This window comes from Salvelinus alpinus, chromosome 4 (assembly GCF_045679555.1).
Source record: "Salvelinus alpinus chromosome 4, SLU_Salpinus.1, whole genome shotgun sequence".
NCBI classification, from domain to species: domain Eukaryota; kingdom Metazoa; phylum Chordata; class Actinopteri; order Salmoniformes; family Salmonidae; genus Salvelinus; species Salvelinus alpinus.
Window position 1 is genome coordinate 90,487,699 of NC_092089.1, and position 72,089 is coordinate 90,559,787.

The following is a 72,089-nucleotide window of genomic DNA, read 5'->3' on the forward strand; positions in this document are numbered from 1 at the left end:
CTCCGTGACAACATGGTGATCAGATGACGAGAGTCCATCTGTATAAGTTAATGTCCATGTTCAGTATGATTACTATACTGTATACATGTACTGTGGTGTTTGCATCCAGACTGGCAGAAATGAATTAGCAACAGATCGCAACTTACTGGAGTGGGAGGGGGGGGGGGGTTGATTTGGGGAGGTTTGTGTGGTATTTATTGGGCACAGGAGAGGGTAGTGCGATTTATTTCCTGGTTAACAGTTGCTCTTTGGCATGTTTTAATATGTAATTTATTCCATCCCAGTCACATGTCCTCATCTGCCTGCAAGGGGTTTTAGTACTTCCCTTATGACCTACTACTGACCTATTACTGTACCACAGGTCAATATAGTCTACCAGTCTAACTATTACTGTACCACAGGTCAATATAGTCTACCAGTCTAACTATTACTGTACCACAGGTCAATATAGTCTACCAGTCTAACTATTACTGTACCACAGGTCAATATAGTCTACCAGTCTAACTATTACTGTACCACAGGTCAATATAGTCTACCAGTCTAACTATTACTGTACCACAGGTCAATATAGTCTACCAGTCTAACTATTACTGTACCACAGGTCAATATAGTCTACCAGTCTAACTATTACTGTACCACAGGTCAATATAGTCTACCAGTCTTTCTATCCTGACCTCTATCCACCACTCATATTGACAATATAGTCTACCAGTCTACCAGTCCGTCCTGTCCTCTATCCACCAATAGTAGTAGTTGGATCATTTGTCCAGATCTGCAAGTGGCCAATCATACCACAGATAAAAGCATTCAAAGTTGCATCAATATTCAATATGACTCAACAAATATAAAAAAGGAATATCTGAAAAGGCCGCGAACGGCCCAGTGAACACATAAAACACATCTCAGAAAGCTCCCCTATTGATGTTAAGGGACAATGCAACGATCCTAACTAGACTGCAGTAGCCTAACAACACCACAATGCAACGATCCTAACTAGACTGCAGTAGCCTACAACACCACAATGCAACTATCCTAACTAGACTGCAGTAGCCTACAACACCACAATGCAACGATCCTAACTAGACTGCAGTAGCCTACAACACCACAATGCAACTATCCTAACTAGACTGCAGTAGCCTACAACACCACAATGCAACGATCCTAACTAGACTGCAGTAGCCTACAACACCACAATGCAACGATCCTAACTAGACTGCAGTAGCCTACAACACCACAATGCAACTATCCTAACTAGACTGCAGTAGCCTACAACACCACAATGCAACTATCCTAACTAGACTGCAGTAGCCTACAACACCACAATGCAACTATCCTAACTAGACTGCAGTAGCCTACAACACCACAATGCAACGATCCTAACTAGACTGCAGTAGCCTACAACACCACAATGCAACGATCCTAACTAGACTGCAGTAGCCTACAACACCACAATGCAACTATCCTAACTAGACTGCAGTAGCCTACAACACCACAATGCAACGATCCTAACTAGACTGCAGTAGCCTACAACACCACAATGCAACTATCCTAACTAGACTGCAGTAGCCTAACAACACCACAATGCAACGATCCTAACTAGACTGCAGTAGCCTACAACAGCACAATGCAATGAATGACTCTATTACTGTTTTCAAGTGAGTACCAAATTCTACTCTAGGCTGCAGTGAAAATGGGATTTGAAGGTTTCATTTGGACCAGTTGTGGGTCTAGTCTGGACAGTTTATAAGGTCTAGAAAGGAATAGTAGCAGGCCAGTCTGACTGTATTTTTTACTTCTGATACTGATGCGCTGTCCAAGTCTTCCTGTAATAATGTGGCCACATACTGTACGCTCCCGGCAGGCCCAGTTATTAAGGATAGTTTAGCACACGCTCGGCCTCCTCTCTAATCCCGGCAGGCCCAGTTATTAAGGATAGCTTAGCACACGCTCGGCCTCCTCTCTAATCCCAGCGGCTGTTCCTTGCGCACCTAGAACCGAACGCTTCAATATAACCAAAATATTTATAATTTAACTTCTAAAAATGTATGACCTTTTATATGTGGCATAAACACAACCAGTCACATTTTAAATTGGATAAATCTAGTTCAAACGTCTCCAGTAGGCATACACTTGTTCATCCGAAATATAATTCCAGCGTCCTTAAAATGACTTGACAAAAAATTGGCAAAATTGGCAAAAATTGGGGGGAAAAAGGGGCTAATCCTTAAACAATGGCTTGATTTACCTTTGATATTACCCTAATAAAGTCTAGAAACGTTTGTGAAGGTTTGGTGTGGTGTGGCTACTATTAAGCTTTAGCTACTGCAAGCCTATGATATGAAGGCAGTGAGCACAGGCGCGCTACAACTGACTCCGATGGTGGAACTTGACGTGAGGAAGAATATTTCTGGCCTATGAAAGTTACTCATATAATCTACCAATATAATGCTTATCAATATACAAAATATTCTGATAGAAATATATTAATATCATACAGTGGATATGGATGCAACGTCCTGATGCATTTAGTGCATCAAATCGCTGATAGCTGAACTTCGAGGTGGACAATAAGATAACTACAGAGTTGATTTTCCTTCCATTCGCTCTTGAAGATAGGCTAGCCAGGTGTATTGATGGTTACCCAGTGGGGTGATGGGAGTAGCGTAAAACAATAGTTTGAGCAGAGAAACAGGATGGTCCTACTTAAGATTGCTTAAGAAGATACAGTTGAAGTCGGAAGTTTACATACACCTTAGCCAAATACATTTCAATTCTGTTTTTCACACTTCCTGACATTTAATCCGAATAAAAATTCCCTGTTTTAGGTCAGTTAGGATCACCACTTTATTTTAAGAATGTGAAATGTCAGACTAATAGTAGAGAGAATGATTTATTTCAGCTTTAATTTCTTTAATTACATTCCCAGTGTGTCAGAAGTTTACATACACTCAATTAGTATTAGGTAGCATTGCCTTTAAATTGTTTAACTTGGGTCAAATGTTTCAGTTGTTTCAGGTAGCCTTCCACAAGCTTCCCACAGTAAGTTGGGTGAATTTTGGCCCATTCCTCCTGACAGAGCTGGTGTAACTGAGTCAGGTTTGTAGGCCTCTTTGCTCGCACACGCTTTTTAATTTCTTCCCACAAATGTTCTATAGTATTGAGTTCAGGGCTTTGTGATGGCCACTCCAATACCTTGAATTGTTGTCCTTACGCCATTTTACCACAACTTTAGAAGTATGCTTAGGGTCATTGTCCATTTGGAAGACCCGTTTGTGACCAAGCTTTAACTTCCTGACTGATGTCTTGAGATGTTGCTTCAATATATCCACATAATTTCCCTTCTTCATGATGCCATCTATTTTGTGAAGTGCACCAGTCCCTCCTGCAGCAAAGCACCCCCACAACATAATGCGTCCACCCCCGTGCTTCACGGTTGGGATTGTGTTCTTTGGCTTGCAAGCCTCCCCCTTTTTCCTCCAAACATAACGATGGTCATTATGGCCAAACAGTTCTATTTTTGTTTCATCAGACCAGAGGACATTTCTCCAAAAAGTATGATCTTTGTCCCCATGTGCAGTTGCAAACCGTAGTCTGGCTTTTTTATGATGGTTTTGGAGCAGTGGCTTCTTCCTTGCTGAGCGGCCTTTCAGGTTATGTCGATATAGGACTCGTTTAATTAGCCTATCAGAAGCTTCTAAAGTCATGACATAATTTTCTGGAATTTTCCAAGCTGTTTAAAAGGCACAGTCAACTTAGTGTCATGCACAAAGTAGATGTCCTAACCGACTTGCCAAAACTATAGTTTGTTAACAAGAAATTTGTGGAGTGGTTGAAAAATGAGTTTTAATGATCCCAACCTAAGTGTATGTAAACTTCTGACTTGAACTGTATGTAGTGTGTGTACAGCAGTGGCCAAAAGTTTTGAGAATGACACAAATATTAATTTTCACAAAGTTTGCTGCATCAGTGTCATTAGATAATTTTGTCAGATGTTACTATGGAATACTGAAGTATAATTACAAGCATTTCATAAGTGTCAAAGGCTTTTATTGACAATTACATGAAGTTGATGCAAAGAGTCAATATTTGCAGTGTTGACCCTTCTTTTTCAAGACCTGTGCAATCTGCCCTGGCATGCTGTCAATTAACTTCTGGGCCACATCCTGACTGATGGCATTCCATTCTTGCATAATCAATGCTTTGAGTTTGTCAGAATTTGTGGGTTTTTGTTTGTCCACACGCATCTTGAGGATTGACCACAAGTTCTCAAATGGGACTAAGGTCTGGGGAGTTTCCTGGCCATGGACTCAAAATATCTATGTTTTGTTCCCCGAGCCACTTAGTTATCACTTTTGCCTTACGGCAAGGTGCTCCATCATGCTGGAACAGGCATTGTTCGTCACCAAACTGTTCCTGGATGGTTGGGAGAAGAAGTTGCTCTCGGAGGATGTGTAGGTACCATCCTTTATTTATGGCTGTGTTCTTAGGAAAAAGTGTGAGTGAGCCCACTCCCTTGGCTGAGAATCAACCCCACACATGAATGGTCTCATGATGCTTTACTGTTGGCATGACACAGGACTGATGGTAGCGCTCACCTTGTCTTCTCCGGACAAGCTTTTTTCCGGATGCCCCAAACAATCGGAAAGGGGATTCATCAGAGAAAATGACTTTACCCCAGTCCTCAGCAGTCCAAACCCTGTACCTTTTACAGAATATTAGTCTGTCCCTGATGTTTTTCCTGGAGAGAAGTGGCTTCTTTGCTGCCCTTCTTGACACCAGGCCATTCTCCAAAAGTCTTCACCTCACTGTGCGTACAGATGCACTCACACCTGTCTGCTGCCATTCCTGAGCAAGCTCTGTACTGGTGGTGCCCCGATCCTGCAGCTGAATCAACTTAATGGAGACGTCCTGGCGCGTGCTGGACTTTCTTGGGTGCCCTGAAAGCCTTCTTCACAAAAATTGAACCGCTCTCCTTGAAGTTCTTGATGATCCGATAAATGGTTGATTTAGGTACAATCTTACTGGCAGGAATATCCTTGCCTGTGAAGCCCTTATTGTGCAAAGCAATGATGATGGCATGTGTTTCCTTGCAGGTAACCATGGTTGAATGGTTCCAAGCACCACCCTCCTTTTGAAGCTTCCAGTCTGTTATTCAAACTCAATCAGCGTGACAGAGTGATCTCCAGCCTTGTCCTCGTCAACACTCACACCTGTGATAACAAGAGAATCACTGACATGATGTCAGCTGGTTCTTATGTGGCAGGGCTGAAATGCATTGGAAATGTTTTTGGGGGGGATTCAGTTCATTTGAATGGCAAACGAGGAACTTTGCTATTCATCTGATCACTCTTCATAACATTCTGGAGTATATGCAAATTGCCATCATACAAACATGATTCCATATACATATATATATCCACTTTGAACAGAATGATCTATTTTGGATGAAATTTGAATAATATTGTTGGAGAGAGAAAGACTGACATCATGTCCGCCTGCACACTGATTTAAAGCAACAATATTCAAGTGATATGCAGTTTTAAAACTATACAGCTGAAACTACATTTTTCGCTATTAAAAAGTAAGGTGACCACCGGAAAACAGATGGAGGTGTGTAAAATAGACCTGCATCCAGTCCTTATATTACTCTACCACATACTGCAGCAGATGTAGGGATCACAATGGAAAAAAGGTCAGACTTGCGCAATCCCTGTCACTTTTAAATTATTTGTGTATTTTTTACTGACAAATACAAATCAATCCAAACTGTGCTGCAGCAATTTAATAAACGGAAAGAGACATCTGTTACAAAACAGCAAAACGTTTAATGACATTCAGAGATTGTCACGCCGAGCCTTCTATACTGGGTAAGACCATAAAAGTAGGGAGGGATGTATTTTCTGTTTGTTTCAGATTGACGTAGTCTGTTTATTGTGGTGTTGAAAACGGAAAACATGATATTACAGTCTTTCCCAATTGTTTACACACTAAAACTGGCCCATGAGGCCCGATGACCTGAACCCGTATCTCATTTAGCAGAACCAGACACCAAATCTGCAATACTACTGGCCCATGAAGCCCGATGACCTGAACCTGTATCTCATTTAGCAGAACCAGACACCAAATCTGCAATGCTACTGGCCCATGAGGCCCGATGACCTGAACCTGTATCTCATTTAGCAGAACCAGACACCAAATCTGCAATACTACTGGCTCATGAGGCCCGATGACCTGAACCCGTATCTCATTTAGCAGAACCAGACACCAAATCTGCAATACTACTGGCCCATGAGGCCCGATGACCTGAACCCGTATCTCATTTAGCAGAACCAGACATCAAATCTGCAATACTACTGGCTCATGAGGCCCGATGACCTGAACCCGTATCTCATTTAGCAGAACCAGACACCAAATCTGCAATACTACTGGCCCATGAGGCCCGATGACCTGAATCCGTATCTCATTTAGCAGAACCAGACACCAAATCTGCAATACTACTGGCCCATGAGGCCCGATGACCTGAACCTGTATCTCATTTAGCAGAACCAGACACCAAATCTGCAATACTACTGGCACATGTTTTGCTTTACACTCAGATTGCAATTCTATAATAAACATTTGGCAAAACACAAAACACACAATTCTCTACCTTTGGCACTACCTTCACAAATCTCTTGTCTGAAAATGAAAAGCATACACTGTTGAACAAGCTCAATTATCAATTAGTCCCTTCCACTCTACACATGGACAAACACTAATTGCGTAAATGTTCACTTTGCAATCAGACCTTTGGTATGGATGAAAAGGCCGCAGGAGAGTACACCTGTGTTTCGAGAACAATGGAAGCAAACGTGGCAGAGAGAAATGGAGGTGGGGGCACAGATGGGGGTAGAGGTGGGGGCACAGTTGGGGGTAGAGGTGGGGGCACAGTTGGGGGTAGAGATGGAGGTGGGGGCACAGTTGGGGGTAGAGGTGGGGGCACAGTTGGGGGTAGAGATGGAGGTGAGGGCACAGTTGGGGGTAGAGGTGGGGGTAGAGGTGGGGGCACAGTTGGGGGTAGAGATGGAGGTGGGGGCAGAGTTGGGGGTACAATTGGGGGTAGAGGTGGGGGTACAGTTGGGGGTAGAGGTGGGGGCACAGTTGGGGGTAGAGGTGGGGGCACAGTTGGGGGTAGAGGTGGGGGCACAGTTGGGGGTAGAGGTGGGGGCACAGTTGGGGGTAGAGGTGGGGGCACAGTTGGGGTTAGAGGTGGGGGCACAGTTGGGGGTAGAGGTGGGGGTAGAGGTGGGGGCACAGTTGGGGGTAGAGGTGGAGGTGGAGGTGTGGGTACAGTTGGGGTAGAGGTGGAGGTGGGGGCACAGTTGGGGGTAGAGGTGGAGGTGGGGGTAGAGGTGGGGGCACAGTTGGGGGTAGAGGTGGAGGTGGGGGTAGAGGTGAGGGCACAGTTGGGGGTAGAGGTGGAGGTGGGGGTACAGTTGGGGTAGAGGTGGAGGTGGGGGCATAGTTGGGGGTAGAGGTGTGGGTACAATTGGGGTAGAGGTGGAGGTGGGGGCACAGTTGGGGGTAGAGGTGGGGGCACAGTTGGGGGTAGAGGTGGGGGTACAGGTGGGGGTAGAGGTGGGGGCACAGTTGGGGGTAGAGGTGGAGGAAGACCAAGAACAAGGAGAGTGATCTCTGATGAATTTCGGGCAACTCTGCTGGACCATGTGGCCAATCTGAGCCGCTTCACCGCAGCCTACATCATCCGGACGTTCCAAAACGAGAACAGGTTTGTACTGCAGACATTGGACCTCTCTACCACCTTTACTACTTGACAGTAGAACAATGCAAAGCACCGTAAAGACTGTAGATTACAATACATACTGTAGAGGGAAACAAAGTCAATGTCTCATGTATTTCTGAATGAAATTGAGTTGTACCAGCCCCCCCCACACCCCCCAGTCAATTTTGATCTATCCTTTCCTGCTTCCTGTCACAGCCTTCATGATGAGACCCTCAGAGAGCCTCAGTAAGATGACAGTAGTCCTGTGTCCAGTGGGGGGGGGGGGGGGGGGTAAATGGCCATAATTAAGGCATCTTCAGGCCTCCACGCAATACAAAAAGTTGAATAAATCAAATATAAACCATCACAATAAATCCATTATTTATTCTAGACAGGTCTAAAGAATCATTATGATGTGAAGAAAATGTATTTCAGAAGAGCTGAATATGAGTTTTCCTGCTGTATGTTATCTGGTTATGCTCCATGCCATTTGGCTGTAGGCTTCTTCATTTAGCTGACTAGATATGCGGTGGGCAGCCTAGTGGTTAGAGCGTTGGACTAGTAACCGAAAGGTTGCTAGAGAGAATCCCTGAGCTGACAAGGTAAACATCTGTCCTTCTGCCCCTGAGCAAGGCAGTTAACCCACTGTCATGACGGCCTTCCCCGGTAGGCCGTCTTTGTAAATAAGAATTTGTTCTTAAACTGACTTGCTTAGTTAAATAAAGGTCAAAAATAATAATAAAATAAGTCCTGTGTCAATATTTTATAGTAAGAAGAATATAATTTAATTTACCTGAATAGTTTTCCCATTCTGGATGGAGTGCGCATATGAAGTGGCTATGCAGAGTGTAAAAGCGATCATTTGAAACAGGTCCTAAATGATCTATTGTTATTTGGAAACTTAGAATGTGTTCGAAATCAAAACTGGCCAAACTGAGCAATCGGGGGAGAACGGCCTTGGTCAGGGAGGTGACCAAGAACCCTATGGTCACTCTGACAGAGCTCCAGAGTTCCTCTGTGGAGACGGGAGAACCTTCCAGAAGGCCCTGCATGATGCGACATTACAGGCTACTGATGATTTTGAGAAAGTCACAAAAAAAACAACTATTGTTCTCAGGCTGTACATGCTGTTCTCTCATCAAGAGATCATGTTTTCACCCATCAGACTACTCTCGATGTAATATTGTCTTTACTAATATGTCAAATGAGTTTCAATTTAGAATGACCCATTATCAAATGGAGGCAGGAAGCCGGGCAGAGGGGGGGGGGGGGGGGGGGAATCATCCATATGCACTCGAATAGGAAATGGAGACCGCTTTCCCACCGGTTCACTTTACGCCTTGGGCTATCCAACCTTGTTCCTGTAGCTACCCAGTACTCTGTATGTCGTGGGCTATCCAACCTTGTTCCTGTAGCTACCCAGTACTCTGTATGTCGTGGGCTATCCAACCTTGTTCCTGTAGCTACCCAGTACTCTGTATGTCGTGGGCTATCCAACCTTGTTCCTGTAGCTACCCAGTACTCTGTATGTCGTGGGCTATCCAACCTTGTTCCTGTAGCTACCCAGTACTCTGTATGTCGTGGGCTCTCCTACCTTGTTCCTGTAGCTACCCAGTACTCTGTATGTCGTGGGCTATCCAACCTTGTTCCTGTAGCTACCCAGTACTCTGTATGTCGTGGGCTCTCCAACCTTGTTCCTGTAGCTACCCAGTACTCTGTATGTCGTGGGCTATCCAACCTTGTTCCTGTAGCTACCCAGTACTCTGTATGTCGTGGGCTATCCAACCTTGTTCCTGTAGCTACCCAGTACTCTGTATGTCGTGGGCTCTCCTACCTTGTTCCTGTAGCTACCCAGTACTCTGTATGTCGTGGGCTCTCCAACCTTGTTCCTGTAGCTACCCAGTACTCTGTATGTCGTGGGCTATCCAACCTTGTTCCTGTAGCTACCCAGTACTCTGTATGTCGTGGGCTATCCAACCTTGTTCCTGTAGCTACCCAGTACTCTGTATGTCGTGGGCTCTCCTACCTTGTTCCTGTAGCTACCCAGTACTCTGTATGTCGTGGGCTATCCAACCTTGTTCCTGTAGCTACCCAGTACTCTGTATGTCGTGGGCTATCCAACCTTGTTCCTGTAGCTACCCAGTACTCTGTATGTCGTGGGCTCTCCAACCTTGTTCCTGTAGCTACCCAGTACTCTGTATGTCGTGGGCTATCCAACCTTGTTCCTGTAGCTACCCAGTACTCTGTATGTCGTGGGCTCTCCAACCTTGTTCCTGCAGCTACCCAGTACTCTGTATGTCGTGGGCTCTCCAACCCTGTTCCTGTAGCTACCCAGTACTCTGTATGTCGTGGGCTCTCCTACCTTGTTCCTGTAGCTACCCAGTACTCTGTATGTCATGGGCTCTCCAACCTTGTTCCTGTAGCTACCCAGTACTCTGTATGTCATGGGCTCTCCAACCTTGTTCCTGTAGCTACCCAGTACTCTGTATGCCGTGGGCTCTCCAACCTTGTTCCTGTAGCTACCCAGTACTCTGTATGTCGTGGGCTCTCCAACCCTGTTCCTACTCAGTACTCTGTATGTCGTGGGCTCTCCTACCCTGTTCCTGTAGCTACCCAGTACTCTGTATGTCGTGGGCTCTCCAACCTTGTTCCTGCAGCTACCCAGTGCGTAGTTTTGCGAAACAAAAAATTAAGTCTGTTTGGGAACATCGATAGTAACATGTTTTATCATGACAAAACATATTTCATTCAAATGTTGACAGCTCCTCTCTCTGCGTGCCGGAGAGAAAGGAATGAAGGAGAGAGAGGAGGACATGGAAACACACGGTGGGGGATTTCTGTAGCTGAAGGTAATACTGTCAGTCTATTCATTATTAAAATAAAATGCCCCACTATTCAAAATGAAATACAAATTCACTCTAATTGTAGGCTAACTCTGTAAACCGCCCTGCATAATTAATGAACCAACAACATAGCTCGGTCTATACGTTCTCTCCCAGTCTCATGGATAGATAATTTGTAGCGTAGTCCATCCAGCATGCATAATAAAACAATCCAGACAAAGGTGATTACTAGAATGTTTTTCAGTTTGAGTATAAAGTGCATTCGGAAAGTATTCAGGCCCTTTGACTTTTTCGAAAATGTTGTTACGTTACAGCCTTATTCTAGAATGGATGACATTATTTTTTTTAAGTATCTGAAAAGGTTTTTAGAATTTTCTTTTGCAAATTTATACAAATTTAAAAAAATCTGAAATACCTTTATTTACAGAGGTATTCAGAACCTTTGCTATGAAACTCGAAATTGAGCTCCGGTGCATTCTGTTCCCATTGATCATCCTCGAGATGTTTCAACAACTTTATTGGAGTCCACCTGTGTAAAATTCAATTGATTGGACATGATTTGGAAAGGCACACACATGTCTATATAAAAGGTCCCACAGTTAACGGTGCATGTCAGAGCAAAAACCAAGCCATGAGTGGAAGTAATTGTCTGTAGAGGTCCGAGACCGGATTGTGTCGCGGCACAGATCTGGGGAAGGGTACCAAAACATTTCTGCAGCATTGTAGGTCCACAAGAACACAGTGGCCTCCATTATTCTTAAATGGAAGAAGTTTGGAATCACCAAGACTCTTCCTAGAGCTGGCTTCCCGGCCAAACTGAGCAATCGGGGGAGAAGGGCCTTGGTCAGGGAGGTGACCAAGAACACTATAGTCACTGACAGAGCTCCAGAGTTCCTCTGTGGAGATGGGAGAACCTTCCAGAAGGACAACCATCTCTGCAGCACTCCACCAATCAGGCTTTATGATAGAGTGGCCAGACGGAAGCCACTCCTCAGTAAAAGGCACATGACAGCCGGTTTGGAATTTGCCAAAAGGCAGCTAATGGACTTTCAGACCATGAGAAACAATTTTCTCTGGACTGATGAAACCAAGATTGAAGTCTTTGGCCTGAATGCCAAACATCACGTCTGGAGGAAACATGGCACTATCCCCACTGTGAAGCATGGGGGTGGTAGCATTATGTTGTGGGGATGTTTTTTCAGCGGCAGGGACTTTGAGACTAGTCAGGATCAAGGGAACGATGAACAGTGCAAAGTACAGAGAAATCCTTGATGAAAATCTGCTCCAGAGTGCTCAGAACCTCAGACTGGGGTGAAGGTTCACCTTCCAACAGGACAACGACCTTAAGCACACAGTCAAGACAGGACTGGCTTCGGGACAAGTCTCTGAATGTCCTTAAGTGGCCCAGCCAGACCCCGGACTTGAACCCGATCGAACATCTCTGGAGTGACCTGAATATAGCTGTGCAGCGATGCTTCCCATCCAACCTGACAGAGCTTGAGAGGATCTGCAGAGAACATTTTGAGAAATTCCCTAAACACAGGTGTGCCAAGCTTGTAGCTTCATACCTAAGCAGACTTGAGGCTGTAATCCCTACCAAAGGTGCTTCAACAAAGTACTGAGTAAAGGGTATGAATACGTATGTAAATGTGATATTTCAGTTTTCTATTTGTAAATACATTTGAGAAAAAAAACTATTGTGTGTAGATTGTTGAGGGGGAAAACGATTTAATCCATTTTAGAATAAGGCTTTAAAGTAACAAAATGTGGAAAAAGTGAAAGGGGTCTGAATACTTTCCCAATGCACTGTAGGCTAGACCAATTATGTACCAAAGACATCTTAAATCATTCATGTTTTATGTTTGTCTGCCAATGCGTAACATGCAGTCGGCTATGTATTGTATAACAATCATTATTTTAATTGTTTAAGCTTTACTATGCATATGTTTTCAATGAATCAGCACCTTAGAAAGCAAGGATTTCCTTCCAGAGAGACATCAGGGATTGTAACATGCTCTGTTTCACGTAAACATGGCTGTCTGGGGATATACTGTCCATTTCGTTGTATTAGGCTGTGAAACAACATCCAAAAGGAACCATGTTTTCACACTCAGTTTCAAACTGTTGTTGAATTTCTATCTTCAAATTGATCAATCACAGTGAGGTGAGTTTTACAAGTGATTGATGTGATTGCATTTATATTCATGTCAGAGGGGTTAGAGCAGGGTTGCCCAACCCTCTTCCTGGAGATCTACTGTCCTGTAGGTTATCAGTCCAACCCTCTTCCTGGAGATCTACTGTCCTGTAGGTTATCAGTCCAACCCTTTTCCTGGAGATCTACTGTCCTGTAGGTTCTCAGTCCAACCCTCTTCCTGGAGATCTACTGTCCTGTAGGTTCAGTCCAACCCTCTTCCTGGAGATCTACTGTCCTGTAGGTTCTCAGTCCAACCCTCTTCCTGGAGATCTACTGTCCTGTAGGTTATCAGTCCAACCCTCTTCCTGGAGATCTACTGTCCTGTAGGTTTTCAGTCCAACCCTCTTCCTGGAGATCTACTGTCCTGTAGGTTATCAGTTCAACCCTCTTCCTGGAGATCTACTGTCCTGTAGGTTATCAGTCCAACCCTCTTCCTGGAGATCTACTGTCCTGTGGGTTATCAGTCCAACCCTCTTCCTGGAGATCTACTGTCCTGTAGGTTATCAGTCCAACCCTCTTCCTGGAGATCTACCGTCCTGTAGGTTATCAGCCCAACCCTCTTCCTGGAGATCTACTGTCCTGTGGGTTTTCAGTCCAACCCTCTTCCTGGAGATCTACTGTCCTGTAGGTTATCAGCCCAACCCTCTTCCTGGAGATCTACTGTCCTGTAGGTTTTCAGTCCAACCCTCTTCCTGGAGATCTACTGTCCTGTAGGTTATCAGTCCAACCCTCTTCCTGGAGATCTACTGTCCTGTAGGTTTTCAGTCCAACCCTCTTCCTGGAGATCTACTGTCCTGTAGGTTATCAGCCCAACCCTCTTCCTGGAGATCTACTGTCCTGTAGGTTTTCAGTCCAACCCTCTTCCTGGAGATCTACTGTCCTGTAGGTTATCAGTCCAACCCTCTTCCTGGAGATCTACTGTCCTGTAGGTGTTCAGTCCAACCCTCTTCCTGGAGATCTACTGTCCTGTAGGTTATCAGCCCAACCCTCTTCCTGGAGATCTACTGTCCTGTAGGTTTTCAGTCCAACCCTAATTTAGCATATCTGATTCAGCTAGTTAAGGTCTTGTTGAGCAGCTAATTAGGAAGAGGGTTGGACTGATAACCTACAGGACAGTAGATCTCCAGGAAGAGGGTTGGGCTGATAACCTACAGGACGGTAGATCTCCAGGAAGAGGGTTGGACTGATAACCTACAGGACAGTAGATCTCCAGGAAGAGGGTTGGACTGATAACCCACAGGACAGTAGATCTCCAGGAAGAGGGTTGGACTGATAACCTACAGGACAGTAGATCTCCAGGAAGAGGGTTGGACTGATAACCTACAGGACAGTAGATCTCCAGGAAGAGGGTTGGACTGATAACCTACAGGACAGTAGATCTCCAGGAAGAGGGTTGGACTGATAACCTACAGGACAGTAGATCTCCAGGAAGAGGGTTGGACTGATAACCTACAGGACAGTAGATCTCCAGGAAGAGGGTTGGGCTGATAACCTACAGGACAGTAGATCTCCAGGAAGAGGGTTGGGCTGATAACCTACAGGACAGTAGATCTCCAGGAAGAGGGTTGGACTGATAACCTACAGGACAGTAGATCTCCAGAGAGAGGGTTGGACTGAACCTACAGGACAGTAGATCTCCAGGAAGAGGGTTGGGCAGCCCTGGGTTAGAGGGACAATAAAGTCCTGAGACCATTAGCGACCTGATGATCGTTAGCGAGCTAGGGTACTACTACGACTCATAACCAGAGTGGATAAGAAAAGATTAACGCGACTCAAAGGTCACGTGGAATTTGACATGTGAAGGGGGATCTATCCCTTCACAACCCTCCACCCAGGAAGCGTGTCGTTGTCAGGGCCATAGACAGTCACCGCAGAGCACCAGGGAAATGGAAGTTGACATGGGCTAGATCCCCCTTCACTTCACAACCCTCCACCCAGGAAGCGTGTCGTTGTCAGGGCCATAGACAGTCACCGCAGAGCACCAGGGAAATGGAAGTTGACGCCTTTGCTTTTTTTTTTTTTAATCTCTATCCAATCAGATGACCTCCTCACATCCACCTGGTGTTGTCTGCCCCATGAGGCCTTCTGTCTATCCCCCTTCTTTATCCCTCTCTATTCACCCTCTCCCCTCCCCTCTCTCCCTCTTTGCTCCACTCCTCTCCCCTCCCTCCTCTAAACTCTCCCCCCTGCTCTCTCCTTCTCCTCTCCCCTCCCTCCCCACTCAACTCTCCCCTCTGCTCTCTCCATCTTTGCTCCTTCTCCTCTCCCCTCCCCACTCAACTCTCCCCTCTTCGCTCCACTCCTCTCCCCTCCTCTCAACTCTCCCCTCTGCTCTCTCCATCTTTGCTCCTTCTCCTCTCCCCTCCCCACTCAACTCTCCCCTCTTTGCTCCACTCCTCTCCCTCCTCTCAACTCTCCCCTCTGCTCTCTCCATCTTTGCTCCTTCTCCTCTCCCCTCCCCACTCAACTCTCCCCTCTTTGCTCCACTCCTCTCCCTCCTCTCAACTCTCCCCTCTGCTCTCTCCATCTTTGCTCCTTCTCCTCTCCTCGCCCCTTTTTCCCTTTTTGCTCCTTCTCCTCTCCCCTCCCCTCTTTGCTCCTTCTCCCCTCCCTCCCCTCTCCTCTCAACTCTCTCCACGAAGAAGCAATGTTTATCTGGAAAATTCAACACAAAAGGTTGCAATGTCATAGTCGATATGTCACGGCTACCATACTATTAAGTCCTGGAAATCTCCGAGAGACATTTGTGTTTGTGTGTATGTGTGTGTGACCTCGGGGGGGGGGGGCTGAAGGAATTATGTAATGCAAATGCAATCCCTATTGTGAAGAGGTTATGTCTCGTCGAGGGGGGACAGAAACTCAACCTGCAGACATCAACCCTTTTGTGTTTTCTACGATATAATGGGAGAGATGTAATGTGCATGCCTGGGTGCTCGTGGCGGTCAGTGGCGATGTGTCAGAGCGTCACGTCCCCACACTCCCCCAACCACCCCCCCAGCACGTCGTCAGCCCTATAGAGACGCTAGACGACGGTGGTAAATTGGCAAAGCGACTAAATGTGACAGCAGAAGTCATTTAAAAAAAAAAGTGTTTTTTTCCCCCCTTTCTCTCCCCTTCAGCACATCACAATGAGTACTTCAATTTCAACTGATGTGATTTATCTTAGGGCAAATCCCACTGATTCACTCGGTGGGAATCGGATGGAGGAGAGAGCGAGAGAGAGCGAGAGAGAGAGAGAGGGGGAGAGCGGGAGATGTAGAGATGGAGAGAGGTAAAGCTAGAGGGGGATCTAAATCAAATCAAAAACAAATCAAATTGTATTTGTCACATGCGCCGAATACAACAGGTTTAGACCTTACCGTGAAATACTTACTTACAAGCCCTTTAACCAACAATTCAGTTAAAGAAATAGCATTAATAAAATATTTACTAAATAAACTCAAATCAATCAAAAAGTAACTGTTAATTGTTATTGGTCACATACACGTGTTTAGCAGATGTTATTGCGGGTGTAGCAGAATGCTTGTGTTTCTAGCTCCGACAGTCCAGTAATATCTAACAGTGATATCGAACAGTGATATCTAACAGTGATATCTAACAGTGATATCTAACAGTGATATGTAACAGTGATGTCTAACAGTGATATCTAATTGATATCTCACAGTGATATCTAACAGTGATATCTAACAGTGATATCTAACAGTGATATCTAATTGATATCTAATTGATATCTAACAGTAATATCTAACAGTGATATCTAACAGTGATATCTAACAGTGATATCTAACAGTGATATCTAACAGTAATATCTAATTGATATCTCACAGTGATATCTCACAGTGATATCTCACAGTGATATCTAACAGTGATCTCTAACAGTGATATCTAACAGTGATATCTAACAGTGATATCTAACAGTGATATGTAACAGTAATAGCTAAGTGATATCTAACAGTGATATCTAACAATTTCACAACAATACACACAAATCTAAAGTAAAGGAACGGAATTAAGAATATATAAATATTGGGCGAGCAATGTCAGAGCAGCATAAGACTTAAAATAGTAGAATAGGAAAGAGTACAGTATATACATATGAGATGAGTAATGCAGAATATGTAAACATTATTCAAATGACTGGTGTTCCATTATTAGTGGCCAGTGATTCCAAGTCTATGAATATAGGGCATATACTACTGTTGTGTCGTCTGCAAACTTGATGATTAAGTTAGAGGCGTGCGAGGCCACACAGTCATGGGTTAACATGGAGTACGTGAGGGGGCTGAGCACGCATCCTTGTGGGGCCCCCCAGTGTTGAGTATCAGCGAAGTGGAGGTGTTTTTTTCCTACCTTCACCGCCTGGGGGCCAGGACCCGGGGGGCCAGGACCCGGGGGGCCAGGACCCGGGGGGCCAGGACCCAGTTGCACAGGGTGAGGTTGAGACCCAGGACCCCGGGGGCCAGGACCCAGCTGCACAGGGTGAGGTTGAGACCCAGGACCCCGGGGGGCCAGGACCCAGTTGCACAGGGTGAGGTTGAGACCCAGGACCCGGGGGGCCAGGACCCAGTTGCACAGGGTGAGGTTGAGACCCAGGATCCCGGGGGCCAGGACCCAGTTGCACAGGGTGAGGTTGAGACCCAGGGCCTCAAGCTTAATGATGAGTTTGGAGGGTACTATGGTGTTGAATGCTGAGCTATAGTCAATGAACAGCATTCTTACATACATATTCCTCTTGTGCAGATGGGATATAGCAGTTTGCAGGGCGATGGCGATTGCATTGTCTGTGGATCTATTGGGGCGGTAAGCAAATTGAAGTGGGTCTAGGGTGTCAAGTAAGGTAGAGGTGATATGATACTTGACTAGTCTCTCAAAGCACTTCATGAGGATAGAGGTGAGTGCTACGGGGTGATAGTCAGTTCAGTTACCTTTGCTTTCTTTGGTACAGGAACAATAGGGAGAGATTGAATATGTCCGTAAACACACCAGCCAGCTGGTCTGTACATGCTCAGAGGATGCAGCTAGGAATGCCGTCTGGGCCAGCAGCCCTGCGAGGGTTAACACGTTTAAATGTCTTACTCACGTCGGTCGTGGAGAAGTAAAGCCCACAGTCCTTGGTAGCGGGCCGTGTCAGTGGCACCGTGTTACCCTCACAGCGGGCAAAGGTGTTTAGCTTGTCCGGAAGGAAGACGTCAGTGTCCGCGACGTGGCTGGTTTTCCCTTTTGTAGTCTGTGATTGTCTGTAGACACTGCCAAATACGTCTCGTGTCTGAGCCGTTGAATTGCGACTCCACTTTGTTTCTATACTGACGTTTTGCCTGTTTGATTGCCTTATGGAGGGAATAACTACACTTAGTATTAGGCCATATTCCCCGTCACCTTGCCATGGTTTAATGCGATGGTTCGCGCTTTCAGTTTTGTACGAATACTGCCATCTATCAACGGTTTCTGTTTAGGGTAGGTTTTAATAGTCACAGTGGGTACAAGATCTCCTATATACTTCCTGATAAACTCAGTCACCGTATCAGTATATACGTCGATATTGTTTAAATAAATAAAAATATTTGACCTTTATTTAACTAGGCAAGTCAGTTAAGAACCAATTCTTATTTTCAATGACGGCCTAGGAACAGTGGGTTAACTGCCTGTTCAGGGGCAGAACGACAGATTTCACCAGTTATGTGGACAGAAAACACATCTCTTGAACACCAAGGACTAAGGGAAGAGTTGCAGGGTAGAGAAGAGAAATCTATTTTTTTTTTAAATACAAAATACGAGTACCCCCGCGGTGTGTTTCATTTTTTGAAAGTAGGTCTCATGCTAGAAAAGGTTGGAGAGCTCTGTTGAACTGTTCTGATCACTCCTCCAGGAAGAAACACACAGACCTGGGTTCAAATACTATTTGTTTTCTTTCAAATACTTTAGCTGCTCTTACTGGAGCTTGCCTGACTCAAATGGAACCAATGGGATAGTCCCAAAAGTGCAAATCTTGCCCACCTGGCACAGCGGCCAGTTGTGAGCATTAATTAAGAGTATTTATGATGTAAACAAAGTATATTAGAACCCAGGTCTGGATGCCTACTCTTTGAATAGAGATGAAACCTATAATATGAATGCACACACACACACACACACACACACACACACACACACACACACACACACACACACACACACACACACACACACACACACACACACACACACACACACACACACACACACACACACACACACACACACACAGTTCTTCCTTTCTGGAGAGCCACAGGACTAGATTGCATTGAGATTCAGTGGAGCATGGAACCTCCGACTGAATACTGGATCAGCTAACACACACACACACACACACACACACACACACACACACACACATAGTCAGCTAACAAACTCACTCCGAACTCACACACACACACACACACACATATACTGGGTCAGCTAACAGCCTCGTTCCGAACTGACACAGTGGGTTAGGGCTTCATATCAGTCGACAAACCAGAGATAATGGAAACACTGGACTGAGACAGAGTTAGTCTCTATCACATCAAGTCCAAACCTACAAAATACTCTCCTGAGTGGTCCTCTCAGCCTGTCGTATCTGTCTCCGCTTCCTTCTCAGCTCAAATCAAATTTCCCATTGAATCAACGACAAAAAAAAAAAACACTAAGACGAAGAGAAAAACTCTCTCAATTTCTATCCTATAGCGTCACCATCTCTTGAAGGTGGTTCAACTTTTTAAAATGTCGTCCAAGCCGTGCATGCCTGGGCATACTTTACCACGACTTTGTAAGAGTCGAAAGGCCAACGGTGTTCATATGAGATCTAACTCAACCCCTGTAAATTAACCTATCTGTACATACTGACGCGTGTTCATTTAAGATGACACTGATTGTCATATTATCACCTGCTATCTGTATTTAACACGCTTCCACCAAATGACATCATCAGGATGAGACTACTTAAATGATATAACCGTAGCCCCTTTCATTACTGTTGAAAGGGCTATCTGAGGAAGGCCTCCCGATTCCGTATTTAATGACACAGGGAGCATAGGGCTCCTTTTGATAAAAGTAGCTCATTATGGGATCAGGTTGCAGGTTGATACTTTGCATTTCCTGCGCATTTGTTAGAAAAGTGTTATTTAATGAAGCCTGTGTCCACACACCTACCTGCCTACAGCCGAGAGACAGCGAGAGAAAACGTGTTTTTAGAAATATTTGCCCATTTATTGAAAATGTAATACAGAAATATCTCATTAACATACACTACGTGACCAAAAGTATGTGGACACCTGCTCGTCGAACATCTCGTTCGAAAATCATGGGCATTAATATGGAGTTGGTCCCCCCCTTCGCTGCTATAACAGCCTCCACTCTTCTGGGAAGGCTTTCCACTAGATGATGAAACATCACTGAGGGGACTTGCTTCCATTCAGCCACAAGAGCATTAGTGAGGTCAGACTCTGATGTTGAACGATTAGGCCTGGCTCGCAGTCGGTGTTCCAACTTATCCCAAAGGTGTTCGATGGGGTTGAGGTCAGGGCTCTGAGCAGGCCAGTCAAGTTCTTCCACACCGATCTCGACGAACCATTTCTGTATGGACCTCGCTTTGTGCACGGGGGCATTGTCATGCTGAAACAGGAAAGGGTCTTCCCCAAACTGTTGCAACAAAGTAGGAAGCACAGAATAGTCTAGAATGCCATTGTATTCTGTAGCGTTAAGATTTCCCTTCACTGGAACTAAGGGGCTCGAACCATGAAAAACAGCCCCAGACCATTATTCCTCCTCCACCAAACTTTACAGTTGGCACTATGCATTCGGGCAGGGAGCGTTCTCCCATCCACCTAACCCAGATTCGTCCGTCGGACTGCCAGATGGTGAAGCGGGATTCATCACTCCAGACAAAGCGGTTCCACTGATCCAGAGTCGGCGAGCTTTACACCACTCCAGCCGACTCTTGGTTTCATCAGTTCAGAGAATATTGTTTATCATGGTCTGAGAGTCCATTAGCTGCCTTTTGGCAAGTTCCTAGCGCACTTTTACTGAGGAGTGGCTTCCGTCTGGCCACTCTACCATAAAGGCCTGATTGGTGGAGTCCTGGAAGTTTCTCCCATTTCCACAGAGGCCATTGCTCAGTTTGGCCAGGCTCTAGGAAGAGTCTTGGTGGTTCCAAACCTCTTCCATTTAAGAATGATGGAGGCTACTGTGTTCTTGGGTACTTTTAATGCTGCAGACATTTTTTGGTACCCTTCGCCACATCTGTGCACAAATAATTTTAGAATAAGGTTGTAATGTAACAAAATGTGAAAAAGTGAAGGGGTCTGAATACTGTTCAGAAATGCACTGTTCAGTGCAAGTATTCAAAGACCCGAGGCAATACTTTGTAGAAGCACTTTCCCCGGCGAATAAAGCTTTGAATCTTGGTGGGTATGTCTGTATCAGCTTTGAGTCTTGGTGGGTATGTCTGTATCAGCTTTGAGTCTTGGTGGGTATGTCTATATCAGCTTTGCACATCTGGATTTGGGGATTTTCTTCTATTTTTCCTTGCAGATTTTCTCAAGGTCTGTTAAGTTAGATGGGGAGCTGGCGGTGAACAGCATTCTTCAAGTCTTTCCACAAATTCTCAATGGGATTCAAGTCTTTGGCAGGGTCACTCAAGAACTTTGGATGTATGCTTGGGGTTATTGTCCTGTTGGAATATAAATCTTCACCCCAGACTTATGTCGTTTACACTCTGAAGCAGGTTTTCATCAAGGATTTGCCTGTATTTGTCTCCATTCATTGTGTGCTGTCATGTACCTTTTTCTCAGGAGTGGCTTCCTTCTGGCCACTCTCCCATACAGCCCAGGTTGGTGAAGTGCTGCAGATACTGTTGTCCTTCTGGCAGGTTCTCCCATCTCAGCCGAGGAACTCTGTTGTTCTGTCAGTGTGGTCATTGGGTTCTTGGTCATCTCCCTGACCAAGGTCTTTGTTGCCAGGTTGCTCAGTTTGATTGGACGGCCAGCTCTAGGCAGAGTCTGGGTAGTTCCATATTTTTTCTCCATTTCCTACTGATGAAGACCACGGTGCTCTTGGAAACTTTCAACACTCTAGACGTTGTTTTATAACCTTCCCCAGATATATGCCTCATCACAATTATATCTCAGAGATTTACGGGCCACTTCCTTGGACTTCATGGTATAGTGTCTGCTCTGACATGCACACTCTTAAAAATAAAAAAGGTTCCATCTAGAACCTGAAGGGGTTCTTCGGCTGTCCCCATAGGAGAACCCTTTGAATAACTATTTTTGGTTCCTGGTAGAACCCTTTTGTTTCCAAGTAGAACCCTTTCCACAGAGGGTTCTACATGGAACCCAAAAGGGGTTCTACCTGGAACCAAAAATGGTGCTTCTATGGAGACAGCCGACAAACCCTTTTTCGGAACCTTAACCCTTTTTTCGAAAGAGTGCACTGTGGTAGTTTGGTCACCATTATGTAGGAATTATTTTGAAAATAATAAACTACACTTAACAATGTCAAAATGGTGATTAAAATGCAACAGGCCCTGTGTCTCTCTAGAGGATCAAGGCCTTCCGTTTAAATAGGACTACGGTGAGCATGTGTCTAACTTACACCGTTATGCAATTATTAAGAGACTAGATAAACATAGCTAACATAGCTAGTGTTAAGGTACCCACTAAATCAGTTGTGTTAATGTACCCACTAAATCAGTTGTGTTAAGGTACCCACTAAATCAGTTGTGTTAATGTACCCACTAAATCAGTTGTGTTAATGTACCCACTAAATCAGTTGTGTTAAGGTACCCACTAAATCAGTTGTGTTAATGTACCCACTAAATCAGTTGTGTTAAGATACCCACTAAATCAGTTGTGTTAATGTACCCACTAAATCAGTTGTGTTAAGATACCCACTAAATCAGTTGTGTTAAGGTACCCACTAAATCAGTTGTGTTAATGTACCCACTAAATCAGTTGTGTTAATGTACCCACTAAATCAGTTGTGTTAATGTACCCACTAAATCAGTTGTGTTAAGATACCCACTAAATCAGTTGTGTTAAGGTACCCACTAAATCAGTTGTGTTAATGTACCCACTAAATCAGTTGTGTTAATGTACCCACTAAATCAGTTGTGTTAATGTACCCACTAAATCAGTTGTGTTAATGTACCCACTAAATCAGTTGTGTTAATGTACCCACTAAATCAGTTGTGTTAATGTACCCACTAAATCAGTTGTGTTAATGTACCCACTAAATCAGTTGTGTTAATGTACCCACTAAATCAGTTGTGTTAATGTACCCACTGAATCAGTTGTGTTAATGTAACCACTAAATCAGTTGTGTTAATGTTCCCACTAAATCAGTTGTGTTAACGTACCCACTAAAGCAGTTGTGTTAATGTACCCACTAAATCAGTTGTGTTAAGATACCCACTAAATCAGTTGTGTTAAGGTACCCACTAAATCAGTTGTGTTAATGTACCCACTAAATCAGTTGTGTTAATGTACCCACTAAATCAGTTGTGTTAATGTACCCACTAAATCAGTTGTGTTAATGTACCCACTAAATCAGTTGTGTTAATGTACCCACTAAATCAGTTGTGTTAATGTACCCACTAAATCAGTTGTGTTAATGTACCCACTAAATCAGTTGTGTTAATGTACCCACTAAATCAGTTGTGTTAATGTACCCACTGAATCAGTTGTGTTAATGTAACCACTAAATCAGTTGTGTTAATGTTCCCACTAAATCAGTTGTGTTAACGTACCCACTAAAGCAGTTGTGTTAATGTACCCACTAAATCAGTTGTGTTAAGATACCCACAAATTTTTATTTTACCTTTATTTAACTAGGCAGCTCAGTTAAGAACAAATTTTCAATGACGGTCTAGGAACAGTGGGTTAACTGCCTGTTCAGGGGCAGAACGACAGATTTGTACCTTGTCAGCTCGGGGATTTGAACTTGCAACCTTTCGGTTACTAGTCCAACACTCTAACCACTAGGCTACCCTGCCGCCCCGCCACAGCAGTACCCACTAAATCAGATGTGTTAACGTATCCATTAAATCTAGAGGCATTGGCAGACACAATGTAAGTAACTTAAGAAAAAAAAGTGTTTTGTAAAAAATATAAAAATTAAACACTTAAAATAAAGTAACAAATAATTCAACAGCAGCAGTAAAAATAACAATAGTCAGGCTATATACATGGGGGTACCGGTACAGAGTCAATGTGCGGGGGCACCGGTTAGTCGGGCTAATTGAGGTAATATGTATCTATAGGTAGAGTTAAAGTGACTATGCATTGATAAAAAACAGAGAGAAGCAGCAGTGTAAAAGAAGGGTCTGTGTAGCCCTTTGATTTAGCTGTTCAGGAGTCTTATGACTTGTGTGAAATATGTGTGAAATGCTTGATAATGAATGAAGTATATTTTCTGGCTCTCATCAAGCTGTCCGCTTAAGAAAAAACTTCAAACTGTAAACAGTGCCTGCAACCTGGTTCAGGTTGTCAGTCAACCTACCAGGGTATTTACAAACATTACAGGAATTAAATCATCAACATGTATTGATCACATCTTTACGAATGCTGCAGAAATTTGCTTTGAAGTAGTATCCAAATCCATAGGATGTATTGATCACAATATTGGAGCCATATCTAGGAAAACCAAAGTTCCAAAGGCTGGGCCTAATATAGTGTATAAGAGGTCATACAATAAGTTTTGTTGTGATTCATATGTTGATGATGTAAAGAATATTTGTTGGTCCGTGGTGTGTAATGAGGAGCAAACAGACGCTGCACTTGACACATTTATGAAATTGCTTATTCCAGTTACTAATAAGCATTCACCCATTAAGAAAATGACTGTAAAATTGGATTGATGAGGAATTGAACATTTGTATGGTTGAAAGGGCAAAAGTTATGGCCAATAAGTCTGGCAGGACAACCGATTGGCAAACATCCTGCAAATTAAGAAATCATGTGACTAAACGAAATACAAATAAACTATGAAACAAAGATAAATTACATAAAGAATGATAGTAATTGAATCAGATGTCTCATTCATCACTGATATTGCCAACTACATTAAATACTTTTTCATTGCTAAGACAAGCAAACTTCGGGATGATATGCCAGCAACAAACACTGACACTACACATCCAAGTATATCTGACCAAATTATTTAAATAAATTAATTGCACTTTGAATTCTGTAAAGTGAGGGAGGAAGAGGTGAAAAAAGTATTGTTGTCTATCAACAATGACACGCCACCGGGGTCTGATAATCTGGATGGAAAATTGCTGGAGATAATAGAGGACGATATTGCCACATCTTCAATTTAAGCCTACTAGAGGGTGTGTGCCCTCAGGCCTGGAGGGAAGCTAAAGTCATTCCTCATCCAAAGAACAGTAAAGCCCCCTTTACTGGCTCAAATAACCGACAAATCAGCCCGTTACCAACCCTTAGTAAACTTCTGGGAAAAATGGTGTTTGACCAGATACAATGCTATTTCACAATTTAAAAAATTGACAACAGACTTTCTGCGCACTTATAGGAACGGACACTCAACAAGCATAGCACTTACACAAATGACAGAGAAATGTATGATAAAATGATTGTGGGGGCTGTCTTGTTAGACTTCAGTGCGGCTTTTGACATTATAGATCATAGTCTGCTTCTGGAAAAACGTATGTGTTATGGCTTTACACCCCCTGCTATAATGTGGATAAAGAGTTACCTGTCTAACAGAACACAGAGGGTGTTCTTTAATAGAAGCCTATCAAATATAATCCAGTTAGAATCAGGAATTCCCCAGGGCAGCTGTTTAGGCCCCTTTCTTTATTCAATCTTTACTAACAACATGCCTTCTTAACAACATTATCAACAAGGCAGGTCCTACAGGCCCTAGTTTTGTCACACCTGGACTACTGTTCAGTCGTGTGGCCAGGTGCCACAACGAGGGACTTGGGAAAATTGCAGTTGGCTCAGAACAGGGCAGCACAGCTGGCCCTTAAAAGTACATGGAGAACATTAATGACATGCATGTCAATCTCTCATGGCTCAAAGTGGAAGAGAGATTGACTTCCTCATTACTTGTTTTTGTAAGTGGTGTTGACAAGCTGAAGGTACCGAGCTGTCTGTTTAATATACTAGCACACAGCTCAGACACCCATGCATACCCCACAAGACATGCCACCAGAGGTCTCTTCACAGTCCCCAAGTCCAGAACAGACTACGGGAGGCGCACAGTACTACATAGAGCCATGACTACATGGAACTCTATTCCACATCAGTTAACTGATGCAGCAGTAAAATGTAGATTTAAAAAGCAGGTAAAAATACACCTTATGGACTGTGAAGAGACACACACAAAAGGTACAGACACACGCATACGCACACATTGTGATATTGTTGTATGGTGTTATTGAACATGTTGTGGTGTAGAGATGTTATATGATGTGGTGGTCCCGTGTGGCTCAGTTGGTAGAGCATGGCGCTTGCAACGCCAGGGTTGTGGGTTCATTCCCCACGGGGGGACCAGGATGAATATGTATGAACTTTCCAATTTGTAAGTCGCTCTGGATAAGAGCGTCAGCTAAATGACGTAAATGTAATGTACTGTTTTATCTTCAGCTCGTTCAGTACAAACACAGTTCACTGTTTTATCTGTCGTGTGGACGCTTTTGGTGTGTTTGGACCCCAGGAAGAGTAGCTGCTGCCTTGGCAGGAACTAACGGGGATCCATAATAAACCCCAGGAAGAGTAGCTGCTGCCTTGGCAGGAACTAACAGGGATCCATAATAAACCCCAGGAAGAGTAGCTGCTGCCTTGGCAGGAACTAACGGGGATTCATAATAAACCCCAGGAAGAGTAGCTGCTGCCTTGACAGGAACTAACGGGGATCCATAATAAATACAAATACAAAACAGTCGTGTTAATGTACCCGTCAAACAACTTTTGATGGTGGCAGAGAGCAACAGAGTTTGTTAAGACTTTGAACACGTGCGTGTATTAACATCGCCAGCGTCAAAAAGGTATTCAGTTAGAAAACATGGATTTTTATCTTCATCAGGGAGTCTTCTTTTTATATTGTATGCAGGCGTCTAAACTAATGAGCCAGCCGTACTTGAACAAAACGAGAGAGAGAAAGGAGAGAGAAGGGAAACCTTCTGTCCCTCCACACTGAAGCCAGATTGGTATTGAAGCCATTTACAGTAGACTGGGTAGTGGAATGTGTAGCCAAGCATTGATAATGAAGAGAGAGAGCAAAACGCAGACAACATTTACAGGCAAAATAAAGAAAGAAAACCCAAAGAAAACAAATGCAAGTGGTCAAAGAACATGTGTTTTATTTCTTTATTTACCCCCGTGGTGGTTGGTTGGTTATCTGGAGGCTTTGTGACCCTGGAGTCCTGATTTACTGTGTTGCTGAATTACCGAGCCTGTAGATGATCACAGCAGGAGGGCAGAGAGGAAGATGAGGGGAGGTAGAGAGAGGGAGGGAGTCAGAGTGGGGAAGAGAGATAGGGAGGGGGAGAGATAAGGAGAGAGAGAGAGAGGGGTGGAGGATTGCACATCTAGAATGAGACAGGGAGAGAGATACCGGAATACATGGAGAGCAATAAAGGAGGAGGAGAATGGTTTGCGGTTGATGTGTTTCTCTACCTCCCTCCCCCAGCAGCATAGGGACCGGTGCACAGTGCCTTCCCCACAGCACACTGAGCCCAACGGGTTCCCAGGTGCCCTCTGAGTCAGGCCCCTCCCTCTGGCTGCATCTGCAGTAACAGAACCGGCAACCCAAATGCCACTCTATTCCATATAAAGTGAATAGGGTGAGAACAGAGATGGCAGTCAGGGAGAGACAGTGGTTCATTTCATAAAACAATTATCAAAGACAGGCAGGCGTGGTGACATGTTGCCAGCTAGGCCTGATGTTCTCCTCTCCCCTCTCCTCTCCCATCCTATCCTCCCCCCTCTCCCCTCCTCCTTCCTCCTCTCCCCCCCCTCCTCTCCTCCTCCCTCCTCCTCCCCCCTCTCCTCCCCCTTCTCCCCCTTCCCCCCTCCTCCTCCCCTCTCCCTCCTCCCCCCTCCTCCTATTCTCCTCTCCCCCTCTCCTCTCCTCTCCTCCTATTCTGCTCTCCCCCCCTCTCCTCTCCTCCCCCCTCTCCTCTCCCCTCCCTCCTCCTATTCTCCTCTCCTCCTCCTATTCTCCTCTCCTCCCCCCTCTCCTCCCCCCCATTCTCCTCTCCTCTCCTCCCCCCTCTCCTCTCCTCTCCTCCTATTCTCCTCTCCTCTCCTCCCCCTTCTCCTCTCCCCCCCCCCCTCTCCAGAAGAGGGTTACAGAGAGAGAGGGGCTCTGCAGTTGGACTGTATGATTTATACATGAAAGAGGATCCAACACAGAGTGAATAGCAGCACAGTCCACAGTCCAGCTTCACTCTGCTATTCTGTACAACTAAACTCAGCATGAGCAGAGCAGTTGCAGCTCTAATCAACTGTCTGTCTGTCTGTCTCTCTCTCTATCTCTCCACCAGAGAGTCAGGTCAGCTCTGGAACCAGACCCATCAGAGAGTCAGGTCAGATATTGAACCAGATCCATCAGAGTCAGGTCAGATATTGAACCAGATCCACCAGAGAGTCAGGTCAGATATTGAACCAGATCCACCAGAGAGTCAGGTCAGATATTGAACCAGATCCATCAGAGAGTCAGGTCAGGTCTGGAACCAGATCCATCAGAGAGTCAGGTCAGATATTGAACCAGATCCATCAGAGTCAGGTCAGCTCTGGAACCAGATCCATCAGAGAGTCAGGTCAGATATTGAACCAGATCCATCAGAGTCAGGTCAGGTCTGGAACCAGATCCATCAGAGAGTCAGGTCAGGTCTGGAACCAGATCCATCAGAGAGTCAGGTCAGGTCTGGAACCAGATCCACCAGAGAGTCAGGTCAGGTCTGGAACCAGATCCACCAGAGAGTCAGGTCAGCTCTGGAACCAGATCCATCAGAGAGTCAGGTCAGCTATGGAACCAGATCCACCAGAGAGTCAGGTCAGCTCTGGAACCAGATCCACCAGAGAGTCAGGTCAGCTCTGGAACCAGATCCATCAGAGAGTCAGGTCAGCTCTGGAACCAGATCCATCAGAGAGTCAGGTCAGCTATGGAACCAGATCCACCAGAGAGTCAGGTCAGGTCTGGAACCAGATCCACCAGAGAGTCAGGTCAGCTCTGGAACCAGATCCATCAGAGAGTCAGGTCAGGTCTGGAACCAGATCCACCAGAGAGTCAGGTCAGCTCTGGAACCAGATCCACCAGAGAGTCAGGTCAGGTCTGGAACCAGATCCACCAGAGAGTCAGGTCAGGTCTGGAACCAGATCCATCAGAGAGTCAGGTCAGGTCTGGAACCAGATCCATCAGAGAGTCAGGTCAGCTCTGGAACCAGATCCACCAGAGAGTCAGGTCAGCTCTGGAACCAGATCCATCAGAGAGTCAGGTCAGCTCTGGAACCAGATCCATCAGAGAGTCAGGTCAGCTATGGAACCAGATCCACCAGAGAGTCAGGTCAGGTCTGGAACCAGATCCATCAGAGAGTCAGGTCAGATATTGAACCAGATCCACCAGAGAGTCAGGTCAGCTCTGGAACCAGATCCATCAGAGAGTCAGGTCAGGTCTGGAACCAGATCCATCAGAGAGTCAGGTCAGCTCTGGAACCAGATCCATCAGAGAGTCAGGTCAGCTCTGGAACCAGATCCATCAGAGAGTCAGGTCAGGTCTGGAACCAGATCCATCAGAGAGTCAGGTCAGCTCTGGAACCAGATCCATCAGAGAGTCAGGTCAGCTATGGAACCAGATCCATCAGAGAGTCAGGTCAGCTATGGAACCAGATCCATCAGAGAGTCAGGTCAGCTCTGGAACCAGATCCATCAGAGAGTCAGGTCAGCTCTGGAACCAGATCCACCAGAGAGTCAGGTCTGGAACCAGATCCACCAGAGAGTCAGGTCAGATATTGAACCAGATCCATCAGAGAGTCAGGTCAGATATTGAACCAGATCCATCAGAGAGTCAGGTCAGGTCTGGAACCAGATCCACCAGAGACAGCTTGCAGTGAGTGAGTTAGGTCCCTGTTAGAAACACATTCTTGGAAACACAAGCACCCTCGCACATCTCCTGTTATTGTTAAAGAGGCTGTCATGAAACCACTTCCATATGCAAGACTTCTGTTCGTATGAGAGTAGAGGGAGGATGTGTGGGGGGAGTTGGGAGGGTGTGTGGGGGGAGTTGGGAGGATGTGTGTAGGAACGTCGGTCCTGCTATGAGAGAGTACATTAACCCACCGCATTCTGCCAAATACATCACCAATTTCACACCTGACTGGACAAAAACCATAATTTCTACCGTCTGACAGGGTAGAACCTGCCGGTCTAAATCACAGGGCTTGTATGAGAACTGTGTGTTGTTAGCCCATCATTCAACACGATGTTCAACGCTAGTCTGGAAACAACTTCCAAATGTCATGTTGTGATTACATTTATACTCATGTACCAGACGTGGAATTATATCAGGATATGGATGTTTGATATATTTAACCTTTATTTAACAAGGTAAGTCAATTACGAACAAATTACTATTTACAATGAAGGCCAACACCGGGCCAAAACCCGGACGCCGTTGGGCAAATTGTACGCCGCCCTACGGGACTCCCGATCACGGCCGGTTGTGATACAGTTAAATAGTTCATTGCTAGAAATAAATTAAATTCTTTGTTTGGACGTATTTGACTGATTTCTTCTGTTGACAGTGAAGCTAAACGGAAAGATGGTAGGATGGATGTGTTGTTTATTTAAGTACATAACTTGTTACGAAACCAATTTTTACTGTAAAGCTGCAATTGTAAAACAAGCATCCTTGAGAAGAATTCAGCTGCTATCCTTAACAAGTCTTTTATAATTGCAGTTTTGGAAACCCCAGGACTGAACACTGCGTCAGAGGTTCTGGATCATTTGAGAAACCTTGAGCCCCCCACCACACAACTATATTACTGTAATGAAGTTTAGATGAAACTTACCGTATGATCGTCTATGAAAAGCCAACTTACATTTACTCCTGAGGTGCTGACCTGTTGCACCCTCGACAACCACTGTGATTATTATTATTTGACCCTGCTGGTCATCTATGAACATTTGAACATCTTGGCCATGTTCTGTTATAATTTCCACCCGGCACAGCCAGAAGAGGACTGGCCAACCCTCATAGCCTGGTTCCTCTCTAGGTTTCTTCCTAGGTTCTGGCCTTTCTAGGGAGTTTTTCCTAGCCACCGTGCTTCTACACCTGCATTGCTTGATGTTTGGGGTTTTAGGCTGGGTTTCTGTACAGCGCTTTGAGATATCATCTGATGTACGAAGGGCTTTATAAATACATTTGATTTGATATGAGTGCTGTTTGAAGTCCGACAGAGTCATACTGTGTTGGGTGAACTCACCTGTTTGATCACACAACAGCTAGCCTGAAGAGACAGAAATCACACTGTAACAGGATGTGTATTAGCCTGCAGAAACAGAGCCACAGTAGAGTCAACTCACATCTAATAACAAGAGAAAAGACACGTTCTGTCACATGACATCCTGTTACCGTCTACAGAGAAAAGACACGTTCTGTCACATGACATCCTGTTACCGTCTAGAGAGAAAAGACACGTTCTGTCACATGACATCCTGTTACCGTCTAGAGAGAAAAGACACGTTCTGTCACATGACATCCTGTTACCGTCTAGAGAGAAAAGACACGTTCTGTCACATGACATCCTGTTACCGTCTACAGAGAAAAGACACGTTCTGTCACATGACATCCTGTTACCGTCTAGAGAGAAAAGACACGTTCTGTCACATGACATCCTGTTACCGTCTAGAGAGAAAAGACACATTCTGTCACACGACATCCTGTTACAGTCTTCAACTATTCTCCAGTCTTTTACTTGCATGCTTGTTTTCTGCTGTTGTTCTAGGGACATCGACAAGCCCATTCATAAGTTTGCAAAAACTGTGTAGATGACAAATACTATATACTTTAGAGATAAAAATATACTATCCTGCATCCCACTGCTGGCTTGCCTTTGAAGCTAAGCAGTGCCGGTTCTGGTCGGTCCATGGACCGGAAGCTGTCGGAGAGCCAGTAGGAGGCAGTCTTCCCTCTGGTCTGAAGATTAAACCCCAATGCCCCAGGCCACCCCTGCGTAGGGTGCCGTGTTTCGTATGGGATGTTAAACGGGTGTCCCGTCTCTCTGCGGATATTAAATAACCCATAGTGGTGGTTTCCCCGCTGTCCTGGCCAAATTCACAACTCGACCCCATTCAATCATGGCCACTTAATCATCATCATCCCCAATTCCCGATTGGCATATCAGTCCTCCACCATGCCAGCTGCTGTGTGGTGAGGTTCTGGCGCAAACAAAACGTCCATCACCCAGGTGGTTGCCACACATTGATGGTGGAGGAGGTGAGTTTCCCCCTTACTGTGTAAAAGGTCTTGGGATCACCGGATTTGGTAGAAAGGCGCTATATAAATCCAATCCATTATTAGTATTATTAAATATGGACACTTGTCCAGCGGGAGACTGTTGGGACATTACATTTACATTTACATTTAAGTCATTTAGCAGACGCTCTTATCCAGAGCGACTTACAAGTTGGTGCATTCACCTTATGATGTCCAGTGGAACAACCACTTTACAATAGTGCATCTAACTCTAAGGGGGGGGGGGGGGGGGGGGGGGTTAGAAGGATTACTTTATCCTAACCTAGGTATTCCTTAAAGAGGTGGGGTTTCAGGTGTCTCCGGAAGGTGGTGATTGATTCCGCTGACCTGACCTGGCGACATCTACAGCAGAATCCTCAACTGATCTCTTCTCTTACACAATAAGGGGGAAACTCACCTCCTCCACCACCTGGGTGATGAACGGCGACCATTTTGTGAAGAATGGAGTCATTCCAGGACTTATTTCTGACAATGTAAACAAAGAGACTTATAACCATCTGACCAGGAAAAAATACCTGTACACATGAAACAATGATCAGGTCTGTATTGTAAAATACAATGTGTCCTCAATGATTTACCTGGTTAAATAACAAAATAATAATAATAAAATAACAATAAAATAATATTACAATAAAAAGGACACAAAACAACAGGGTCACTACTATATCAAGACACACTAAATATAATTCAATCAACCGTTGAATAACCTCCCACTTGCTGGCAACATAAATGCATTCCAGGTGACTACCTCATGAAGCTGGTTGAGAGAATGCCAAGAGTGCGTAAAGCTGTCAAGTTAAAGGGTGGGGCTGCTTTGAAGAATATTAAATATATTTTGATTGGTTTAACACTTTTTTGGTTACTACATGATTCCATATGTGTTACTTCATAGTTTTGATGTCTTCACTATTATTCTACAATGTAGAAAATAGTTTTTTTTAAATGAAGAAAAACCCTTGAATGAGTAGTTGTGTCAACTTTCGACTGGTACTGTGTGTGTATGTGTGTATATATGTGTGTGTGTATATATATATATATATATATACAGTGGGGAGAACAAGTATTTGATACACTGCCGATTTTGCAGGTTTTCCTACTTACAAAGCATGTAGAGGTCTGTAATTTTTATCATAGGTACACTTCAACTGTGAGAGACGGAATGTAAAACAAAAATCCAGAAAATCACATTGTATGATTTTTAAGTAATTAATTTGCATTTTATTGCATGACATAAGTATTTGATCACCTACCAACCAGTAAGAATTCCGGCTCTCACAGACCTGTTAGTTTTTCTTTAAGAAGCCCTCCTGTTCTCCACTCATTACCTGTATTAACTGCACCAGTTTGAACTCGTTACCTGTATAAAAGACACCTGTCCACACACTCAATCCAACAGACTCCAACCTCTCCACAATGGCCAAGACCAGAGAGCTGTGTAAGGACATCAGGGATACAATTGTAGACCTGCACAAGGCTGGGATGTGCTACAGGACAATAGGCAAGCAGCTTGGTGAGAAGGCAACAACTGTTGGCGCAATTATTAGAAAATGGAAGAAGTTCAAGATGACGGTCAATCACCCTCGGTCTGGGGCTCCATGCAAGATCTCACCTCGTGGGGCATCAATGATCATGAGGAAGGTGAGGGATGAGCCCAGAACTACACGGCAGGACCTGGTCAATGACCTGAAGAGAGCTGGGACCACAGTCTCAAAGAAATTCATTAGTAACACACTACGCCGTCATGGATTAAAATCCTGCAGCGCACGCAAGGTCCCCCTGCTCAAGCCAGCGCATGTCCAGGCCCGTCTGAAGTTTGCCAATGACCATCTGGATGATCCAGAGTAGGAATGGGAGAAGGTCATGTGGTCTGATGAGACAAAAATAGAGCTTTTTGGTCTAAACTCCACTCGCCGTGTTTGGAGGAAGAAGAAGGATGAGTACAACCCCAAGAACACCATCCCAACCGTGAAGCATGGAGGTGGAAACATCATTCTTTGGGGATGCTTTTCTGCAAAGGGGACAGGACGACTGCACCGTATTGAGGGGAGGATGGATGGGGCCATGTATCGCGAGATCTTGGCCAACAACCTCCTTCCCTCAGTAAGAGCATTGAAGATGGGTCGTGGCTGGGTCTTCCAGCATGACAACGACCCGAAACACACAGCCAGGGCAACTAAGGAGTGGCTCCGTAAGAAGCATCTCAAGGTCCTGGAGTGGCCTAGCCAGTCTCCAGACCTGAACCCAATAGAAAATCTTTGGAGGGAGCTGAAAGTCCGTATTGCCCAGCGACAGCCCCAAAACCTGAAGGATCTGGAGAAGGTCTGTATAGAGGAGTGGGCCAAAATCCCTGCTGCAGTGTGTGCAAACCTGGTCAAGAACTACAGGAAACGTATGATCTCTGTAATTGCAAACAAAGGTTTCTGTACCAAATATTAAGTTCTGCTTTTCTGATGTATCAAATACTTATGTCATGCAATAAAATGCAAATTCATTACTTAAAAATCATACAATGTGATTTTCTGGATTTTTGTTTTAGATTCCGTCTCTCACAGTTGAAGTGTACCTATGATAAAAATTACAGACCTCTATATGCTTTGTAAGTAGGAAAACCTGCAAAATCGGCAGTGTATCAAATACTTGTTCTCCCCACTGTATATATATATGTGTGTGTGTGTGTGTGTGTGTATGTATGTGTATATATAAGGCTCACCTTCCAACAGGACAACGACACTAAGCAGACAGCCAAGACAATGCAGGACTGGCTTCCAAACAAGTCTCTGAATGTCCTTGAGTTGCCCAGCCAGAGCCCGGACTTGAATCCGATCAAACCTCTCTGGAGAGACCTGAAAAGAGCTGTTGCAGCGACTCTCCCCATCCAACCTGACAGAACTTGAAATGATCTGCAGAGAAGACTGGAAGAAACTCCCCAAATACAGGTGGGCCAAGTTTGTAGCGTCATACCCAAGAAGACTCGAGGCAGTAATCGCTGCCAAAAGATGCTTCAACAGTGTGTAGTGTTTGATATTACTGCGTAAGCATTTTGCTACACCTGCAATAATATCTGTGTGTAATATATGTGTCCGCGACCAATAAAATTTGATTAGATTTGAAATAGGAAACAGAGAAAGTCTGGGTAGATTATAATGAAGACATTAGAGAGTGCCCATCCCTGCAAGTTAAACAGGCACTGCAATTTTAACTCTGCATAATAACACAGCCTTTCATCAGCTTTACTTCTAATATGCTTCAGTTTACTGCCATATGACTCGTTTCACATTTTGTCTCCAGCGATCATAAGGTCAAATAGATCTAAAATAATAATTATATTTACAATTCCCTTATCCAAACCGGTTCATATACCTCGCTCTTAGGAAGTATTACAGTAGATGGAGAACGGAGTTATTTCTATTTAGGGAAGAGAGAAAAAAATAGCATTTTCTACAAATAGCTGGTGAATAGCAGCATGCTGTTATCATGCTTACATTCAAGATCAGAATACACGAGGAGAGAAAAGTAAATTAAAAATTAAAAAAATGTAATTATGTTACATTTACGAGCTCTTAAAAAGTCGGGTCGGGAATTCCCCCATGAGGAGTAACGTATTATAGAGGGAATAGGGAGGCCATTTGAAGTCTTGAGTTCTGAAGGGGAAAGGGAACACTTTTCAGAAGCACTGCAGCGTAATCCCAAAGTGAACAGTGCGAACAGAGCGAAAGAGACGTTGGCGAGAGAAAAGTCGAGCAATTAAAGGTTCAGGCGCTGCACTCCGGATCGGAGCCACGCGATTATGTCATGTGAAACACACAGAAACTGTGACAAGAGGGATATGAACTAAACCGTGCCTCGGGTTAGGGCAAGAGAGGGGACGCGTGTGTGTGTTTGCCGTTTCTAGCACCTTCTGCCCAGGCAGTGGCAGGTTTGATCAAGGGGTTTAAACAGCTATATCGTAACTAGGTAACCTGCCTCCTCTCATAACACCTGGGCAGACCAGACCAGCAGAGATATCAGATACCATCTTTCCTATCAATACTGGTGCAGTTTAGTACAGCTACAGTATAAAGACGTTGTTTGATTTGTTTATAAATTATTTAAAAAATAAGTTAGTTGGAATAAGATATGATGATGAAGTGCTAGGTATCTTTCATATGTTGATGATATTATTTAGACGGCAGAAACTGAACAAGACCTGCAGAACATGTTATTATGTGATGTCTGTTGGTGTAAAAGATGGAGACTCATGATCAACCAGACTAAAACACAGATAATGACTTGGTGTAAAAGATGGAGACTCATGATCAACCAGACTAAAACACAGATAATGACTTGGTGTAAAAGATGGAGATTCATGATCAACCAGACTAAAACACAGATAATGACTTGGTGTAAAAGATGGAGACTCATGATCAACCAGAGTAAAACACAGATAATGACTTGGTGTAAAAAATGGAGATTCATGATCAACCAGACTAAAACAAAGATAATGACTTGGTGTAAAAGATGGAGACTCATGATCAACCAGAGTAAAACACAGATAATGACTTGGTGTAAAAGATGGAGACTCATGATCAACCAGACTAAAACACAGATAATGACTTGGTGTAAAAGATGGAGACTCATGATTAACCAGACTAAAACACAGATAATGACTTGGTGTAAAAGATGGAGACTCATGATCAACCAGACTAAAACACAGATAATGACTTGGTGTAAAAGATGGAGACTCATGATTAACCAGACTAAAACACAGATGAAGACCAGGTACTAAGAAACATGTTTTTCAGTTACGTTGAAGACATTCTTGAGTGTACTAGCAATTATAAATATTTGTGTATTACTATTGATGAACATATTACTTTTCTATACGCATCATCTACCCTGGCCGACTCAGGAAGTAGAGACGTGACTTTTCTATACGCATCATCTACCCTGGCCGACTCAGGAAGTAGAGACATGTGACCTTTCTATACGCATCATCTACCCTGGCCGACTCAGGAAGTAGAGACATGTGACTTTTCTATACGCATCATCTACCCTGGCCGACTCAGGAAGTAGAGCTCTTGGGGGAGTTATAGGACAAACAAAACCACTCAACGTTATTGGTTATACTACGTACTCCAAACTGTATCAGACTGTGTCCTGTTCTGAACTATTCAGCAGGAGTGTGAGGTGCTAAGAGGTGTTTTATAAACAAACACATCCAAAACAGAGCAGTACGTTACTTTTTAGGTGTCCACAAGTTGGCACCTATACTTGCAATGACTGGGGACGTGTGCTGGGAACCCTGTGAGGTGAGATGGAAGGCGTGTATGGTGAGACTTTGGAATAGACTGTTGGATAGGACAACTGCCAGAATAACAGGTCAAGTTTTTTTTAATGGGATCTATCTATAGGGGGGAGCCTGGGCAACTGAAATGTCCGACCTTTTTCAACAGTCTGACTGTGAACATCTGTATGAAAACCAAATTAAGGGAGACATAGATATGATTTAAAAAAGGAATTGTTGATGCAATATGAAAAGAAAACGGGTGGAGAAGATTAATCACAAACCCAAATTCAGAACATTTTGTTTGATTAAGGGCGAGAGATATATTATGTATAACTTACCTATAAACAAGAGATCGCTATGTGCACAGGGAAGATCAGGGATATTGTCTCTGTGTATTGAAACAGGTCAGATCAGGGATATTGCCTCTGCATATTGAAACAGGTCAGATCAGGGATATTGCCTCTGCATATTGAAACAGGTAAGATCAGGGATATTGCCTCTGCGTATTGAAACAGGTCAGATCAGGGATATTTCCTCTGCGTATTGAAACAAGTCAGATCAGGGATATTGCCTCTGCGTATTGAAACAGGTCAGATCAGGGATATTGCCTCTGCGTATTGAAACAGGTCAGATCAGGGATATTGCCTCTGCGTATTGAAACAGGTCAGATCAGGGATATTTCCTCTGCGTATTGAAACAAGTCAGATCAAGGATATTGAAACAGGTCGTTATTGTGGTGAACTGGAAGAGAAAATACTATGTAACTATTATGGCCTGGAAGAAATAAAGAATACAATGAGTTTCATTCTCTATTGTCCTTTGTACCACAATATACGCTCGGTCTTATTCGACAAAGCCCACCAGATATACCCTGGCATTATGGGGCAAAAACTGAAATGTTTTTTAGTACATTGTGTATTCCGTTTGCGGAATATTTAAATAAAGCCAGGACTAAAAGAAAGGCTACCTATAATTAAATTGCACAAATATTGTCCTTCTATGTGGTTAATGGCGTGTGTATATAGATTGTGTATAGGCTTGCTTTGTCCTCTTGCTCAGTTGTGCACCGGGGCCTCCCACTCCTCTTTCCATTCTGGTTAGAGCCAGTTTGCACTGTTCTGTGAGATCTTCAATTTCTTGGCAATTTCTCACATGGAATAGCCTTCATTTCTCAGAACAAGAATAGACTGACGAGTTTCAGAAGAAAGTTCTTTGTTTCTGGCCATTTTGAGCCTGTAATCAAACCCACAAATGCTGATGCTCCAGATACTCAACTACTCTAAAGAAAACAAGTTCTTTAATCAGCACCACAGTTTTCAGCTGTGCTAACATAATTCCAAAAGGGTTTTCTAATGATAAATTAGCCTTTTAAAATTATAAACTTGGATTAGCTAACACAACGTGCCATTGGAACACAGGATGGTTGCTGATAATGGGCCTCTGTACGCCTATGTAGATATTCGATAAAAATCTGCTGTTTCCAGCTACAATAGTCATTTACAACATTAACAATGTCTACACTGTATTTATGATCAATTTGATGTTATTTTAATGGACATAAAAAGTGCTTTTCTTTCAAAAACAAGGACATTTCTAATTGACCCTAAACTTTTGAACGGAAGTGTATGCACGCATATATACACACAGTGTGTGTAAGTACAGTTGAAGTCGGAAGTTTACATACACCTTAGCCAAATACATTTAAACTCAGTTTTTCACAATTCCTGACATTTAATCCTAGTAAAAATCCCCTGTCTTAGGTCAGTTAGGATCCCCACTTTATTTTAAGAATGTGAAATGTCAGAATAATAGTAGAGAGAATGATTTATTTCATCACATTCCCAGTGGGTCAGAAGTTTACATACACTCAATTAGTATTTGGTAGCATTGCCTTTAAATTGTTTAACTTGGGTCAAACGTTTTGAGTAGCCTTCCACAAGCTTCCCACAATAAGTTGGGTGAATTTTGGCCTATTCCTCCTGACAAAGCTGGTGTAACTTAGTCAGGTTTGTAGGCCTCCTTGCTCACAAACACTTTTTCAGTTCTGCCCACAAATTTTCTATGGGATTTGTGATGGCCACTCCAATACCTTGACTTTGTTGTCCTTAAGCCATTTTGCCACAACTTTGGAAGTATGGTTGGGGTCATTGTCCATTTGGAAGACCCATTTGCAACCAAGCTTTAACTTCCTGACTGATGTCTTGAGATGTTGCTTCAATATATCCACATATTTTCCTACCTCATTATGCCATCTAATTTTGTGAAGTGCAACCATGCCCTCCTGCAGCAAAGCACCCCCACAACACGATGCTGCCACCCCCTTGCTTCACGGTTGGGATGGTGTTCTTCGGCTTGCAAGCCTCCCCCTTTTTCCTCCAAACATAACGATGGTCATTATGGCCAAACAGTTCTATTTTTGTTTCATCAGACCAGAGGACATTTTTCCAAAAAGTACGATCTTTGTCCGCATCTGCAGTTGCAAACCGTAGTCTGGCTTTTTTATGTCGGTTTTGGAGCAGTGGCTTCTTCCTTGCTGAGCGGCCTTTCAGGTTATGTCGATATAGGACTCGTTTTAATGTGGATATAGATACTTTTGTACCTGTTTCCTCCAGCATCGTCACAAGGTCCTTTGCTGTTGTTCTGGGATTGATTTGCACTTTTCGCACCAAAGTACGTTCATCTCTAGGAAACAAAAAGTGTCTCCTTCCTGAGCGGTATGACAGCTGCGTGGTCCCATGGTGTTTATACTCGCGTACTATTGTTTGTACAGATGAAAGTGGTACCTTCAGGCGTTCGGAAATTGCTCCCAAGGATGAACCAGACTTGTGGAGGTCTACAATTTTTTTTCTGAGGTCTTTGCTGATTTCTTTAGATTTTTTCAATGAAGTCAAGCAAAGAGGCACTGAGTTTGAAGGTAGGCCTTGAAATACATCCACAGGTACACTGCCAATTGAGTCAAATTATGCCAAATAGCCTATCAGAAGCTTCTAAAGCCATGACATTATTTTCTGGCATTTTCTAAGCTGTTTAAAGGCACAGTCAACTTAGTGTATGTAAACTTCTGACCCACTGGAATTGTGATACAGTGAATTATAAGTGCAATAATCTGTCTGTAAACAATTGTTGGAAAAATTACTTGTGTCATGCACAAAGTAGATGCCCTAACCGACTTGCAATAACTAGTTTGTAAACAAGAAATTTGTGGAGTGGTTAAAAATCAAGTTTTACTGACTCCAATTTAAGTGTATGAAAACTTCCGACTTCAACTGTATATATATAGTGTGTATGTTATTTTACTGTTCTAGGGATTAAACGTATTGATTTTTACCTTATTTTTTGTGTTATTTTGTTTATTTCATTCACTCAATTTAAATCGACAGAAAAGGAACACTTGATGAATAACATCCTTTGACAATATAACTGCTTTTTGGTTTAAACTCAGATCAGCCATTTGTTCATGGAGTCATTGTGTTTAGTTTTCTCTAGAAGTTGCTGTTGAGTGTCTTCTCCTAGCCAAGCTGTAAATCACTGTTACTCAGAGTGAGATCAGAGACGCTGAATCTCCTGACAAACACACTCAACCTGACGATTCCCATTATCGCTGCCGGTAAGGTATCGTACCATTGCACGGTATTATTCCACACTCTCCCTTTCCCTGAAAGCTGAAAATACAACATATTATTGGTCTAGCTCTGCTCTGGGAGAGACAAGAGGAGATGGGCTATTGCTAAGCTATGGTTGCCATGGCAGCTAATTAGCAAGTCTGGACATGAGAGTAGTGTGACTCAGCAATGGATGTGTCCCAAATGACACAATAGTCCCTATATAGTGAAGTTGACTTGACCAGAGCCCTCTGGGTAATACTTAGGGAATAGGATGTCATTTGCGACTCCAATTCTATCAATGTACGAACAGCTGCAGGGATGTGAGCCAGGTGAATATCACATTAAGAGGAGGAGGACATATTTACTAAAGAACTGTTAGTTGGACTAGCCTACACCTCTATTATCCAGTAGAGTAGCCTACACCTCTATTATCCAGTAGAGTAACCTAGCCTACACCTCTATTATCCAGTAGAGTAGCCTACACCTCTATTATCCAGTAGAGTAACCTACACCTCTATTATCCAGTAGAGTAACCTACACCTCTATTATCCAGTAGAGTAACCTACACCTCTATTATCCAGTAGAGTAACCTAGCCTACACCCCTATTATCCAGTAGAGTAGTCTACACCCCTATTATCCAGTAGAGTAACCTAGCCTACACCTCTATTATCCAGTAGAGTAACCTAGCCTACACCTCTATTATCCAGTAGAGTAACCTACACCTCTATTATCCAGTAGAGTAAACTACACCTCTATTATCCAGTAGAGTAACCTACACCTCTATTATCCAGTAGAGTAACCTAGCCTACACCTCTATTATCCAGTAGAGTAAACTACACCCCTATTATCCAGTAGAGTAACCTACACCTCTATTATCCAGTAGAGTAACCTACACCTCTATTATCCAGTAGAGTAACCTACACCTCTATTATCCAGTAGAGTAACCTACACCTCTATTATCCAGTAGAGTAACCTACGCCCCTATTATCCAGTAGAGTAACCTACACCTCTATTATCCAGTAGAGTAACCTACGCCCCTATTATCCAGTAGAGTAACCTACACCCCTATTATCCAGTAGAGTAACCTACACCTCTATTATCCAGTAGAGTAACCTAGCCTACACCTCTATTATCCAGTAGAGTAACCTACACCCCTATTATCCAGTAGAGTAACCTACACCTCTATTATCCAGTAGAGTAACCTACACCTCTATTATCCAGTAGAGTAACCTACACCTCTATTATCCAGTAGAGTAGCCTAGACCTCTATTATCCAGTAGAGTAACCTACACCTCTATTATCCAGTAGAGTAACCTACACCTCTATTATCCAGTAGAGTAACCTACACCTCTATTATCCAGTAGAGTAACCTACACCTCTATTATCCAGTAGAGTAACCTACGCCCCTATTATCCAGTAGAGTAACCTACACCTCTATTATCCAGTAGAGTAGCCTACACCTCTATTATCCAGTAGAGTAACCTACACCTCTATTATCAAGTAGAGTAGCCTACACCTCTATTATCCAGTAGAGTAACCTACACCCCTATTATCCAGTAGAGTAACCTACACCTCTATTATCCAGTAGAGTAACCTACACCTCTATTATCCAGTAGAGTAGCCTACACCTCTATTATCCAGTAGAGTAACCTACACCTCTATTATCCAGTAGAGTAGCCTACACCCCTATTATCCAGTAGAGTAACCTACACCTCTATTATCCAGTAGAGTAACCTACACCTCTATTATCCAGTAGAGTAGCCTACACCTCTATTATCCAGTAGAGTAACCTACACCTCTATTATCCAGTAGAGTAGCCTACACCCCTATTATCCAGTAGAGTAACCTACACCTCTATTATCCAGTAGAGTAACCTACACCTCTATTATCCAGTAGAGTAACCTACACCTCTATTATCCAGTAGAGTAACCTACACCCCTATTATCCAGTAGAGTAACCTACACCTCTATTATCCAGTAGAGTAACCTACACCTCTATTATCCAGTAGAGTAGCCTACACCTCTATTATCCAGTAGAGTAACCTACACCCCTATTATCCAGTAGAGTAACCTACACCTCTATTATCCAGTAGAGTAACCTACACCTCTATTATCCAGTAGAGTAGCCTACACCTCTATTATCCAGTAGAGTAACCTAGCCTACACCTCTATTATCCAGTAGAGTAGCCTACACCTCTATTATCCAGTAGAGTAACCTACACCTCTATTATCCAGTAGAGTAACCTACACCTCTATTATCCAGTAGAGTAACCTACACCTCTATTATCCAGTAGAGTAACCTAGCCTACACCCCTATTATCCAGTAGAGTAGTCTACACCCCTATTATCCAGTAGAGTAACCTAGCCTACACCTCTATTATCCAGTAGAGTAACCTAGCCTACACCTCTATTATCCAGTAGAGTAACCTACACCTCTATTATCCAGTAGAGTAAACTACACCTCTATTATCCAGTAGAGTAACCTACACCTCTATTATCCAGTAGAGTAACCTAGCCTACACCTCTATTATCCAGTAGAGTAAACTACACCCCTATTATCCAGTAGAGTAACCTACACCTCTATTATCCAGTAGAGTAACCTACACCTCTATTATCCAGTAGAGTAACCTACACCTCTATTATCCAGTAGAGTAACCTACACCTCTATTATCCAGTAGAGTAACCTACGCCCCTATTATCCAGTAGAGTAACCTACACCTCTATTATCCAGTAGAGTAACCTACGCCCCTATTATCCAGTAGAGTAACCTAGCCTACACCTCTATTATCCAGTAGAGTAAACTACACCCCTATTATCCAGTAGAGTAACCTACACCTCTATTATCCAGTAGAGTAACCTACACCTCTATTATCCAGTAGAGTAACCTACACCTCTATTATCCAGTAGAGTAACCTACACCTCTATTATCCAGTAGAGTAACCTACGCCCCTATTATCCAGTAGAGTAACCTACACCTCTATTATCCAGTAGAGTAACCTACGCCCCTATTATCCAGTAGAGTAACCTACACCCCTATTATCCAGTAGAGTAACCTACACCTCTATTATCCAGTAGAGTAACCTAGCCTACACCTCTATTATCCAGTAGAGTAACCTACACCCCTATTATCCAGTAGAGTAACCTACACCTCTATTATCCAGTAGAGTAACCTACACCTCTATTATCCAGTAGAGTAACCTACACCTCTATTATCCAGTAGAGTAGCCTACACCTCTATTATCCAGTAGAGTAACCTACACCTCTATTATCCAGTAGAGTAACCTACACCTCTATTATCCAGTAGAGTAACCTACACCTCTATTATCCAGTAGAGTAACCTACACCTCTATTATCCAGTAGAGTAACCTACGCCCCTATTATCCAGTAGAGTAACCTACACCTCTATTATCCAGTAGAGTAGCCTACACCTCTATTATCCAGTAGAGTAACCTACACCTCTATTATCAAGTAGAGTAGCCTACACCTCTATTATCCAGTAGAGTAACCTACACCCCTATTATCCAGTAGAGTAACCTACACCTCTATTATCCAGTAGAGTAACCTACACCTCTATTATCCAGTAGAGTAACCTACACCTCTATTATCCAGTAGAGTAGCCTACACCTCTATTATCCAGTAGAGTAACCTACACCTCTATTATCCAGTAGAGTAGCCTACACCCCTATTATCCAGTAGAGTAACCTACACCTCTATTATCCAGTAGAGTAACCTACACCTCTATTATCCAGTAGAGTAGCCTACACCTCTATTATCCAGTAGAGTAACCTACACCTCTATTATCCAGTAGAGTAGCCTACACCCCTATTATCCAGTAGAGTAACCTACACCTCTATTATCCAGTAGAGTAACCTACACCTCTATTATCCAGTAGAGTAACCTACACCTCTATTATCCAGTAGAGTAACCTACACCCCTATTATCCAGTAGAGTAACCTACACCTCTATTATCCAGTAGAGTAACCTACACCTCTATTATCCAGTAGAGTAGCCTACACCCCTATTATCCAGTAGAGTAACCTACACCTCTATTATCCAGTAGAGTAACCTACACCTCTATTATCCAGTAGAGTAACCTACACCCCTATTATCCAGTAGAGTAACCTACACCCCTATTATCCAGTAGAGTAACCTACACCACTATTATCCAGTAGAGTAACCTACACCTCTATTATCCAGTAGAGTAACCTACACCTCTATTATCCAGTAGAGTAACCTACGCCCCTATTATCCAGTAGAGTAACCTACACCTCTATTATCCAGTAGAGTAACCTACGCCCCTATTATCCAGTAGAGTAACCTACACCCCTATTATCCAGTAGAGTAACCTACACCTCTATTATCCAGTAGAGTAACCTAGCCTACACCTCTATTATCCAGTAGAGTAACCTACACCCCTATTATCCAGTAGAGTAACCTACACCTCTATTATCCAGTAGAGTAACCTACACCTCTATTATCCAGTAGAGTAACCTACACCTCTATTATCCAGTAGAGTAGCCTACACCTCTATTATCCAGTAGAGTAACCTACACCTCTATTATCCAGTAGAGTAACCTACACCTCTATTATCCAGTAGAGTAACCTACACCTCTATTATCCAGTAGAGTAACCTACACCTCTATTATCCAGTAGAGTAACCTACGCCCCTATTATCCAGTAGAGTAACCTACACCTCTATTATCCAGTAGAGTAGCCTACACCTCTATTATCCAGTAGAGTAACCTACACCTCTATTATCAAGTAGAGTAGCCTACACCTCTATTATCCAGTAGAGTAACCTACACCCCTATTATCCAGTAGAGTAACCTACACCTCTATTATCCAGTAGAGTAACCTACACCTCTATTATCCAGTAGAGTAGCCTACACCTCTATTATCCAGTAGAGTAACCTACACCTCTATTATCCAGTAGAGTAGCCTACACCCCTATTATCCAGTAGAGTAACCTACACCTCTATTATCCAGTAGAGTAACCTACACCTCTATTATCCAGTAGAGTAGCCTACACCTCTATTATCCAGTAGAGTAACCTACACCTCTATTATCCAGTAGAGTAGCCTACACCCCTATTATCCAGTAGAGTAACCTACACCTCTATTATCCAGTAGAGTAACCTACACCTCTATTATCCAGTAGAGTAACCTACACCTCTATTATCCAGTAGAGTAACCTACACCCCTATTATCCAGTAGAGTAACCTACACCTCTATTATCCAGTAGAGTAACCTACACCTCTATTATCCAGTAGAGTAGCCTACACCTCTATTATCCAGTAGAGTAACCTACACCCCTATTATCCAGTAGAGTAACCTACACCTCTATTATCCAGTAGAGTAACCTACACCTCTATTATCCAGTAGAGTAGCCTACACCTCTATTATCCAGTAGAGTAACCTAGCCTACACCTCTATTATCCAGTAGAGTAGCCTACACCTCTATTATCCAGTAGAGTAACCTACACCTCTATTATCCAGTAGAGTAACCTACACCTCTATTATCCAGTAGAGTAACCTACACCTCTATTATCCAGTAGAGTAACCTAGCCTACACCCCTATTATCCAGTAGAGTAGTCTACACCCCTATTATCCAGTAGAGTAACCTAGCCTACACCTCTATTATCCAGTAGAGTAACCTAGCCTACACCTCTATTATCCAGTAGAGTAACCTACACCTCTATTATCCAGTAGAGTAAACTACACCTCTATTATCCAGTAGAGTAACCTACACCTCTATTATCCAGTAGAGTAACCTAGCCTACACCTCTATTATCCAGTAGAGTAAACTACACCCCTATTATCCAGTAGAGTAACCTACACCTCTATTATCCAGTAGAGTAACCTACACCTCTATTATCCAGTAGAGTAACCTACACCTCTATTATCCAGTAGAGTAACCTACACCTCTATTATCCAGTAGAGTAACCTACGCCCCTATTATCCAGTAGAGTAACCTACACCCCTATTATCCAGTAGAGTAACCTACACCTCTATTATCCAGTAGAGTAACCTAGCCTACACCTCTATTATCCAGTAGAGTAACCTACACCCCTATTATCCAGTAGAGTAACCTACACCTCTATTATCCAGTAGAGTAACCTACACCTCTATTATCCAGTAGAGTAACCTACACCTCTATTATCCAGTAGAGTAGCCTACACCTCTATTATCCAGTAGAGTAACCTACACCTCTATTATCCAGTAGAGTAACCTACACCTCTATTATCCAGTAGAGTAACCTACACCTCTATTATCCAGTAGAGTAACCTACACCTCTATTATCCAGTAGAGTAACCTACGCCCCTATTATCCAGTAGAGTAACCTACACCTCTATTATCCAGTAGAGTAGCCTACACCTCTATTATCCAGTAGAGTAACCTACACCTCTATTATCAAGTAGAGTAGCCTACACCTCTATTATCCAGTAGAGTAACCTACACCCCTATTATCCAGTAGAGTAACCTACACCTCTATTATCCAGTAGAGTAACCTACACCTCTATTATCCAGTAGAGTAACCTACACCTCTATTATCCAGTAGAGTAGCCTACACCTCTATTATCCAGTAGAGTAACCTACACCTCTATTATCCAGTAGAGTAGCCTACACCCCTATTATCCAGTAGAGTAACCTACACCTCTATTATCCGGTAGAGTAACCTACACCTCTATTATCCAGTAGAGTAGCCTACACCTCTATTATCCAGTAGAGTAACCTACACCTCTATTATCCAGTAGAGTAGCCTACACCCCTATTATCCAGTAGAGTAACCTACACCTCTATTATCCAGTAGAGTAACCTACACCTCTATTATCCAGTAGAGTAACCTACACCTCTATTATCCAGTAGAGTAACCTACACCCCTATTATCCAGTAGAGTAACCTACACCTCTATTATCCAGTAGAGTAACCTACACCTCTATTATCCAGTAGAGTAGCCTACACCTCTATTATCCAGTAGAGTAACCTACACCCCTATTATCCAGTAGAGTAACCTACACCTCTATTATCCAGTAGAGTAACCTACACCTCTATTATCCAGTAGAGTAGCCTACACCTCTATTATCCAGTAGAGTAACCTACACCTCTATTATCCAGTAGAGTAGCCTACACCCCTATTATCCAGTAGAGTAACCTACACCTCTATTATCCAGTAGAGTAACCTACACCTCTATTATCCAGTAGAGTAGCCTACACCTCTATTATCCAGTAGAGTAACCTACACCTCTATTATCCAGTAGAGTAGCCTACACCCCTATTATCCAGTAGAGTAACCTACACCTCTATTATCCAGTAGAGTAACCTACACCTCTATTATCCAGTAGAGTAACCTACACCTCTATTATCCAGTAGAGTAACCTACAACTCTATTATCCAGTAGAGTAACCTACACCCCTATTATCCAGTAGAGTAACCTACACCTCTATTATCCAGTAGAGTAGCCTACACCCCTATTATCCAGTAGAGTATCCTACACCCCTATTATCCAGTAGAGTAACCTACACCCCTATTATCCAGTAGAGTAACCTACACCTCTATTATCCAGTAGAGTAACCTACACCTCTATTATCCAGTAGAGTAACCTACACCCCTATTATCCAGTAGAGTAACCTAGCCTAGACCTTTATTATCCAGTAGAGTAACCTACACTTCTATTATCCAGTAGAGTAACCTACACACCTATTATCCAGTAGACTAACCTACACCTCTATTATCCAGTAGAGTAACCTACACCCCTATTATATGTAGAGTAACCTACACCCCTATTATCCAGTAGAGTAACCTACACCCCTATTATCCAGTAGAATAACCTACACCTCTATTATCCAGTAGAGTAACCTACACCTCTATTATCCAGTAGAGTAACCTACACCTCTATTATCCAGTAGACTAACCTACACCTCTATTATCCAGTAGAGTAACCTACACCTCTATTATCCAGTAGAGTAACCTACACCTCTATTATTCAGTAGAGTAACCTACACCTCTATTATCCAGTAGAGTAACCTTCACCCCTATTATCCAGTAGAGTAACCTAGCCTACACCCCTATTATCCAGTAGAGTAACCTACACCTCTATTATCCAGTAGAGTAACCTACACCTCTATTATCCAGTAGAGTAGCCTAGACCTCTATTATCCAGTAGAGTAACCTACACCTCTATTATCCAGTAGAGTAACCTACACCTCTATTATCCAGTAGAGTAACCTACACCTCTATTATCCAGTAGAGTAACCTACACCCCTATTATCCAGTAGAGTAACCTACACCCCTATTATCCAGTAGAGTAACCTACACCCCTATTATCCAGTAGAGTAACCTACACCTCTATTATCCAGTAGAGTAGCCTACACCCCTATTATCCAGTAGAGTAACCTACACCTCTATTATCCAGTAGAGTAACCTACACCCCTATTATCCAGTAGAGTAACCTAGCCTACACCTTTATTATCCAGTAGAGTAACCTACACTTCTATTATCCAGTAGAGTAACCTACACCCCTATTATCCAGTAGACTAACCTACACCTCTATTATCCAGTAGAGTAACCTACACCCCTATTATCCAGTAGAGTAACCTACACCCCTATTATCCAGTAGAGTAACCTACACCCCTATTATCCAGTAGAATAACCTACACCTCTATTATCCAGTAGAGTAGCCTACACCCCTATTATCCAGTAGAGTAACCTACACCTATATTATCCAGTAGAGTAACCCACACCCCTATTATCCAGTAGAGTAACCTACACCTCTATTATCCAGTAGAGTAACCTACACCCCTATTATCCAGTAGAGTAACCGACACCCCTATTATCCAGTAGAGTAACCTACACCCCTATTATCCAGTAGAGTAACCTACACCTCTATTATCCAGTAGAGTAACCTACACCCCTATTATCCAGTAGAGTAGCCTACACCTCTATTATCCAGTAGAGTAACCTACACCTCTATTATCCAGTAGAGTAACCTACACCTCTATTATCCAGTAGAGTAGCCTACACCCCTATTATCCAGTAGAGTAACCTACACCCCTATTATCCAGTAGAGTAACCTACACCCCTATTATCCAGTAGAGTAACCTACACCTCTATTATCCAGTAGAGTAACCTACACCCCTATTATCCAGTAGAGTAGCCTACACCCCTATTATCCAGTAGAGTAACCTACACCCCTATTATCCAGTAGAGTAACCTACACCTCTATTATCCAGTAGAGTAACCTACACCTCTATTATCCAGTAGAGTAACCTACACCCCTATTATCCAGTAGAGTAACCTAGCCTACACCTTTATTATCCAGTAGAGTAACCTACACCTCTATTATCCAGTAGAGTAACCTACACCCCTATTATCCAGTAGAGTAACCTACACCCCTATTATCCAGTAGAGTAACCTACACCTCTATTATCCAGTAGAGTAACCTACACCTCTATTATCCAGTAGAGTAGCCTACACCCCTATTATCCAGTAGAGTAGCCTACACCCCTATTATCCAGTAGAGTAACCTACACCTCTATTATCCAGTAGAGTAACCTACACCCCTATTATCCAGTAAAGTAACCTACACCCCTATTATCCAGTAGAGTAACCTACACCTCTATTATCCAGTAGAGTAACCTACACCCCTATTATCCAGTAGAATAACCTACACCCCTATTATCCAGTAGAGTAACCTAGCCTACACCCCTATATCCAGTAGAGTAACCTACACCTCTATTATCCAGTAGAATAACCTACACCCCTATTATCCAGTAGAGTAACCTACACCTCTATTATCCAGTAGAGTAACCTACACCTCTATTATCCAGTAGAGTAACCTACACCTCTATTATCCAGTAGAGTAACCTACACCTCTATTATCCAGTAGAGTAACCTACACCTCTATTATCCAGTAGAGTAACCTACACCCCTATTATCCAGTAGAGTAACCTACACCTCTATTATTCAGTAGAGTAACCTACACCTCTATTATCCAGTAGAGTAACCTTCACCCCTATTATCCAGTAGAGTAACCTAGCCTACACCCCTATTATCCAGTAGAGTAACCTACACCTCTATTATCCAGTAGAGTAACCTACACCTCTATTATCCAGTAGAGTAGCCTAGACCTCTATTATCCAGTAGAGTAACCTACACCTCTATTATCCAGTAGAGTAACCTACACCTCTATTATCCAGTAGAGTAACCTACACCTCTATTATCCAGTAGAGTAACCTACACCTCTATTATCCAGTAGAGTAACCTACACCCCTATTATCCAGTAGAGTAACCTACACCCCTATTATCCAGTAGAGTAACCTACACCCCTATTATCCAGTAGAGTAACCTACACCTCTATTATCCAGTAGAGTAGCCTACACCCCTATTATCCAGTAGAGTAGCCTACACCTCTATTATCCAGTAGAGTAACCTACACCTCTATTATCCAGTAGAGTAACCTACACCTCTGTTATCCAGTAGAGTAACCTACACCTCTATTATCCAGTAGAGTAACCTACACCCCTATTATCCAGTAGAGTAACCTACACCCCTATTATCCAGTAGAGTAACCTACACCCCTATTATCCAGTAGAGTAACCTACACCTCTATTATCCAGTAGAGTAGCCTACACCCCTATTATCCAGTAGAGTAGCCTACACCTCTATTATCCAGTAGAGTAACCTACACCTCTATTATCCAGTAGAGTAACCTACACCTCTATTATCCAGTAGAGTAGCCTACACCCCTATTATCCAGTAGAGTAACCTACACCCCTATTATCCAGTAGAGTAACCTACACCTCTATTATCCAGTAGAGTAACCTACACCTCTATTATCCAGTAGAGTAACCTACACCTCTATTATCCAGTAGAGTAACCTAGCCTACACCTCTATTATCCAGTAGAGTAACCTACACCTCTATTATCCAGTAGAGTAACCTACACCTCTATTATCCAGTAGAGTAACCTACACCCCTATTATCCAGTAGAGTAACCTACACCTCTATTATCCAGTAGAGTAACCTACACCTCTATTATCCAGTAGAGTAGCCTACACCCCTATTATCCAGTAGAGTAGCCTACACCCCTATTATCCAGTAGAGTAACCTACACCCCTATTATCCAGTAGAGTAACCTACACCTCTATTATCCAGTAGAGTAACCTACACCTCTATTATCCAGTAGAGTAACCTACACCCCTATTATCCAGTAGAGTAACCTAGCCTACACCTTTATTATCCAGTAGAGTAACCTACACTTCTATTATCCAGTAGAGTAACCTACACCCCTATTATCCAGTAGACTAACCTACACCTCTATTATCCAGTAGAGTAACCTACACCCCTATTATCCAGTAGAGTAACCTACACCCCTATTATCCAGTAGAGTAACCTACACCCCTATTATCCAGTAGAATAACCTACACCTCTATTATCCAGTAGAGTAGCCTACACCCCTATTATCCAGTAGAGTAACCTACACCTATATTATCCAGTAGAGTAACCCACACCCCTATTATCCAGTAGAGTAACCTACACCTCTATTATCCAGTAGAGTAACCTACACCCCTATTATCCAGTAGAGTAACCTACACCCCTATTATCCAGTAGAGTAACCTACACCCCTATTATCCAGTAGAGTAACCTACACCTCTATTATCCAGTAGAGTAACCTACACCCCTATTATCCAGTAGAGTAGCCTACACCTCTATTATCCAGTAGAGTAACCTACACCTCTATTATCCAGTAGAGTAACCTACACCTCTATTATCCAGTAGAGTAGCCTACACCCCTATTATCCAGTAGAGTAACCTACACCCCTATTATCCAGTAGAGTAACCTACACCCCTATTATCCAGTAGAGTAACCTACACCTCTATTATCCAGTAGAGTAACCTACACCCCTATTATCCAGTAGAGTAGCCTACACCCCTATTATCCAGTAGAGTAACCTACACCCCTATTATCCAGTAGAGTAACCTACACCTCTATTATCCAGTAGAGTAACCTACACCTCTATTATCCAGTAGAGTAACCTACACCTCTATTATCCAGTAGAGTAACCTACACCCCTATTATCCAGTAGAGTAACCTAGCCTACACCTTTATTATCCAGTAGAGTAACCTACACCTCTATTATCCAGTAGAGTAACCTACACCCCTATTATCCAGTAGAGTAACCTACACCCCTATTATCCAGTAGAGTAACCTACACCTCTATTATCCAGTAGAGTAACCTACACCTCTATTATCCAGTAGAGTAGCCTACACCCCTATTATCCAGTAGAGTAGCCTACACCCCTATTATCCAGTAGAGTAACCTACACCTCTATTATCCAGTAGAGTAACCTACACCCCTATTATCCAGTAAAGTAACCTACACCCCTATTATCCAGTAGAGTAACCTACACCTCTATTATCCAGTAGAGTAACCTACACCCCTATTATCCAGTAGAATAACCTACACCCCTATTATCCAGTAGAGTAACCTAGCCTACACCCCTATATCCAGTAGAGTAACCTACACCTCTATTATCCAGTAGAATAACCTACACCCCTATTATCCAGTAGAGTAACCTACACCTCTATTATCCAGTAGAGTAACCTACACCTCTATTATCCAGTAGAGTAACCTACACCTCTATTATCCAGTAGAGTAACCTACACCTCTATTATCCAGTAGAGTAACCTACACCTCTATTATCCAGTAGAGTAACCTACACCTCTATTATCCAGTAGAGTAACCTACACCTCTATTATCCAGTAGAGTAACCTACACCTCTATTATCCAGTAGAGTAACCTACACCTCTATTATCCAGTAGAGTAACCTACACCTCTATTATCCAGTAGAGTAACCTACACCTCTATTATCCAGTAGAGTAACCTACACCTCTATTATCCAGTAGAGTAACCTACACCTCTATTATCCAGTAGAGTAACCTACACCTCTATTATCCAGTAGAGTAACCTACACCTCTATTATCCAGTAGAGTAACCTACACCCCTATTATCCAGTAGAGTAACCTACACCTATATTATCCAGTAGAGTAGCCTACACCCCTATTATCCAGTAGAGTAACCTACACCTCTATTATCCAGTAGAGTAACCTACACCTCTATTATCCAGTAGAGTAACCTAGTCTACACCCCTATTATCCAGTAGAGTAACCTACACCTCTATTATCCAGTAGAGTAACCTACACCCCTATTATCCAGTAGAGTAACCTACACCCCTATTATCCAGTAGAGTAACCTACACCTCTATTATCCAGTAGAGTAACCTACACCTCTATTATCCAGTAGAGTAGCCTACACCCCTATTATCCAGTAGAGTAGCCTACACCCCTATTATCCAGTAGAGTAACCTACACCTCTATTATCCAGTAGAGTAACCTACACCCCTATTATCCAGTAAAGTAACCTACACCCCTATTATCCAGTAGAGTAACCTACACCTCTATTATCCAGTAGAGTAACCTACACCCCTATTATCCAGTAGAATAACCTACACCCCTATTATCCAGTAGAGTAACCTAGCCTACACCCCTATATCCAGTAGAGTAACCTACACCTCTATTATCCAGTAGAATAACCTACACCCCTATTATCCAGTAGAGTAACCTACACCTCTATTATCCAGTAGAGTAACCTACACCTCTATTATCCAGTAGAGTAACCTACACCTCTATTATCCAGTAGAGTAACCTACACCTCTATTATCCAGTAGAGTAACCTACACCTCTATTATCCAGTAGAGTAACCTACACCCCTATTATCCAGTAGAGTAACCTACACCTCTATTATTCAGTAGAGTAACCTACACCTCTATTATCCAGTAGAGTAACCTTCACCCCTATTATCCAGTAGAGTAACCTAGCCTACACCCCTATTATCCAGTAGAGTAACCTACACCTCTATTATCCAGTAGAGTAACCTACACCTCTATTATCCAGTAGAGTAGCCTAGACCTCTATTATCCAGTAGATTAACCTACACCTCTATTATCCAGTAGAGTAACCTACACCTCTATTATCCAGTAGAGTAACCTACACCTCTATTATCCAGTAGAGTAACCTACACCTCTATTATCCAGTAGAGTAACCTACACCCCTATTTTCCAGTAGAGTAACCTACACCCCTATTATCCAGTAGAGTAACCTACACCCCTATTATCCAGTAGAGTAACCTACACCTCTATTATCCAGTAGAGTAGCCTACACCCCTATTATCCAGTAGAGTAGCCTACACCTCTATTATCCAGTAGAGTAACCTACACCTCTATTATCCAGTAGAGTAACCTACACCTCTATTATCCAGTAGAGTAACCTACACCTCTATTATCCAGTAGAGTAACCTACACCCCTATTATCCAGTAGAGTAACCTACACCCCTATTATCCAGTAGAGTAACCTACACCCCTATTATCCAGTAGAGTAACCTACACCTCTATTATCCAGTAGAGTAGCCTACACCCCTATTATCCAGTAGAGTAGCCTACACCTCTATTATCCAGTAGAGTAACCTACACCTCTATTATCCAGTAGAGTAACCTACACCTCTATTATCCAGTAGAGTAGCCTACACCCCTATTATCCAGTAGAGTAACCTACACCCCTATTATCCAGTAGAGTAACCTACACCTCTATTATCCAGTAGAGTAACCTACACCTCTATTATCCAGTAGAGTAACCTACACCTCTATTATCCAGTAGAGTAACCTAGCCTACACCTCTATTATCCAGTAGAGTAACCTACACCTCTATTATCCAGTAGAGTAACCTACACCTCTATTATCCAGTAGAGTAACCTACACCCCTATTATCCAGTAGAGTAACCTACACCTCTATTATCCAGTAGAGTAACCTACACCTCTATTATCCAGTAGAGTAGCCTACACCCCTATTATCCAGTAGAGTAGCCTACACCCCTATTATCCAGTAGAGTAACCTACACCCCTATTATCCAGTAGAGTAACCTACACCTCTATTATCCAGTAGAGTAACCTACACCTCTATTATCCAGTAGAGTAACCTACACCCCTATTATCCAGTAGAGTAACCTAGCCTACACCTTTATTATCCAGTAGAGTAACCTACACTTCTATTATCCAGTAGAGTAACCTACACCCCTATTATCCAGTAGACTAACCTACACCTCTATTATCCAGTAGAGTAACCTACACCCCTATTATCCAGTAGAGTAACCTACACCCCTATTATCCAGTAGAGTAACCTACACCCCTATTATCCAGTAGAATAACCTACACCTCTATTATCCAGTAGAGTAGCCTACACCCCTATTATCCAGTAGAGTAACCTACACCTATATTATCCAGTAGAGTAACCCACACCCCTATTATCCAGTAGAGTAACCTACACCTCTATTATCCAGTAGAGTAACCTACACCCCTATTATCCAGTAGAGTAACCTAAACCCCTATTATCCAGTAGAGTAACCTACACCCCTATTATCCAGTAGAGTAACCTACACCTCTATTATCCAGTAGAGTAACCTACACCCCTATTATCCAGTAGAGTAGCCTACACCTCTATTATCCAGTAGAGTAACCTACACCTCTATTATCCAGTAGAGTAACCTACACCTCTATTATCCAGTAGAGTAGCCTACACCCCTATTATCCAGTAGAGTAACCTACACCCCTATTATCCAGTAGAGTAACCTACACCCCTATTATCCAGTAGAGTAACCTACACCTCTATTATCCAGTAGAGTAACCTACACCCCTATTATCCAGTAGAGTAGCCTACACCCCTATTATCCAGTAGAGTAACCTACACCCCTATTATCCAGTAGAGTAACCTACACCTCTATTATCCAGTAGAGTAACCTACACCTCTATTATCCAGTAGAGTAACCTACACCTCTATTATCCAGTAGAGTAACCTACACCCCTATTATCCAGTAGAGTAACCTAGCCTACACCTTTATTATCCAGTAGAGTAACCTACACCTCTATTATCCAGTAGAGTAACCTACACCCCTATTATCCAGTAGAGTAACCTACACCCCTATTATCCAGTAGAGTAACCTACACCTCTATTATCCAGTAGAGTAACCTACACCTCTATTATCCAGTAGAGTAGCCTACACCCCTATTATCCAGTAGAGTAGCCTACACCCCTATTATCCAGTAGAGTAACCTACACCTCTATTATACAGTAGAGTAACCTACACCCCTATTATCCAGTAAAGTAACCTACACCCCTATTATCCAGTAGAGTAACCTACACCTCTATTATCCAGTAGAGTAACCTACACCCCTATTATCCAGTAGAATAACCTACACCCCTATTATCCAGTAGAGTAACCTAGCCTACACCCCTATATCCAGTAGAGTAACCTACACCTCTATTATCCAGTAGAATAACCTACACCCCTATTATCCAGTAGAGTAACCTACACCTCTATTATCCAGTAGAGTAACCTACACCTCTATTATCCAGTAGAGTAACCTACACCTCTATTATCCAGTAGAGTAACCTACACCTCTATTATCCAGTAGAGTAACCTACACCTCTATTATCCAGTAGAGTAACCTACACCCCTATTATCCAGTAGAGTAACCTACACCTCTATTATCCAGTAGAGTAACCTACACCTCTATTATCCAGTAGAGTAACCTACACCTCTATTATCCAGTAGAGTAACCTACACCCCTATTATCCAGTAGAGTAACCTACACCTATATTATCCAGTAGAGTAGCCTACACCCCTATTATCCAGTAGAGTAACCTACACCTCTATTATCCAGTAGAGTAACCTACACCTCTATTATCCAGTAGAGTAACCTAGTCTACACCCCTATTATCCAGTAGAGTAACCTACACCTCTATTATCCAGTAGAGTAACCTACACCCCTATTATCCAGTTGAGTAACCTACACCTCTATTATCCAGTAGAGTAACCTACACCCCTATTATCCAGTAGAGTAACCTACACCCCTATTATCCAGTAGAGTAACCTACACCTCTATTATCCAGTAGAGTAACCTACACCTCTATTATCCAGTAGAGTAACCTACACCCCTATTATCCAGTAGAGTAACCTACACCCCTATTATCCAGTAGAGTAACCTACACCTCTATTATCCAGTAGAGTAGCCTACACCCCTATTATCCAGTAGAGTAACCTAGCCTACACCCCTATTATCCAGTAGAGTAACATTCACCTCTATTATCCAGTAGAGTAACCTACACCTCTATTATCCAGTAGAGTAACCTACACCTCTATTATCCAGTAGAGTAGCCTACACCTCTATTATCCAGTAGAGTAACCTACACCTCTATTATCCAGTAGAGTAGCCTACACCTCTATTATCCAGTAGAGTAACCTACACCCCTATTATCCAGTAGAGTAGCCTACACCTCTATTATCCAGTAGAGTAACCTACACCTCTATTATCCAGTAGAGTAACCTACACCTCTATTATCCAGTAGAGTAGCCTACACCCCTATTATCCAGTAGAGTAACCTACACCCCTATTATCCAGTAGAGTAACCTACACCTCTATTATCCAGTAGAGTAACCTACACCTCTATTATCCAGTAGAGTAACCTACACCCCTATTATCCAGTAGAGTAACCTACACCCCTATTATCCAGTAGAGTAACCTACACCTCTATTATCCAGTAGAGTAGCCTACACCCCTATTATCCAGTAGAGTAACCTAGCCTACACCCCTATTATCCAGTAGAGTAACCTACATCTCTATTATCCAGTAGAGTAACCTACACTTCTATTATCCAGTAGAGTAACCTAGCCTACACCCCTATTATCCAGTAGAGTAACATTCACCTCTATTATCCAGAAGAGTAACCTACACCTCTATTATCCAGTAGAGTAACCTACACCTCTATTATCCAGTAGAGTAGCCTACACCTCTATTATCCAGTAGAGTAACCTACACCTCTATTATCCAGTAGAGTAGCCTACACCTCTATTATCCAGTAGAGTAACCTACACCCCTATTATCCAGTATAGTAGCCTACACCTCTATTATCCAGTAGAGTAACCTACACCTCTATTATCCAGTAGAGTAACCTACACCCCTATTATCCAGTAGAGTAACCTACACCCCTATTATCCAGTAGAGTAACCTACACCTCTATTATCCAGTAGAGTAGCCTACACCCCTATTATCCAGTAGAGTAACCTAGCCTACACCCCTATTATCCAGTAGAGTAACATTCACCTCTATTATCCAGTAGAGTAACCTACACCTCTATTATCCAGTAGAGTAACCTACACCTCTATTATCCAGTAGAGTAGCCTACACCTCTATTATCCAGTAGAGTAACCTACACCTCTATTATCCAGTAGAGTAGCCTACACCTCTATTATCCAGTAGAGTAACCTACACCCCTATTATCCAGTAGAGTAGCCTACACCTCTATTATCCAGTAGAGTAACCTACACCTCTATTATCCAGTAGAGTAACCTACACCTCTATTATCCAGTAGAGTAGCCTACACCCCTATTATCCAGTAGAGTAACCTACACCCCTATTATCCAGTAGAGTAACCTACACCTCTATTATCCAGTAGAGTAACCTACACCCCTATTATCCAGTAGAGTAACCTACACCTCTATTATCCAGTAGAGTAGCCTACACCCCTATTATCCAGTAGAGTAACCTACACCTCTATTATCCAGTAGAGTAGCCTACACCCCTATTATCCAGTAGAGTAACCTACACCTCTATTATCCAGTAGAGTAGCCTACACCCCTATTATCCAGTAGAGTATCCTACACCCCTATTATCCAGTAGAGTAACCTACACCCCTATTATCCAGTAGAGTAACCTACACCTCTATTATCCAGTAGAGTAACCTACACCTCTATTATCCAGTAGAGTAACCTACACCCCTATTATCCAGTAGAGTAACCTAGCCTAGACCTTTATTATCCAGTAGAGTAACCTACACTTCTATTATCCAGTAGAGTAACCTACACCCCTATTATCCAGTAGACTAACCTACACCTCTATTATCCAGTAGAGTAACCTACACCCCTATTATCCAGTAGAGTAACCTACACCCCTATTATCCAGTAGAGTAACCTACACCCCTATTATCCAGTAGAATAACCTACACCTCTATTATCCAGTAGAGTAGCCTACACCCCTATTATCCAGTAGAGTAACCTACACCTCTATTATCCAGTAGAGTAACCTACACCTCTATTATCCAGTAGAGTAACCTACACCCCTATTATCCAGTAGAGTAACCTACACCCCTATTACCCAGTAGAGTAACCTACACCACTATTATCCAGTAGAGTAACCTACACCTCTATTATCCAGTAGAGTAACCTACACCTCTATTATCCAGTAAAGTAACCTACACCCCTATTATCCAGTAGAGTAACCTACACCTCTATTATCCAGTAGAGTAACCTACACCCCTATTATCCAGTAGAATAACCTACACCCCTATTATCCAGTAGAGTAACCTAGCCTACACCCCTATATCCAGTAGAGTAACCTACACCTCTATTATCCAGTAGAATAACCTACACCCCTATTATCCAGTAGAGTAACCTACACCTCTATTATCCAGTAGAGTAACCTACACCTCTATTATCCAGTAGAGTAACCTACACCTCTATTATCCAGTAGAGTAACCTACACCTCTATTATCCAGTAGAGTAACCTACACCTCTATTATCCAGTAGAGTAACCTACACCCCTATTATCCAGTAGAGTAACCTACACCTCTATTATCCAGTAGAGTAACCTACACCTCTATTATCCAGTAGAGTAACCTACACCTCTATTATCCAGTATAGTAACCTACACCCCTATTATCCAGTAGAGTAACCTACACCTATATTATCCAGTAGAGTAGCCTACACCCATATTATCCAGTAGAGTAACCTACACCTCTATTATCCAGTAGAGTAACCTACACCTCTATTATCCAGTAGAGTAACCTAGTCTACACCCCTATTATCCAGTAGAGTAACCTACACCTCTATTATCCAGTAGAGTAACCTACACCCCTATTATCCAGTAGAGTAACCTACACCTCTATTATCCAGTAGAGTAACCTACACCCCTATTATCCAGTAGAGTAACCTACACCCCTATTATCCAGTAGAGTAACCTACACCTCTATTATCCAGTAGAGTAACCTACACCTCTATTATCCAGTAGAGTAACCTACACCCCTATTATCCAGTAGAGTAACCTACACCCCTATTATCCAGTAGAGTAACCTACACCTCTATTATCCAGTAGAGTAGCCTACACCCCTATTATCCAGTAGAGTAACCTAGCCTACACCCCTATTATCCAGTAGAGTAACCTACATCTCTATTATCCAGTAGAGTAACCTACACTTCTATTATCCAGTAGAGTAACCTAGCCTACACCCCTATTATCCAGTAGAGTAACATTCACCTCTATTATCCAGAAGAGTAACCTACACCTCTATTATCCAGTAGAGTAACCTACACCTCTATTATCCAGTAGAGTAGCCTACACCTCTATTATCCAGTAGAGTAACCTACACCTCTATTATCCAGTAGAGTAGCCTACACCTCTATTATCCAGTAGAGTAACCTACACCCCTATTATCCAGTATAGTAGCCTACACCTCTATTATCCAGTAGAGTAACCTACACCTCTATTATCCAGTAGAGTAACCTACACCTCTATTATCCAGTAGAGTAGCCTACACCCCTATTATCCAGTAGAGTAACCTACACCCCTATTATCCAGTAGAGTAGCCTACACCCCTATTATCCAGTAGAGTAACCTACACCTCTATTATCCAGTAGAGTAACCTACACCTCTATTATCCAGTAGAGTAGCCTACACCTCTATTATCCAGTAGAGTAACCTACACCCCTATTATCCAGTAGAGTAACCTACACCTCTATTATCCAGTAGAGTAGCCTACACCCCTATTATCCAGTAGAGTAACCTACACCTCTATTATCCAGTAGAGTAGCCTACACCCCTATTATCCAGAAGAGTAACCTACACCTCTATTATCCAGTAGAGTAGCCTACACCCCTATTATCCAGTAGAGTATCCTACACCCCTATTATCCAGTAGAGTATCCTACACCCCTATTATCCAGTAGAGTAACCTACACCCCTATTATCCAGTAGAGTATCCTACACCCCTATTATCCAGTAGAGTAACCTACACCCCTATTATCCAGTAGAGTAACCTACACCTCTATTATCCAGTAGAGTAACCTACACCTCTATTATCCAGTAGAGTAACCTACACCCCTATTATCCAGTAGAGTAACCTAGCCTAGACCTTTATTATCCAGTAGAGTAACCTACACTTCTATTATCCAGTAGAGTAACCTACACCCCTATTATCCAGTAGACTAACCTACACCTCTATTATCCAGTAGAGTAACCTAAACCCCTATTATCCAGTAGAGTAACCTACGCCCCTATTATCCAGTAGAGTAACCTACACCTCTATTATCCAGTAGAGTAACCTACACCCCTATTATCCAGTAGAGTAACCTACACCCCTATTATCCAGTAGAGTAACCTACACCCCTATTATCCAGTAGAGTAACCTACACCTCTATTATCCAGTAGAGTAACCTAGCCTACACCTCTATTATCCAGTAGAGTAACCTACACCCCTATTATCCAGTAGAGTAGCCTACACCTCTATTATCCAGTAGAGTAACCTACACCTCTATTATCCAGTAGAGTAGCCTACACCCCTATTATCCAGTAGAGTAACCTACACCCCTATTATCCAGTAGAGTAGCCTACACCTCTATTATCCAGTAGAGTAACCTACACCTCTATTATCCAGTAGAGTAGCCTACACCCCTATTATCCAGTAGAGTAACCTACACCCCTATTATCCAGTAGAGTAACCTACACCCCTATTATCCAGTAGAGTAACCTACACCCCTATTATCCAGTAGAGTAACCTAAACCCCTATTATCCAGTAGAGTAACCTACACCCCTATTATCCAGTAGAGTAACCTACACCTCTATTATCCAGTAGAGTAACCTACACCTCTATTATCCTGTAGAGTAACCTACACCCCTATTATCCAGTAGAGTAGCCTACACCCCTATTATCCAGTAGAGTAACCTACACCCCTATTATCCAGTAGAGTAACCTACACCTCTATTATCCAGTAGAGTAACCTACACCCCTATTATCCAGTAGAGTAACCTACGCCCCTATTATCCAGTAGAGTAACCTACACCTCTATTATCCAGTAGAGTAACCTACACCCCTATTATCCAGTAGAGTAACCTACACCCCTATTATCCAGTAGAATAACCTACACCCCTATTATCCAGTAGAGTAACCTACACTTCTATTATCCAGTAGAGTAACCTACACCCCTATTATCCAGTAGAGTAACCTACACCCCTATTATCCAGTAGAGTAACCTACACCCCTATTATCCAGTAGAGTAACCTACACCTCTATTATCCAGTAGAGTAACCTAGCCTACACCTCTATTATCCAGTAGAGTAACCTACACCCCTATTATCCAGTAGAGTAGCCTACACCTCTATTATCCAGTAGAGTAACCTACACCTCTATTATCCAGTAGAGTAGCCTACACCCCTATTATCCAGTAGAGTAACCTACACCCCTATTATCCAGTAGAGTAACCTACACCTCTATTATCCAGTAGAGTAACCTACACCCCTATTATCCAGTAGAGTAACCTACACCTCTATTATCCAGTAGAGTAACCTACACCTCTATTATCCTGTAGAGTAACCTACACCCCTATTATCCAGTAGAGTAGCCTACACCCCTATTATCCAGTAGAGTAACCTACACCCCTATTATCCAGTAGAGTAACCTACACCTCTATTATCCAGTAGAGTAACCTACACCTCTATTATCCAGTAGAGTAACCTACACCTCTATTATCCAGTAGAGTAACCTACACCCCTATTATCCAGTAGAGTAACCTAGCCTACACCTTTATTATCCAGTAGAGTAACCTACACCTCTATTATCCAGTAGAGTAACCTACACCCCTATTATCCAGTAGAGTAACCTACACCCCTATTATCCAGTAGAGTAACCTACACCTCTATTATCCAGTAGAGTAACCTACACCTCTATTATCCAGTAGAGCAGGGGTGTCAAACATACGGCCCGCGGGCCGGAACCGGCCCCCAAGGAGGTTCGATCAGGCCCGCAGGATAATTTGAAAGTGGAAAAAATGCATAAAAGACATGGAATTAATATTTTTAATTCGCTGCAATTCATGGATTATCCGCTAAGGGGCGCACTCTTTCCATCAGAGTAGAAGACAAGCCGCATCACTGAGACAGACTGAAAACAGCAGACGGTATCAATGCGCCATCTGCTGCTTGTTACGACGTTGTTAATACCTTGGTCTCTACCTCTCCGCTACACCCTCATTAGCCAAAATGTCGTTATCCAAACGGAGAAAAGTAGATAAGGAGTGTAGCCCTGGCTGCTAAAATTTTGTGCATGTTTGGGACAACCTACCTTTGTGAACAAATTTTCTCAGTGATGAATATCAATAAAACAAAAATGCGTTCAAGGCTCACAAACAAGCACTTAAATGACATTCTGAAAGTGACAGCTAGTCAGGACATGACACCTGGTGTTGATGCACTTGTACAGGCCAAAAGATGCCAAGTTTCAGGAACAAATACAAGTCCAGACTAGACTAACACCTTTAAAATGCTGCCTTAGATACTGTTTGCATTGAAAGAATACAGCTCTGTGAAGATGAATCCTTACTGTGGTGATTTAAAAAATGTGCACTTTAATGTTAGTCAGCAGCTTCAAAACAAAAGTTGTGTGATGGAATTCTACTGTTCATACAACTCCATAAATTTTCAGTATGTATTGTATGTGTATGTATGTTTCATGTATGAAGTTTACAGATTTACAGGACAGGCGAACACTTTCTTCATTACACATTTAAAATCACTCTCCTTAGTTTGTAAGGTGTACGCAGGGATTACATTTAGATTTTATATGCGTATGTGTAAGTGGTTTAAAAATTCCTTTCTTTAAAAGTCTCATTTAATCTTAAAGTGCATTACTATATTTTTCAGTACCAATTAAAGTTTTGTGCCTTTGTACAATCAGTGGGATCAGTTGCAATGCATATTTGTGAATGATAAAAGTAAATTGCACATTTGTCTAAGGAAATATGAGGTGTTTCATGAAATGTTTTGTAAAAGGATAGTTCATTAAATTTCAATATTTTCCTAATGTTCTTGTGCTTCTTTACACCAAAACAAAGGAAAGACATGATATTTTGGTTATTTATAGCAGAGTATGGTATAATTTTAATGGTCCGGCCCACTTGACATCTCCCTAGGCCGTATGTGGCCCACGATGCGAAATGAGTTTGACACCCCTGCAGTAGAGTAACCTACACCTCTATTATCCAGTAGAGTAACCTACACCTCTATTATCCAGTAGAGTAGCCTACAGCCCTATTATCCAGTAGAGTAGCCTACACCCCTATTATCCAATAGAGTAACCTACACCTCTATTATCCAGTAGAGTAACCTACACCTCTATTATCCAGTAGAGTAGCCTACAGCCCTATTATCCAGTAGAGTAGCCTACACCCCTATTATCCAATAGAGTAACCTACACCTCTATTATCCAGTAGAGTAACCTACACCTCTATTATCCAGTAGAGTAACCTAGCCTACACCCCTATTATCCAGTAGAGTAACCTACACCTCTATTATCCAGTAGAGTAACCTACACCCCTATTATCCAGTAGAATAACCTACACCCCTATTATCCAGTAGAGTAACCTACACCTCTATTATCCAGTAGAGTAACCTACACCTCTATTATCCAGTAGAGTAACCTACACCTCTATTATCCAGTAGAGTAACCTACACCTCTATTATCCAGTAGAGTAACCTACACCTCTATTATCCAGTAGAGTAACCTACACCCCTATTATCCAGTAGAGTAACCTACACCTCTATTATCCAGTAGAGTAACCTACACCTCTATTATCCAGTAGAGTAACCTACACCCCTATTATCCAGTAGAGTAACCTACACCTCTATTATCCAGTAGAGTAGCCTACACCCCTATTATCCAGTAGAGTAACCTACACCTCTATTATCCAGTAGAGTAACCTACACCTCTATTATCCAGTAGAGTAACCTAGTCTACACCCCTATTATCCAGTAGAGTAACCTACACCTCTATTATCCAGTAGAGTAACCTACACCCCTATTATCCAGTAGAGTAACCTACATCTCTATTATCCAGTAGAGTAACCTACACCCCTATTATCCAGTAGAGTAACCTACACCTCTATTATCCAGTAGAGTAACCTACACCTCTATTATCCAGTAGAGTAACCTACACCCCTATTATCCAGTAGAGTAACCTACACCTCTATTATCCAGTAGAGTAACCTACACCTCTATTATCCAGTAGAATAACCTACACCCCTATTATCCAGTAGAGTAACCTACACCTCTATTATCCAGTAGAGTAACCTACACCTCTATTATCCAGTAGAGTAACCTACACCTCTATTATCCAGTAGAGTAACCTACACCTCTATTATCCAGTAGAGTAACCTACACCTCTATTATCCAGTAGAGTAACCTACACCCCTATTATCCAGTAGAGTAACCTACACCTCTATTATCCAGTAGAGTAACCTACACCTCTATTATCCAGTAGAGTAACCTACACCTCTATTATCCAGTAGAGTAACCTACACCCCTATTATCCAGTAGAGTAACCTACACCTATATTATCCAGTAGAGTAGCCTACACCCCTATTATCCAGTAGAGTAACCTACACCTCTATTATCCAGTAGAGTAACCTACACCTCTATTATCCAGTAGAGTAACCTAGTCTACACCCCTATTATCCAGTAGAGTAACCTACACCTCTATTATCCAGTAGAGTAACCTACACCCCTATTATCCAGTAGAGTAACCTACACCTCTATTATCCAGTAGAGTAGCCTACACCCCTATTATCCAGTAGAGTAACCTACACCTCTATTATCCAGTAGAGTAGCCTACACCCCTATTATCCAGAAGAGTAACCTACACCTCTATTATCCAGTAGAGTAGCCTACACCCCTATTATCCAGTAGAGTATCCTACACCCCTATTATCCAGTAGAGTAACCTACACCCCTATTATCCAGTAGAGTATCCTACACCCCTATTATCCAGTAGAGTAACCTACACCCCTATTATCCAGTAGAGTAACCTACACCTCTATTATCCAGTAGAGTAACCTACACCTCTATTATCCAGTAGAGTAACCTACACCCCTATTATCCAGTAGAGTAACCTAGCCTAGACCTTTATTATCCAGTAGAGTAACCTACACTTCTATTATCCAGTAGAGTAACCTACACCCCTATTATCCAGTAGACTAACCTACACCTCTATTATCCAGTAGAGTAACCTAAACCCCTATTATCCAGTAGAGTAACCTACGCCCCTATTATCCAGTAGAGTAACCTACACCTCTATTATCCAGTAGAGTAACCTACACCCCTATTATCCAGTAGAGTAACCTACACCCCTATTATCCAGTAGAGTAACCTACACCCCTATTATCCAGTAGAGTAACCTACACCTCTATTATCCAGTAGAGTAACCTAGCCTACACCTCTATTATCCAGTAGAGTAACCTACACCCCTATTATCCAGTAGAGTAGCCTACACCTCTATTATCCAGTAGAGTAACCTACACCTCTATTATCCAGTAGAGTAGCCTACACCCCTATTATCCAGTAGAGTAACCTACACCCCTATTATCCAGTAGAGTAGCCTACACCTCTATTATCCAGTAGAGTAACCTACACCTCTATTATCCAGTAGAGTAGCCTACACCCCTATTATCCAGTAGAGTAACCTACACCCCTATTATCCAGTAGAGTAACCTACACCCCTATTATCCAGTAGAGTAACCTACACCCCTATTATCCAGTAGAGTAACCTAAACCCCTATTATCCAGTAGAGTAACCTACACCCCTATTATCCAGTAGAGTAACCTACACCTCTATTATCCAGTAGAGTAACCTACACCTCTATTATCCTGTAGAGTAACCTACACCCCTATTATCCAGTAGAGTAGCCTACACCCCTATTATCCAGTAGAGTAACCTACACCCCTATTATCCAGTAGAGTAACCTACACCTCTATTATCCAGTAGAGTAACCTACACCCCTATTATCCAGTAGAGTAACCTACGCCCCTATTATCCAGTAGAGTAACCTACACCTCTATTATCCAGTAGAGTAACCTACACCCCTATTATCCAGTAGAGTAACCTACACCCCTATTATCCAGTAGAATAACCTACACCCCTATTATCCAGTAGAGTAACCTACACCTCTATTATCCAGTAGAGTAACCTACACCCCTATTATCCAGTAGAGTAACCTACACCCCTATTATCCAGTAGAGTAACCTACACCCCTATTATCCAGTAGAGTAACCTACACCTCTATTATCCAGTAGAGTAACCTAGCCTACACCTCTATTATCCAGTAGAGTAACCTACACCCCTATTATCCAGTAGAGTAGCCTACACCTCTATTATCCAGTAGAGTAACCTACACCTCTATTATCCAGTAGAGTAGCCTACACCCCTATTATCCAGTAGAGTAACCTACACCCCTATTATCCAGTAGAGTAACCTACACCTCTATTATCCAGTAGAGTAACCTACACCCCTATTATCCAGTAGAGTAACCTACACCTCTATTATCCAGTAGAGTAACCTACACCTCTATTATCCTGTAGAGTAACCTACACCCCTATTATCCAGTAGAGTAGCCTACACCCCTATTATCCAGTAGAGTAACCTACACCTATATTATCCAGTAGAGTAGCCTACACCCCTATTATCCAGTAGAGTAACCTACACCTCTATTATCCAGTAGAGTAACCTACACCTCTATTATCCAGTAGAGTAACCTAGTCTACACCCCTATTATCCAGTAGAGTAACCTACACCTCTATTATCCAGTAGAGTAACCTACACCCCTATTATCCAGTAGAGTAACCTACACCTCTATTATCCAGTAGAGTAACCTACACCCCTATTATCCAGTAGAGTAACCTACACCCCTATTATCCAGTAGAGTAACCTACACCCCTATTATCCAGTAGAGTAACCTACACCTCTATTATCCAGTAGAGTAACCTACACCCCTATTATCCAGTAGAGTAACCTACACCCCTATTATCCAGTAGAGTAACCTACACCTCTATTATCCAGTAGAGTAGCCTACACCCCTATTATCCAGTAGAGTAACCTAGCCTACACCCCTATTATCCAGTAGAGTAACCTACATCTCTATTATCCAGTAGAGTAACCTACACTTCTATTATCCAGTAGAGTAACCTAGCCTACACCCCTATTATCCAGTAGAGTAACATTCACCTCTATTATCCAGTAGAGTAACCTACACCTCTATTATCCAGTAGAGTAGCCTACACCTCTATTATCCAGTAGAGTAACCTACACCCCTATTATCCAGTAGAGTAGCCTACACCTCTATTATCCAGTAGAGTAACCTACACCTCTATGATCCAGTAGAGTAACCTACACCTCTATTATCCAGTAGAGTAGCCTACACCCCTATTATCCAGTAGAGTAACCTACACCCCTATTATCCAGTAGAGTAACCTACACCCCTATTATCCAGTAGAGTAACCTACACCTCTATTATCCAGTAGAGTAACCTACACCTCTATTATCCAGTAGAGTAGCCTACACCTCTATTATCCAGTAGAGTAACCTACACCCCTATTATCCAGTAGAGTAACCTACACCTCTATTATCCAGTAGAGTAGCCTACACCCCTATTATCCAGTAGAGTAACCTACACCTCTATTATCCAGTAGAGTAGCCTACACCCCTATTATCCAGTAGAGTAACCTACACATCTATTATCCAGTAGAGTAGCCTACACCCCTATTATCCAGTAGAGTATCCTACACCCCTATTATCCAGTAGAGTAACCTACACCCCTATTATCCAGTAGAGTAACCTACACCTCTATTATCCAGTAGAGTAACCTACACCTCTATTATCCAGTAGAGTAACCTACACCCCTATTATCCAGTAGAGTAACCTAGCCTAGACCTTTATTATCCAGTAGAGTAACCTACACTTCTATTATCCAGTAGAGTAACCTACACCCCTATTATCCAGTAGACTAACCTACACCTCTATTATCCAGTAGAGTAACCTACACCCCTATTATCCAGTAGAGTAACCTACGCCCCTATTATCCAGTAGAGTAACCTACACCTCTATTATCCAGTAGAGTAACCTACACCCCTATTATCCAGTAGAGTAACCTACACCCCTATTATCCAGTAGAATAACCTACACCCCTATTATCCAGTAGAGTAACCTACACCTCTATTATCCAGTAGAGTAACCTACACCCCTATTATCCAGTAGATTAACCTACACCCCTATTATCCAGTAGAGTAACCTACACCTCTATTATCCAGTAGAGTAACCTACACCTCTATTATCCAGTAGAGTAACCTACACCTCTATTATCCAGTAGAGTAACCTACACCCCTATTATCCAGTAGAGTAACCTACACCTCTATTATCCAGTAGAGTAACCTACACCTCTATTATCCAGTAGAGTAACCTACACCTCTATTATCCAGTAGAGTAACCTACACCCCTATTATCCAGTAGAGTAACCTACACCTCTATTATCCAGTAGAGTAGCCTACACCCCTATTATCCAGTAGAGTAACCTACACCTCTATTATCCAGTAGAGTAACCTACACCTCTATTATCCAGTAGAGTAACCTAGTCTACACCCCTATTATCCAGTAGAGTAACCTACACCTCTATTATCCAGTAGAGTAACCTACACCTCTATTATCCAGTAGAGTAACCTAGCCTACACCCCTATTATCCAGTAGAGTAACCTACATCTCTATTATCCAGTAGAGTAACCTACACTTCTATTATCCAGTAGAGTAACCTAGCCTACACCCCTATTATCCAGTAGAGTAACATTCACCTCTATTATCCAGTAGAGTAACCTACACCTCTATTATCCAGTAGAGTAGCCTACACCTCTATTATCCAGTAGAGTAACCTACACCCCTATTATCCAGTAGAGTAGCCTACACCTCTATTATCCAGTAGAGTAACCTACACCTCTATGATCCAGTAGAGTAACATACACCTCTATTATCCAGTAGAGTAGCCTACACCCCTATTATCCAGTAGAGTAACCTACACCCCTATTATCCAGTAGAGTAACCTACACCCCTATTATCCAGTAGAGTAACCTACACCTCTATTATCCAGTAGAGTAACCTACACCTCTATTATCCAGTAGAGTAGCCTACACCTCTATTATCCAGTAGAGTAACCTACACCCCTATTATCCAGTAGAGTAACCTACACCTCTATTATCCAGTAGAGTAGCCTACACCCCTATTATCCAGTAGAGTAACCTACACCTCTATTATCCAGTAGAGTAGCCTACACCCCTATTATCCAGTAGAGTAACCTACACCTCTATTATCCAGTAGAGTAGCCTACACCCCTATTATCCAGTAGAGTATCCTACACCCCTATTATCCAGTAGAGTAACCTACACCCCTATTATCCAGTAGAGTAACCTACACCTCTATTATCCAGTAGAGTAACCTACACCTCTATTATCCAGTAGAGTAACCTACACCCCTATTATCCAGTAGAGTAACCTAGCCTAGACCTTTATTATCCAGTAGAGTAACCTACACTTCTATTATCCAGTAGAGTAACCTACACCCCTATTATCCAGTAGACTAACCTACACCTCTATTATCCAGTAGAGTAACCTACACCCCTATTATCCAGTAGAGTAACCTACGCCCCTATTATCCAG